This window comes from Hemibagrus wyckioides, linkage group LG29 (genome assembly GCF_019097595.1).
Source record: "Hemibagrus wyckioides isolate EC202008001 linkage group LG29, SWU_Hwy_1.0, whole genome shotgun sequence".
Classification (NCBI taxonomy): Eukaryota; Metazoa; Chordata; class Actinopteri; order Siluriformes; family Bagridae; genus Hemibagrus; species Hemibagrus wyckioides.
In genome coordinates, this window is record NC_080738.1 from 18,327,337 (window position 1) to 18,387,336 (window position 60,000).

The 60,000-nt window shown below is 37.2% G+C and overlaps 3 protein-coding genes and 3 long non-coding RNA genes across 6 annotated transcripts in view; 1 reads left to right on the forward strand and 5 right to left on the reverse strand.

Moving 5' to 3' along the window:
- LOC131349485 (uncharacterized) overlaps positions 1–1,696 on the reverse strand; it is a 2,638-nt gene extending 942 nt beyond the window's left edge. Inside the window, exon 1 of the long non-coding RNA XR_009204077.1 lies at positions 1,615–1,696. This is a non-coding gene — a long non-coding RNA (uncharacterized LOC131349485). The remainder of the gene's footprint in view (positions 1–1,614) is intronic.
- An 8,562-nt stretch (positions 1,697–10,258) lies between these two features.
- Positions 10,259–10,948, reverse strand: si:dkey-22i16.7 (uncharacterized). Its single transcript, XM_058384563.1, has 4 exons — positions 10,887–10,948; positions 10,727–10,806; positions 10,577–10,621; positions 10,259–10,405 (listed from the first exon to the last, which is right to left on the reverse strand). The coding sequence occupies exons 2-4, from the start codon at positions 10,784–10,786 to the stop codon at positions 10,259–10,261; spliced, it is 252 nt and encodes an 83-aa protein (XP_058240546.1). The 5' UTR covers positions 10,787–10,806; positions 10,887–10,948.
- Positions 10,949–13,584: 2,636 nt separating this feature from the next.
- On the forward strand, positions 13,585–13,946 carry LOC131349122 (uncharacterized). The gene is made up of 3 exons (XR_009204044.1): positions 13,585–13,636; positions 13,717–13,796; positions 13,902–13,946. It is a non-coding gene; the product is annotated as an uncharacterized LOC131349122 (long non-coding RNA).
- Positions 13,947–36,560: 22,614 nt separating this feature from the next.
- On the reverse strand, positions 36,561–37,087 carry LOC131349086 (uncharacterized). Its single transcript, XR_009204040.1, has 3 exons — positions 37,041–37,087; positions 36,812–36,949; positions 36,561–36,645 (listed from the first exon to the last, which is right to left on the reverse strand). It is a non-coding gene; the product is annotated as an uncharacterized LOC131349086 (long non-coding RNA).
- Positions 37,088–37,144: 57 nt separating this feature from the next.
- On the reverse strand, positions 37,145–37,972 carry odam (odontogenic, ameloblast associated). Its single transcript, XM_058384564.1, has 2 exons — positions 37,598–37,972; positions 37,145–37,444 (listed from the first exon to the last, which is right to left on the reverse strand). Exons 1-2 carry the CDS (start codon positions 37,622–37,624, stop codon positions 37,145–37,147), a joined length of 327 nt encoding a protein of 108 aa, XP_058240547.1. The 5' UTR covers positions 37,625–37,972.
- Positions 37,973–58,178: 20,206 nt separating this feature from the next.
- The window catches only part of si:dkey-22i16.9 (matrix remodeling-associated protein 8), a 3,936-nt gene continuing 2,114 nt past the window's right edge, over positions 58,179–60,000 (reverse strand). Inside the window, exon 4 of the mRNA XM_058384011.1 lies at positions 58,179–59,925. Within this exon, the coding sequence (XP_058239994.1) occupies positions 59,765–59,925 (161 nt within the window). The 3' untranslated portion in view covers positions 58,179–59,764. The remainder of the gene's footprint in view (positions 59,926–60,000) is intronic.

Genomic DNA, 60,000 nt, shown 5'->3' on the forward strand with positions numbered 1-60,000 from the left:
TGGGACACCGCTCAAAATCATTGAGTTCAGGTGTTGTTTTTCAGGGGTTGGGCTCCGCCCCTTAGTTCCAGTGAAAGGAACTCTTAATGCTTCAGCTTCATACCAAGACATTTTGGACAATTTCATGCTCTTTGTGGGAACAGTTTGGGGATGACCCCTTCCTGTTCCAACATGACTGCACACCAGTGACCAAAGCAAGGTCCATAAAGACATGGATGGACGTCCCAAAAGTTTGGCAAAATAGTGTATGAGTTAAAATGAATAATAGATTGGAATGTTTATACGATCTCTTTAATGTCCAGTGATCTTTCCTAATAAATGCTTTATGGAGATACGGTCACACATGTTGTTAGTTTAAGTGCTGAGAGACTGCTGATTAAACATCACTTAGTGATCAATAAAATTCAAAACAAACAAACAAACAAATAAATAAATAAAGTTAGTTTTAAACGGTTTAAAGTTGCTTTGTTATGGCAGAAATAAATCATTCATTCTAAATAATGATTCAAAAATGAGAGAAAAATCACAGAGAAATCTTTAAAACAGTTTTGTTGTGTTAGAAATAAATCAGTGGTGTTTAAACACCATGAAATCTGTAAAATAAATATATAAATATTAATAAAATCAGTAATAATAAAAAATAATAAAATAGAAAAAAATAATAAAATACAAATCAATAAGTAATAATAATAAAATAAGTAATAAAATAGAAAAAAAATACAAATAAAATAATCAATAATCAAAATAAAAACATATATAAATAAATAATTTATATTATTAAAATAACTAATACAAATGAAATCAGTGAGTAATAATAATAAAATAAGTAATAAAATAGAAAAAAATAATAAAATACAAATAATCAATAATCAAAATAAAAATATATATAAATAAATAATTTATATTATTAAAATAACTAATACAAATGAAAATACAAATAAAAATAATTAATAATAATAAAATATTTAAAAATAAAATAGGAGACTAAGCAGTGGAAAAGTAGGTTTCTTTTCTAGAACAGCATCTGTGAGCTTTAATGAGCTAAATGTAACACAATATTGAATTTATTTTAATCTGTATTCTTTAAAATATGAATTTTAAATAATAATTAATTAATGAATGATAAATCTCACCCTTACTCTGTGTGTGCAAGAGCAGTATATCACCACAGAGTGTCTCTCCTAAATCAACAGAAGCTCAAACTAACACTAATGAAATATTTCTCACAATAAAGACGATGAAAATGTGACTCGTGTAATAGAATGTTCTGTAATAATGTAAATTAAATTTAAACTTGGCTAATATTAAATTAAATTAAATTAAATTAAATTAAATTAAATTAAATTAAATTAAATTAAATTAAATCAAATAAATAAATAAATAAATAAATAAATAAATAAATAAATAAATAATAAAAATAAAATAAAAACAAAAATAAAAATAAAGAGGCTTAAAGAAAATTTCCAGATCCCAAAAAATTATCCATAAAATTCAATTCAGTTTATTTGTATAGCACTTTTAACAATGGACAGCAGATTTACAGAAATATAAAAACACAGAAAAATGATAAAGTTGAAAAGATAAATAAAAGATATCTGGATTGTGAGGACTTACATGAATCTGTTCACTCGGATAAGAAAAGTGGAGACTCGGGACTTTGTTGCTAAAGGAAGTGAGTGTAAAGTGTGAAGTGTTTGCGATTGTATTGATGCTCTACAGGAACCTCAGGAACCTCCACCCTCCACACACCTAATCCTCACACAGCCTTCCGGAAAGTGTCACAACGCTCTGAAGCTTTAACGCCCATTTCACAAGCCCCAGCTGAACGACTGAAGGAGTTTAATCATCTTGAATCATCCCACAAACATTAAGGCTTTATTCTTCATCCCTGTTACATCTGCAGGAAACCTTCTGGATTTTTCCACCTCTCCAGAGCTTTTACTTTGAAGCACTTGATTGTTTAACGTTTTAAACTTTATAAAATTACTCAGCATCATATCTATTCAAATTAAACAGAGTTTTTTTTTGTTGTTGTTTTTTTTTTACACGTTTCTAACAATAAATCTGGATTTTATTTTTTGATAGCGACACTGGAACATTGATATTAAAACCATTTGATATTTTTTTTCTTTTCTGATGTTTTAAAATATTTGTAAACACTTCACATAAAACCATTGGGTTATGGTTATGGTTATGGTTATGGTTCTTTAAGGGGTGGTGGCAGCTCAAGTGGTTAAGGCTCTGGGTGGTCAACTGGAAGATTGGGGTTCAAGCTGGCACTGTTGGGCCCTTGAGAAAGGCCCTTAACCCTCTCTGCTGTATCAAGGCTGACCCTGTGTTCTGACCCCAACCCCTAAGGATGGGCTATGTGAAGAAAGAATTTCACTGTGCACTACATGTATATGTGACAAATAAAGGCTGCTTAATTTATTTATACATAACTTCTAATGAAATATCCTCTCAGTAACATCTCTAGTTTAACAATTTTTAAATTACATATTTAAAAAAAATAGATTTTGACCCTTCTTAGCAATTAAGTTATTTTTTATGAGGATTTTTTGGTGCATAAGTGCATGCTTTTTAAAAATTTATTATTATTATTATTTTTTTTTTATTCATTCATTCAATCATTCATTGTTTTCCAGAGAATTAGCAAAACATTATAGACATTCTAATGATTCAGTTAAAATGTATTATATTTAATTACCATTTACTTTCAGTCTATAACAAGGTTAAACTTTTGATAGTTTCTACATGTTTTTAAAAAAACATCTTCAAACGGAAATGAACAAAAAAATGAATAAACGTGTTTGTAGGGTTTTTTTTTTAGTGAGTAAAGATATATTATATATACATATATATATATATATATATATATATATATATATATATATATATATATATATATATATATGTATATATTTATTTTTTTTAAAAATAAAGCATCACCTATCGTTATTTATTTTATTTAACAGATAATCAGACACATAATGTGTAAATATCATATCATGTGTGTGTGTGTGTGTGTGTGTGTGAAAGAGAGACCACACTTAATGTGCTATATTAATAATACTGAACAGATCTGAGAGCTGAACAGTGTAACTGTGGTGTAACGTCTCTAATACTCATCACTCAGAAGATAAGACACAGGCAGACAGAAATATGCTGATCACAGACATGTCTTTATTTCAAGATCATCATTCATACAGAACATGACAATTACATCTGCTGTCTTATTTTCCTGTTCCTGTTCCAGCGGCAGCGGCAGGGGCAGGAGCAGGGGCAGGAGCAGGGGCCAGAAAGCGTGCCAACAGCAGGGGCATCAGGAGGTTCATCCAGTTGGTGTTGGAACTGAAACCGGTACCGTATGTTGGTAAGAATCCTCCTCTGAAGGACTGCAAAGATACAGATGGTGTTAGAAACCAAACACAAAAACACTGAACCAAGAAACTTATCACCCAGAGTCCACGCAGAATCATAGTGTTGGTATAAACTGTTACTGACCTCACCGCTGGACGAGCGCTTCTCTCGTTCATGCTCCTCCTCAACCTGTGAGAATAACATCAACATGTTCATAAAGATTCATAACAGAAATCTCAGAAGGAAAGGAAAGGAAAAAGATGGTGGATAATTAGTGAAGGCTGCACTGGTTTACTCACAGGAACGGCACAGGAGAGGGCAATAAAGCTCACGGCCACGAACACCAGCACGATCTTCATGATGATCCTGATTTCTGGCTCTGAAATGTAACAAATATTTATTCCTAATAAAATGGCCAGAGATGAAATGTTCAAGCAGACGATCAGTTCAGGCTCTTACCTTCAGAAGCAGATCAAACAGTTTATTCACGATTGTAGTCACATCCCTCTGCTCTCCTGCGCCAACTTTTATACAGTGTTTCAGGCCAGGATCGACCAATCAGAAGCCAGCGCTCATGACACGATGACACAGCACTTTCAGACATATATGTTCTTCTGGGAAGTTAGGAACTCAGGTGTGTTTTGTTTCCGCTCTGTTTCTGTGAGTGTGTAACAGCTAGACGTTGCAAATCATTGTGAAACTGTGAATCTTTTGAGAATGCTCTGTAATCTCCCAGCACATTATGACAGGTGTTTACAGATGTGATGCAAAACATCGTGAGGATATGGGCCCATACTATAGACGTCTCGCTCCAAACTCATGGACTTTAACATGGAGTCGGATCTCTATTGCAGTTTTAGCAGCCTCCACTCTTCTGGAAAGGTTTTCTACATGACCTTCGAGTGGGGCTGTGTGGATTTGAGGTCATTTAGCGAGATTAGACAATGGTGTTGGGTGAGAAGATCTGAGGTACAGTTCATCCCAAAGGTGTTCATTGGGGTGAAGGTCAGGGTTCTGTGCAGGACACTTGAGTTCCTCAACACACAACTCATTAAACCATGTGTTTATGGAACAAGCTCTGTGCACAGACGAAGTGCAATACTGGAACAGATCGAGACCTTCCCAAAACTGACTATTAAACCACACCCCATGTTATATTTCTCCACCACCTTTTACTGGTGCACCATATATTCTAGGAGGTAGCATTCTCCTGATGTCCCCCAAACCCTGACCTGTCCATCAGAGTGCTAGGTAGTGAAGTATGATTCAAATGAATGTAAAGGCAGATGTCCCAAAACGTTTGGCAAAATAGTGTATGAGTTAAAATGAATAATAGATTGGAATGTTTATACGATCTCTTTAATGTCCAGTGATCTTTCCTAATAAATGCTTTATGGAGATACGGTCACACATGTTGTTAGTTTAAGTGCTGAGAGACTGCTGATTAAACATCACTTACTGATCAATAAAATTCAAAACAAACAAACAAATAAATAAATAAATAAATAAAGTTAGTTTTAAACAGTTTAAAGTTGCTTTGTTATGGCAGAAATAAATCATTCATTCTAAATAATGATTCAAAAATGAGAGGAAAATCACAGAGAAATCTTTAAAACAGTTTTGTTGTGTTAGAAATAAATCAGTGGTGTTTAAACACCATGAAATCTGTTCAGAGATATTTTGCTGTAACTGTAAAATAAATATATAAATATTAATAAAATAATTAATAATAAAAAATAATAAAATGCAAATAAAATAATCAATAATAATAAAATAAGTAATAAAATAGGGGGGAAAATAAAATACAAATAAATAATTTATATTATTAAAATAACTAATAAAAAAATTAAAAATACAAATAAAATAATTAATAATAATAAAATATTTAAAAAATAAAATAGGAGACTAAGCAGTGGAAAAGTAGGTTTCTTTTCTAGAACAGCATCTGTGAGCTTTAATGAGCTAAATGTAACACAATATTGAGTTTATTTTAATCTGTGTTATTTAAAATATGAATTTTAAATGATAATTAATTAATAAATGATAAATCTCACCCTTACTCTGTGTGTGCAAGAGCAGTATATCACCACAGAGTGTCTCTCCTAAATCAACAGAAGCTCAAACTAACACTAATGAAATATTTCTCACAATAAAGACGATGAAAATGTGACTCGTGTAATAGAATGTTCTGTAATAATGTAAATTAAATTTAAACCTGGCTAATATTAAATTAAATTAAATTAAATTAAATTAAATTAAATTAAATTAAATTAAATTAAATTAAATTAAATTAAATTAAATTAAATTAAATTAATAAATAAATAAAGAGGCTTAAAGAAAATTTCCAAATCCCAAAAAAATATCCATAAAATTCAATTCAGTTTATTTGTATAGTGCTTTTAACAATGGACAGCAGCTTTACAGAAATATAAAAACACAGAAAAATGATAAAGTTGAAAAGATAAATAAAAGATATCTGGATTGTGAGGACTTACATGAATCTGTTCACTCGGATAAGAAAAGTGGAGACTCGGGACTTTGTTGCTAAAGGAAGTGAGTGTAAAGTGTGAAGTGTTTGCGATTGTATTGATGCTCTACAGGAACCTCAGGAACCTCCACCCTCCACACACCTAATCCTCACACAGCCTTCCGGAAAGTGTCACAACGCTCTGAAGCTTTAACGCCCATTTCACAAGCCCCAGCTGAACGACTGAAGGAGTTTAATCATCTTGAATCATCCCACAAACATTAAGGCTTTTTTCTTCATCCCTGTTACATCTGCAGGAAACCTTCTGGATTTTTCCACCTCTCCAGAGCTTTTACTTTGAAGCACTTGATTGTTTAACGTTTTAAACTTTATAAAATTACTCAGCATCATATCTATTCAAATTAAACAGAGTTGTTTTTTTTCTTTTACACATTTCTAACAATAAATCTGGATTTTTTTTTTGATAGCGACACTGGAACATTGATATTAAAACCATTTGATATTTTTTTTCTTTTCTGATGTTTTCAAATATTTGTAAACACTTCACATAAAACCATTGGGTTATTGTTATGGTTATGGTTATGGTTATGGTTATGGTTATGGTTATGGTTATTTAAGGGGAGGTGGTTGCTCAAGATGTTAAGGCTCTGGGTCATGGACCAGAAGATTGGGGTTCAAACCCCAACACCGCCAAGTTGCTGGACCCTTGAGAAAGGCCCTTAACCCTCTCTGCTCCAGGGAAGCCTCACCTATCTTTATTTATTTTATTTAACAGATAATCAGACACACGATGTGTAAATATCATATTGTGTGTGTGTGTGTGTGTGAAAGAGAGACCACACTTAATGTGCTATATTAATAATACTGAACAGATCTGAGAGCTGAACAGTGTAACTGTGGTGTAACGTCTCTAATACTCATCACTCAGAAGATAAGACACAGGCAGACAGAAATATGCTGATCACAGACATGTCTTTATTTCAAGATCATCATTCATACAGAACATGACAATTACATCTGCTGTCTTATTTTCCTGTTCCTGTTCCAGCGGCGGCGGCAGGGGCAGGAGCAGGGGCAGGAGCAGGGGTCAGAAAGCGTGCCAACAGCAGGGGCATCAGGAGGTTCATCCAGTTGGTGTTGGAACTGAAACCGGTACCGTATGTTGGTAAGAATCCTCCTCTGAAGGACTGCAAAGATACAGATGGTGTTAGAAACCAAACACAAAAACACTGAACCAAGAAACTTATCACCCAGAGTCCACGCAGAATCATAGTGTTGGTATAAACTGTTACTGACCTCACCGCTGGACGAGCGCTTCTCTCGTTCATGCTCCTCCTCAACCTGTGAGAATAACATCGACATGTTCATAAAGATTCATAACAGAAATCTCAGCAGGAAAGGAAAGGAAAAAGATGGTGGATAATTAGTGAAGGCTGCACTGGTTTACTCACAGGAACGGCACAGGAGAGGGCAATAAAGCTCACGGCCACGAACACCAGCACGATCTTCATGATGATCCTGATTTCTGGCTCTGAAATGTAACAAATATTTATTCCTAATAAAATGGCCAGAGATGAAATGTTCAAGCAGACGATCAGTTCAGGCTCTTACCTTCAGAAGCAGATCAAACAGTTTATTCACGATTGTAGTCACATCCCTCTGCTCTCCTGCGCCAACTTTTATACAGTGTTTCAGGCCAGGATCGACCAATCAGAAGCCAGCGCTCATGACACGATGACACAGCACTTTCAGACATATATGTTCTTCTGGGAAGTTAGGAACTCAGGTGTGTTTTGTTTCCGCTCTGTTTCTGTGAGTGTGTAACAGCTAGACGTTGCAAATCATTGTGAAACTGTGAATCTTTTGAGAATGCTCTGTAATCTCCCAGCACATTATGACAGGTGTTTACAGATGTGATGCAAAACATCGTGAGGATATGGGCCCATACTATAGACGTCTCGCTCCAAACTCATGGACTTTAACATGGAGTCGGATCTCTATTGCAGTTTTAGCAGCCTCCACCCTTCTGGAAAGGTTTTCTACATGACCTTCGAGTGGGGCTGTGTGGATTTGAGGTCATTTAGCGAGATTAGACAATGGTGTTGGGTGAGAAGATCTGAGGTACAGTTCATCCCAAAGGTGTTCATTGGGGTGAAGGTCAGGGTTCTGTGCAGGACACTTGAGTTCCTCAACACACAACTCATTAAACCATGTGTTTATGGAACAAGCTCTGTGCACAGACGAAGTGCAATACTGGAACAGATCGAGACCTTCCCAAAACTGACTATTAAACCACACCCCATGTTATATTTCTCCACCACCTTTTACTGGTGCACCATATATTCTAGGAGGTAGCATTCTCCTGATGTCCCCCAAACCCTGACCTGTCCATCAGAGTGCTAGGTAGTGAAGTATGATTCAATAGTCCAGAGAACACAGCTCCAGACTTCCACGTTTCCTGAGCTGCTGATGCACTGTTCTTGTGCTGACTTTGGAGCTCTGTATGATTTTTACATGCTTCAGTACTCAGTATTCCCACTGTGTGACCTCATGTAGTCTGTTTGTTTTTGGATGTTGTTGCGCCGAGATGCTTCTGTTTCACAATAACAGCTGAATGATGGAGATATGACAGTAAAGATATTTCACCAACTGATGCTAACTGCATTTTGTTGCCTTGTAGCCATGTGCAATCACTATACAGTTGAATCTGTAATGTTGTCATGTTTAAAGTCACTGAGTTCTGCAGCACTGTGGAGAATACATGTTTGGTTTTATTCACGTGCAAGCTATGGCTGTAGTTAAAATTTTCAGGCATATAGTCCATGTGCTATTTTAGGGAAAAAACAGCTAGTGTTGGTTCTGAAGTCTGATTAACTGAACCATGTTTGGAGCGCTCAGAAATCATAACAATAACTGAATTTTGGGTTAATGCTCCAGGATTTATTGATTAAATCCTTGTGGTCTTGCTGGTTGCTATGGCAATGCTAGGTAGATATTACGTTTCCCAGGTGGTTGCTATGGGGCTGTTAGGTAGCTGCAAGGGTCCTGGGTGGTCACTATGGTGTTTTTAGGTAGCTGTTATAGGTCCAGGGTTTGTTATGGTGTTGCTATGTAGCTTCTAAGGGTCCCAGGTGGTCTCTATGGATGTTTTTAGGTAGCTGTTATAGGTCCCAGGTTTGCTATGGTGTTGCTAGGTAGCTGTAAGGGTCCCATCTGGTTGTTATGGTGTTGCCAGGTATCTGCTATGGGTCCCAGGAGGTTGCTATTGTGTTGCTAAGTAGCTGCTAAGGGTCCCAGGTGGTTTCTTTGGTGTTTTTAGGTAGCTGTTATAGGTCCAAGGTTTGCTATGGTGTTGCTAAGTAGCTGCTATGGGTCCCAGGAGGTTGCTATTGTGTTGCTAGGTAGCTGCTAAGGGTCCCAGGTGGTCTCTATGGTGTTTTTAGGTAGCTGTTATAGGTTCTGGGTTTGCTATGGTGTTGCTAGGTAGCTGTAAGGGTCCCAGCTGGTTGCTATGGTGTTGCTAGGTAGCTGTAAGGGTCCCAGCTGGTTGCTATGGTGTTGCTAGGTAGCTGTAAGGGTCCCAGCTGGTTGCTATGGTGTTGCTAGGTAGCTGTAAGGGTCCCAGCTGGTTGCTATGGTGTTGCTAGGTAGCTGTTATGGGTCCCAGGTGGTTGATTAACTATCAACCTGATACAATTAGTTAGCTGTTATGGTCCCAGATGGTCACTATGGTGTTTTAGGTAGCTGCTATGGGTAGCAGGTGGTTGCTGTGGTGTTGTAGGTAGCTGCTATGGCTCCCAGGGGGTTGCTAGGGTCTGTAGGTGTTAGGTGCTTTACCAAGAAATCTCTTCTGGTTATAGTTCATGTGGTTGCTAGGGATTAGTTTTAGTGGGTGGAGCAATCCAGCTGGATCTCTCTTCTGAATTAAGAATGGTTTAAATCTTGCTAAAGCAGTACAAGACATTTTCATGTGTTGTTTCAGAGCTCTTCAGCTGCTGTAACTCTGTATCTGATCTGCGCTTGTGTGGAATTTTGTGTATCTTTGTCAAAAATACTACAGCAATTTCTTTGCAGTTAAATTAATTACTTATTTAATTTATTAATCGAACCTAAATGGCTTCCAGACTCGTTCCTCAGGAGCAGATACACCAGCACATGATGCAGCAAATACTGACAAAATGTAATGTGTGTGTGTGATATCACACTTTTAATATTAAAAATAAAGAATAATTCAGTGTAGTTGTTCTGACTGAACAGATCTGAGAGCTGAACAGTGTAACTGTGGTGTAACGTCTCTAATACTCATCACTCAGAAGATAAGACACAGGCAGACAGAAATATGCTGATCACAGACATGTCTTTATTTCAAGATCATCATTCATACAGAACATGACAATTACATCTGCTGTCTTATTTTCCTGTTCCAGCGGCGGCGGCAGGGGCAGGAGCAGGGGCAGGAGCAGGGGCCAGAAAGCGTGCTATCAGCAGGGGCATCAGGATGTTCATCCAGTCATTGTTTGAGGTGGGGTAGGATGAAGGGAAGAATCCTCTGAACTGCTGCAAATATACAGATAGTCAACAATAAAACAATAAAGCAAACACAACATATAGATATATGCTATAGATATGCTTAAAAGACCACAAACTATGTGGAGAAATGTCTTCTGTTTAAATTGTCCACACAGAAGCATGGTGGTGGTAGCATCAGGCTATAAAACTGTTACTGACCTCACCACTGGACGAGCGCTTCTCTCGTTCATGCTCCTCCTCAACCTGTGAGAATAACGTCAACATGTTCATAAAGATTTCTAACAGAAATCTCAGCAGGAAAGGGAAAAGATGGTGGATAATTAGTGAAGGCTGCACTGGTTTACTCACAGGAACGGCACAGGAGAGGGCAATAAAGCTCACGGCCACGAACACCAGCACGATCTTCATGATGATCCTGATTTCTGGCTCTGAAATGTAACAAATATTTATTCCTAATAAAATGGCCAGAGATTAAATGTTGGAGCAGACGATCAGTTCAGGCTCTTACCTTCAGAAGCAGATCAAACAGTTTATTCAGGATCACAGTCGTGTTCCTCTGCTCTCCTGCTTCCTCTTTTATACAGAGTTTAAGCCCAGGATCCACCAATCAGTGTGTTTGTCTCGTATAAAAGTTATTCGTCTAAGCAGTTAGGAAATATAGCATGATTCAGATTCATTCTCTCTGCTATTGTGTGTCAGGATAAATGATTGTGAAATTGTGAAAATACTCTTTAATCTCACTCCTGTAATAATGTCCTCATTATTAAATTACAGGTGTGATGAGATTCAGAGCATTACGCCTAACTCATGATGGGGAAAACAACTAGCATTTGTCAGCATCTGTGTGTGTTATTTGTCACAAACAGAAACACACACAGTACGACGTGTAGTGCAATGCTTTTTATGACTGTATTTGATACAAATAATAGCCAATTATGACTGAGGTAAAGAATAAAAAGTAATGAAGTAAATGTAATTCGTTACTGTACATAAGTATCTTTTCCCAGTATCTGTTCTTTACTGAAGTATCAATTTTTTTGAGATTTTGTACTCTCTGTTCCACTACATTATTCCACATCTCTCCTTACTTGTATTTAAAAAAAAAAAAAAAGCTGTTGTCCAATCACAGCTCAGCTAACCGAGCTACAGAGTACAGATAATCTTTGAACCAATTATAGCATTAGGTTCGGTAGAGCATTAAAACTGCAGTTTCACAGCCTGAAATACTGTAGCCTACGATGGAAGAAAACCCTAAACCCCATCCCGCTAAATGGCCTCCCATGACCCGTGACCTGACCTGAGAAAGACTCTTTTCATTTCACATTCCTTCTCTGCCTCTGAAACATTTCTTCTTACAGGAATTCAACATCACATTTACTAAAACGTAGAGGTGTGGTCATCATAATGACCATTTTCTTTACTTTACCATTTTCTTTATTAGCTTGCAGCATTGAAGGATTTTATTGTGTATGTGAATAAAGCTGTCATTATATTAATGATGTGGTGTATGGCTAGTTATGCTTTACTTTACTTACTAAGTAAGCTAATGTGATGAGTAAATCTTGAGCAGCAGTCTACACTAACATTACTGATGTTCTTCATGAACACAGTAACCCAAGAGCTCACCTTTTATTGTTGATATTCAACCAGTCACCAAGTAACATTTCTTTGTCATAGTTTTTTATGTAAAGCAGAATAAGATTACTGCATAAATACTGTAACTGTCCATCACACACCAAAGCAATAGTTACTGAATACTGAAATATTGACTGAATTTGAAATTATTTTCCTCTGAATCTGTAGAGCAGCAAGTGAATCTGCTTAGATCCTCACTGGTCATTTGTCATTCCCCGGACACAGGAGTGTCCAGCACACATTAGTTATTCTGTATGAGTGACCAAATCCGACTGTCCTGCTGTAGTACTTCATATTTTCTTCTGCTGTGATGTTTATACTTTAACTTTTAAGCACTTTATGTAGGAAACAGTTGTCTTGTCTTTATTTAACGGTCCTTTTTCTTGTGTAGTGTCCATGCACATATACCTGATCTCAATTGATCTAAAGTCCTGCTAGAATAATGTTCACTAACATCTGTATCATGATCATTTCTCAGACCTTGTGTTAACAGGCATGTGTGAGTAGAGGGACAGATTCTTCTCCAATGAAATGAATAGTTCATTAGAAAAATGAGAACATTAGAGCTTGGATAAATGTAGTACTTTTTACTTCAGTAAATTTGGATAGAAATACTTTTGTACTTTAATTCAAGTATTAATTTGAACTGAGGACTTCTACTTTTTCTGGAGTAACATTTTAACTAGAATATCTGTACTGTCACTTACAGGAGATGTGGAGTTTGCCCACCATTGGGTCAAGGAATAAAAATAGACACAAAGTAGATAAAATCATGTAGAAATACAACATTTAGGGCGAATTTATGATGGAAATTCTCATTAGAAAAGTAAATATATCAAACATAGAGAGGTAATATCTGAATGTAGTAGAGTGATGTGTTTCTATATATATATATAACATTCTCTGTTCATATTTATACACATCACTGCATTTCGACACTACCTCTCTATTTTAGATAATATATATTGTAAATTTCCATCGTATTCACCCTAGATGTTCTACTCCTACATCACTGCATCTATTTTGTGTCTTTTTTCATTCTTTTACCTTATTTTTATTCTTTACCTCAGTGTTAATTGCCTATTATTTATATCAAGTACAGTCATAAAAAGCATTACACTACATGTGGTACTGTGCGTGTTTCTGTATGTAACAAATAATATTTCAGTATAAAATAACATGGAGCATTGAAACACAATTCAGATATTGTTTTTAACTTTAAACGCTCAAAATTCTATGTTTTAAAAATCAGACAAAGATTTCATAACAGATTTATTAAAACAACCAGACACAGCTATTTCATGCTAGCTGTTTTCCCCATCATGAGTTAGGCGTAACGCTCTGAATCTCATCACACCTGTAATTTAATAATGAGGACATTATTACAGGAGTGAGATTAAAGAGTATTTTCACAATTTCACAATCATTTATCCTGACACACAATAGCAGAGAGAATGAATCTGAATCACGCTTCATTTCCTAACTGCTTAGACGAATAACTTTTATACGAGACAAACACGTTGATTGGTGGATCCTGGGCTTAAACTCTGTATAAAAGAGGAAGCAGGAGAGCAGAGGAACACGACTGTGATCCTGAATAAACTGTTTGATCTGCTTCTGAAGGTAAGAGCCTGAACTGATCGTCTGCTTGAACATTTCATCTCTGGCCATTTTATTAGGAATAAATATTTGTTATATTTCAGAGCCAGAAATCAGGATCATCATGAAGATCGTGCTGGTGTTCGTGGCCGTGAGCTTTATTGCCCTCTCCTGTGCCGTTCCTGTGAGTAAACCAGTGCAGCCTTCACTAATTATCCACCATCTTTTCCCTTTCCTGCTGAGATTTCTGTTATGAATCTTTATGAACATGTCGATGTTATTCTCACAGGTTGAGGAGGAGCATGAACGAGAGAAGCGCTCGTCCAGCGGTGAGGTCAGTAACAGTTTATACCAACACTATGATTCTGCGTGGACTCTGGGTGATAAGTTTCTTGGTTCAGTGTTTTTGTGTTTGGTTTCTAACACCATCTGTATCTTTGCAGTCCTTCAGAGGAGGATTCTTACCAACATACGGTACCGGTTCCAGTTCCAACACCAACTGGATGAACCTCCTGATGCCCCTGCTGTTGGCACGCTTTCTGGCCCCTGCTCCTGCCCCTGCTCCTGCCCCTGCCGCCGCCGCTGGAACAGGAAAATAAGACAGCAGATGTAATTGTCATGTTCTGTATGAATGATGATCTTGAAATAAAGACATGTCTGTGATCAGCATATTTCTGTCTGCCTGTGTCTTATCTTCTGAGTGATGAGTATTAGAGACGTTACACCACAGTTACACTGTTCAGCTCTCAGATCTGTTCAGTCAGAACAACTACACTGAATTATTCTTTATTTTTAATATTAAAAGTGTGATATCACACACACACATTACACTTTGTCAGTATTTGCTGCATCATGTGCTGGTGTATCTGCTCCTGAGGAACAAGTCTGGAAGCCATTTAGGTTCGATTAATAAATTAAATAAGTAATTAATTTAACTGCAAATAAATTGTTGAGGTATTTTTGACAAAGATACACAAAATTCTGCACAATAATCTGGCCTCCCTAATTTTTTCCCCCAAATGTCCAACATGAGCTGTCCCTCTGATGTACTCGTTCCTAATCCTGTCCAACCGTGTCACTGCCAAAGAGAACCTCAACATCTTCAGCTCTGCTACCTCCAGTTCTGACTCTTGTCTCTTCCTCAGTGACACTGCCTCTAAACCATACAGCATGGCTGGTCTCACCACTGTCCTGTACACCTTCCCCTTGATTCTCGCTGAAATTTTTCTATCACACAGAACTCCCGACACCTTTCTCCACCCATTCCAACCTGCCTGCACTCGCTTCTTTACCTCTTTCCCACACTCTCCATTACTCTGGACTGTTGACCCCAAGAACTTAAACTCCTGTACCTTCTTCACCTCTTCACCCTGTAATCTTACTGTTCCACTTCCCTCCCTTTTAATTCACACACATGTACTCAGTCTTACTACCACTGACTTTCATTCCTCTTCAATTTCAATTTCAATTTATTTTGTATAGCGCCTTTTACAATGAACATTGTCTCAAAGCAGCTTTACAAAAGAAGAAAAACAGAGAAAGGGAGGGGAAAATAAAAAAAAATAAAAAATAAAATAAAATAAATAAATAAATAAAAATAACTAAATAACTAGAAATAAGAGTAAATCATTAAATTTAATAATTAAACTATTTTATCCCTAATGAGAAGCCTGTGGCAATGGTGGCAGGGAAAAACTCCCTGGGATGGAATGAGGAAGAAACCTTGAGAGGAACCAGGCTCAGAAGGGAACCCATCCTCATTTGGGTGACACTAAACAGTAAATAATGTAACTGTAACTGATTATTGTCCTTTCTACAACAGAAGTCAATGGCCCATGAGGAACTATTAGGTCATTGTAGTTTCTAAGGTCATTATAGACACTAGTACTTTGCTGTCACAGGCTGACAGATGTTCAGCAGATCTGTGCTGTCTGGCTACACTCTCTCCCAATACCACTTTACAGTCACTAATCTCTCTCAGATTGCCTCTTCTACATAGGATGTAGTCTACCTGTGTGCTCCTACCTCCACTCTTGTAAGTCACTCTATGCTCCTCCCTCTTCTGAAAATAAGTGTTAACCACAGCCATGTCCATCCTCTTAGCAAAGTCCACTACCATCTGCCCTTCAAGGTTCCTTTCCTTAACTCCAAACTTGCCCATCACCTCCTCATCACCTGTGTTCCCTTCACCAACATGTCCATTAAAATCTGCTCCTATCACCACTCTCTCCCCCATGGGAATACTCTCTATCACCTCATCTAATTCACTCCAGAATCTCTCTTTCTCCTCTAACTCACAACCTACCTGTGGGGCATAACCACTAACAACATTCAACATCACCCCTTCATCCTCTAACTTCAGACTCATCACCCTGTCTGACACTCTCATCACCTCCAGAACATTCCTCACAAACTCCTCCTTCAGGACCACACCTACCCCATTTCTCTTACTATCCACCCCATAATAAAACAGCTTGAATCCTGCTCCTATACTACGAGCCTTGCTACCCTTCCCCCTGGTCTCCTGTACACACAGTATATCCACCTTCCTTCTCTCCATCATATCAGCCAGCTCTCTACCTTTCCCTGTCATAGTACCAACATTCAGAGTTCCTATTCTCAGTCCTATACTTCTCTCTCTGTCTACACACTCTCCTCCCTCCTCTACTTCTTCGACCAACAATAGCCCAATTTTCATGGTCAACGGCACCAATGGCGGTCATTGTTAACCCGGCCCTCAACCGATCCGGTATGAAATTCAGAGTACTGACGATTCGCATGGTTAAATTTGCCAATGTTTTACGCCGGTTGACCTTCCTGATGCAACCCTCTCTATTTATCCGGGCTTTGGAACGGCACAGAAGTCAGTGGACTGTGACCCCCATGGCTAGATTAGTGCTGAAGACCTCAGTGACTTTAAATATGACACCGTTACAGATAAGGTTCAACTTTATTGTGATTGCACATGGCTACAAGGCAACAATTTTATCTAGCGTTTAACTGCCTCAGTGACTCACCCTGCTAATATCACTGCAGGATTAACACATGAACACATTTCATCATAATTATTACATTCATCTGTTTTTAAAAACACACAGACTGCAATAGCACAATGAGACACAACAGATCAAACTGACCAACAGACTGAGCTTCATGCGGTCAGAAAGAGAACCAGAGCCTCAAGGGAGTCTGTCCTTTATTATTTATTTATTTATTTATACAACAAGGGAAAAAAACCTTACTGACCACAAGAAGCTCAGTCTGTTCTGTTGTGTCTCATTGTACTGCAGTCTATGTATTTTTAAATGTATTTATTTATTTATTTATTTATTTATTTATTTATTTATTTATTTATTTATTTATTTATTTATTTATAATTGAATTGAAGTACAGCTAATTCTAATAATAATAATAATAATGATAATAATAAATACATAAGTAAATAAATACATAAATAAAGGACAGACTCCCTTGAGGCTCTGGTTCTCTTTCTGACCGCATGAAGCTCAGTCTGTTGGTCAGTTTGATCTATTGTGTCTCATTGTGCTATTGCAGTCTGTGTGTTTTTAAAAACAGATGAATGTAATAATTATGATGAAATGTGTTCATGTGTTAATCCTGCAGTGATATTAGCAGGAGCAGGAGGGTGAGTCACTGAGGCAGTTAAACGCTGGATAAAATAATGACCAAACACCTTCCTAAAGACATCTTCTGCCTGACTGACCAGTCAGTTCAGTATGTCATCATATTCTTCTACATTACACTTGATTGAAAAATATAACCTCATTACAGGACAGCGTCGTGATTCAGGCTCTCAGGGTGTTTCGGCAAAACAGCTGAGCAAAATCAGTTTATCTGAAAAGCTGCATCTGATTTGTTGCTGTGAGTAAATACATTATTATTTCTTTTAATATTAAATGCTGTCAAGAGCTGTTGAGGCCAAACATTTCAAAATGGCATCTATTTACTGTTTCAAACGTTCTTTCAGAAAAAGAGTCAGATTTATAAACCAGAGCTAAAAAGACTAAATGTTCAATTCAATTCAGTTCAATTCAATTCAATTCAATTCAGTTCAGTTCAGTTCAGTTCAGTTCAGTTCAGTTCAGTTCAGTTCAGTTCAGTTCAGTTCAATTCAACAAACAGTATTCAACCCCCAGGGGGCAATTTAAGGCTTTCAGAGTAGTTTAAAAAAGATAAAAAATAAAATAAAATAACAAATAAAATACAATTGTTGTAATGATGATCAGTGGAATAAGTCTGTAAGTGCAAAAAGCTTTGAGTAAACATCTGTATAAAATATCTGTAAATAAATCTAAACGGTTTAATCTGTGAAAAAGGTACTGCTTAATAGCCGGAACAAAAGAAGAGGAAGAAGAAGAAAGTAGAAGAAAGGTGAAATAGATGGATGCATGCATTAATAAATTTAGCTTAAAGTGAGAATGTTCATGCTGCATAGAAGCTGAACTTTTGGTTTATTGTGATTCATGTCAAAATAAATTTTCCACAGAGGCCAGGACCTTTTTTTTCTTTTTCCTCTGGGATATTCCCAGCTGTACACATTTACATCTCTATAGTTCCTTATGATGTGAATACAGCTATAAAGAACTGATCAGCACTGGGATCTATACCATAGACCAGTCCAGTGCCTGGAACATGGCCTTCATCACTCTCCTGTGATTCCTGCTAACCAGAAATGGGGATTTGATTCATTTTCAGCAATGCTACAGAGGTTTAAACAGAGCAGAGCACCATTCTGCTTTAGAGGCTGCTGATTTCATCAAATCACTCGAGGATCCGAATAAGACACATTAAGACCATAAGTGTGTTACTGAGTCAAATTTTATTATAAGAATCAATTGAGTTGACGTTATCAGATTATCATTGTTAGCTGACATTGCTCGGCTTATTTGCCAGTGCCGGCAGGGGCAGGGGCAGGAGCAGGGGCAGGAGTGAGCAGCTGTAGTAGTAAGAGTGGCATTATAGCTTGGAGAAGGTTGTCATTGTTGTTGTTGTTGTTGTTGTTGTAGTAGTAATAGGGATAGTAGGAGGGCATGACTTGTCCTTGGTTGTTCTGGAGAGAGAGAGATGGAGTTAGAGCAGTTAGAGTGGCATTAAAATAATCAGAGATAATATACAATTAACGAGACACAAGTCCATGCAGATAATCAGCTGTGTTACAGACCTCGTTACTGGATGAACGCTTCTCTCGCTCATGCTCATCATCGACCTGCAGAAATATTCATTTTACTGCAGAATTTGTAACATGAACTGACCAATAAGAAGAGAAGAACGAAGCAGATCTTACAGGAATGGCGCTGATCAGTCCAATAAGACACACTGCAATCAACACAACCTTCATGGTTCCTCTCAGATTCTCTGATGATGACAGTTTGGTTATAAAAAAAATCAATAATAATAATAATAATAATAATAATAATAATAATAACAGATTCAGATATAGAAGACATGTCTTACGATTAGAGGCAGCTAGCAAACAGTGAATATCAGTCCTGAAGTTGAAGTAGTGGATGCAGTAAATGCCTGAGGACCTGCTTTTTAAAGAGAATTTCAGCCCCGACTGACCAATCAGTGACACCGTATCTCCTCTTCTGGAGTCCTGTTTAGTACGCAATGGTGCTTTTCTGTTTTTTCACCCGATTTGGCAACCCGAGAACATGCAGTGATTCACGCTGGTAGCTTTACTGCAACTCTGAGGGTGTTTAGGTGAATTTGGGTTACACCTGAGCAAAACAAGTCATTGTGAAACAGTCATGCTGCACATACCTGTGCATGTGCACAAGAAAGGAGTTTTAGATCTGATTTAGCTAAACAGATGATGGCCATGGAGGATATCTGGAGTACATGTGAGGTGGTCCTTAATGCTGAGGTTGGAGAAGTGGCCAGTGATGAGTCACGGATACTTTGAATTTCGATCATGACCACATGGGCTACTCGACTCCATCACTCACAGTCTGGTTATCATGAGCACTGGGTTCTCTTATATCCCATGGAGGAGAACGATCACTACTGTAGTGTCCAGGAGCTTGATTGTGCAAAATCAAGACCAAGTCTTTAGCATGGTCAAGATCACGATGAAGATCAAGGTGAAGGTCAAGGCCAAGGCCAAGGTGAAGACTGAAGATTCTCAAATCTTATTTCAGAGCCAAGATTGTATTATAACTATTTTGTATCATTTTGTGCAAATATTTCACATTTTGCTTCAAATATTTTTTTAATTTGCTTTATTTATTTCCCAAAAGAAGGAATGACCTCTTGTCAAATTCCCTACATGCAAAAGAAAGAAAGAAAAAAAGTAAAGAAAGAAATGTGTGTGTGTGTGTGTACTGTCCTACTCCATGCTTCAGACCTCACCACAGGATGATCTTCTCTCTCACTCATCCTCATCACTGACTTGCAAACACTTGAATTTTAGCACAAGGGAAGAAAAATCAGAACCCAATCAGTCAAGCCATTTTTTCCAAATGTTGACAGTGAAGAAAACAACAAGGTGAAAATGGAAGATCTCCAGCTGCATGTTAGTGGAGCAATCAGCACTGGGATTATTCAGATGGAAAGAAAATGACTTCATGCTTTACACCTTATTTGGCAACAGGAAGTCAGTAAAAGAAAAGTGGAAGAGTTTCAGTTCCACCTGAGCAACCAAGCTCTTGTGAAATGTGTTTTGAAATCCAGCATGAATATCAGCTCTGAATCGTATTCTGCATGTTTCAGTATGGCACAGGATTTATTCTGGATTCTCTTCCTGACGCGACCCTCCCATTTTATCTGGACTTGGGACCGGCACTGAGAACTAACTCTTCAGTGGCTGGGTTAGCGACCTGTCCGGGAATGAAACCTGGGCCATGACAAAGAGAGCGCCGGATCCTGACCCTGGACCACCAGGAGACCACTCATGATTATAATAATAATAATTCCATTTCATTCCATATCACAGCTCATAAACATCACTCCTCTACCACCTAGTGGCTGAGCCGGAAAACTGAGACTGTGGCTGTTTTATTCATTTATTCTTATTTTTTATTATTATTATTATTTCATCAAAGAAACACTTTATTGTTATAAATATTTTATTAAACTAAAATATTTATAAAATAATAATATTAATATTAATTAATATAATATAATATAAATTCAAAGCCTTGATTTAAAATAGATCAAAGAATTTTCAGAAGTCTCTTTAATGTGTTGATGTGTTGGTTGTGTTTAATTGCCTTCTTTAGATTTGCATAATACATAATACACAAAAAAAGAAAATATTTATATGTAGTGCGTTCATCTAAGTTTCGCATATTACTTCATAACAACACAGCAAATCAGACTGATTTCAGATGCTTTATTTAAACCACATTCTCATCCAATTATCAAGAACATAAAAACACACCGGTTTATCTGTCATGACTGGACACATATGAATCACATGCTTTTAACAGGAACCAGGATACTGAAAACTAAAAGCTGGCATTTTTTAGAACAAATCCACGGCGAGGTTTAGCGCTGAGAAGGAAGAGGAGGAGATGATGTTGGAGATGTTGAAGCAGGAGCTTGAGTAGGTCCGAGAGCTGAGAGAATGAACTGCAGAAACTGACGAATCTGTTCCTCATTCATCTGCCTCAGTAGAGGACCAAATGGCCAGCCCTACAAAAAATAAATAAATAAATAACAATAATTAAAACATAAAAAGCATAATCTAAACCTAAATCTCTGTTTTTGAGCTTTAAATGAGAGAGAATTTATGAAGAGTAAAGGATTGCACTCTTGGCAAACCTCTTCAGAGTTGGAGTCGAGAGAGCGTTCCTCACGATCATGATGATTTCCAGACTGAAAGACATGAAGATGGAAAATAAATAAACAAATAAATAAAATATGAGTCAAATTCACTACTTACAGATCAAAAAAATACTTACCTGGACAGCCAAAGCCAAGCCAAAAAGGCACAACAACCAGAGTGCAGTCTTCATATTTCTGGAAAAATCTGAATGATAATCAGAGTAAAGAAGCAGGACCTCTGGACTGCAGTGTAAATCAGATGCCTTCTCTGATGTCTTATTAAAGCATCTGAACCCATTACAGGACTTAAATATGATGAGGAAAGATAATGACCACACATCTTGCTCCATGTTTGGCTATGAGAAATTTCCACATCTGCAGACTGGTGAAAGAGAGATAATACCAGCTGTCACAAGGCGTGAAGAACAAAAGCTGGAGCTTTACAGATTTCTTCCGTCTGCGGTTTGTTCGCGTGCAAACACTGATCAGTTCAATAATTAAAACAACATTTCAAAATAAAAACAAACAAAAGAAAAGTCTGGAACACATATACATATACTCCTATTTCAGGTTAATTTTATTTTAATTTTATATTTGATTTCAGTTTTTTTTATTCTCAATTATCTCAAAATGATTTTAAATATGATCAAATTAAATAAATAATAAAAAACAAGACAGAAATAGAAAAATTATCTTAAAAATTATTTTAAAAATGATCACATAAAATAAACAATAATGAATAGGGAAAAATTGGAAGATTATCTTAAAAATTATTTTAAAAATGATCACATAAAATAAACAATAATGAATAGGGAAAAATTGGAAGATTATCTTAAAAATTATTTTAAAAATGATCACATAAAATAAACAATAATGAATAGGGAAAAATTGGAAGATTATCTTAAAAATTATTTTAAAAATGATCACATAAAATAAACAATAATGAATAGGGAAAAAAATGGAAAATTATCTTAAAAATTATTTTAAAAATGATCACATAAAATAAACAATAATAAATAGGGAAAAATTGGAAGATTATCTTAAAAATTATTTTAAAAATGATCACATAAAATAAACAATAATGAATAGGGAAAAATTGGAAGATTATCTTAAAAATTATTTTAAAAATGATCACATAAAATAAACAATAATGAATAGGGAAAAATTGGAAGATTATCTTAAAAATTATTTTTAAAATGATCACATAAAATAAACAATAATGAATAGGGAAAAATTGGAAGATTATCTTAAAAATTATTTTAAAAATGATCACATAAAATAAACAATAATGAATAGTAAAAAAGGAAATACAGTAAAGTAAACAAACTAAAACAACAAATATTCCAGTAATCCACAACTAAAATACAGCAACTGTAAGCACAGAGCTTATAATTACATTACAATTACATTTTTTTTCCATTTTCTCCTTCTATATTCTAATAAAATGGTAATAAAACTCTTTTAGCCAAAGATTACACCTTTTGCTTATACTGTTTATCTGTTTTATGATCTGAATATAATCTGAATATAATCTGAATATAAATCTGAATATAAATATACATTGAGTTTCAGAAATTTAAAAAAAAATCCTCAATTCTATCAGTTTTCCTAATGGACTTTTCTTCATTCCTCACCACTTCGCCATAAAGTGGCTGTAAATAATAAATAATAATTCAGTAAATGAGATTTGATTTAGTGTGAATGTGTTGAAGACATTGAACTCATTTCCAAGCTCAGCACATATATATGTTTTTCATAATTATTACCCTCTTCACGTATGTTTGGTCATGTTTTCCTTTCTAAGGCAACAGTGCGAGTTGCTCAATGATCAGTATAGAGTATAAATAGAGAGACAGAAGCAGGAGACTGAGATGAGAGAAAGAAGAGGTAAGTAACTTCCAACATCTGTGTGAGTTTTGAAATTCAGTTAAATGAAATCCAGATACTGCTTGACTTTGAAGGGTCAAATTAAATCATTAAAAGTGACTTAGATTAGAATTTAATTAAAAAAATTAAAAAAAGGAAAAGTCTTCAAGAGTCTGGAGACTTGTTAACTGTATGTAAAAAAAATAAAACAATCTTTTTGGCTTCTATTTCCAATAAGCAATGTCATTTTATTTAAATATCAGATTTTACTTGATCATATCATGTCTTTAACGTGTTTTCACAGCAGAAATGGACGTCCTGGTTCTGGTTGTGTTATTGTTTGTTGGGGTGATGGCCCAGGTGAGTAAAACTTTTTGTTGCTTTTCTTAAGTGCACATTATAATTAAAGAGTTCTTCTGGAAGTTCTTTAGTTCATATCTAAAATGGGTTCATGTGGGTTATGTTTTGAGAAGATGGGCATAAGAGGAACAATAGGTTGTGTGAAATAAAAATCAAAAACATAACATGAAAATAAAAGTTCTTACATGCTTTACTTTACTCCTTTAAATCTACAGCCAGAAAATGGCTGGCATCAAGGTCAGCAAGGTCCTGGACCTATGGGTGGAGGATCTGGGCCAATGGGAGGAGGCTTTAGACCAATGGGAGGAGGCTCTAGACCAATGGGAGGAGGCTCTGGTCCAATGGGAAGAGGCTCAAGACCAGTGGGAGGAGGCTCTGGTCCAATGGGAGGAGGATCTGGACCAATAGGAGGCAGATCTGGACCAATGGGAGGAGGCTCTGGGCCAATGGGAGGAGGCTCTAGACCAATGGGAGGAGGCTCTAGACCAGTGGGAGGAGGCTTTAGACCAATGGGAGGAGGATCTGGGCCAATGGGAGGAGGATCTGGGCCTATGGGTGGAGGATCTGGGCCAATGGGAGGAGGATCTGGGCCAATGGGAGGAGGATCTGGGCCAATGGGAGGAGGATCTGGGCCAATGGGAGGAGGATCTGGGCCAATGGGAGGAGGATCTGGGCCAATGGAAGGAGGATCTGGGCCTATGGGTGGAGGATCTGGGCCAATGGGAGGAGGATCTGGGCCAATGGGAGGAGGATCTGGGCCAATGGGAGGAGGATCTGGGCCTATGGGTGGAGGATCTGGGCCAATGGGAGGAGGATCTGGGCCAATGGGAGGAGGATCTGGGCCAATGGAAGGAGGATCTGGGCCTATGGGTGGAGGATCTGGGCCAATGAGAGGAGGATCTGGGCCAATGGGAGGAGGATCTGGGCCAATGGGAGGAGGATCTGGGCCTATGGGTGGAGGATCTGGGCCAATGGGAGGAGGATCTGGGCCAATGAGAGGAGGATCTGGGCCAATGGGAGGAGGATCTGGGCCAATGGGAGGAGGATCTGGGCCTATGGGTGGAGGATCTGGTCCTATGAGTAGAGGTCCTGTACCAATAGCTGGACAACCTTGGCAAATGAGAGAGGGTACTGGGCCAAAGGGAGGACATCATAGGCCAAAAAATGAAAGTTCTGAGATAATGGGAGGACATCATAGGGAACAGAATGACAGTTCTGAGCTAATGAGAGAACGTCAAAGGCCAAAGAATGACAGTTCTGGACAATTTGGTGGAAAAGGTTCTCGGCCTCCAGTTTTGGTGAGTTTCCATAGAACACTGTACAGATTCATGACTTTCTACAGCTTTTCATCTGAGCTGGGTAACGTTAACTGTCATAAATTTGCAAAAACTGACACTCAGATGTACCTCTTTAACAGCCTGCTCAAATGAAGGCATCAGAACCTGACCCAACCGAAGGACCATTTGGTAATGAGGACTCTCAAGGAGAACCAGACTTCCCAGAATGGCAAAGAAATGTAAGAGGGTTGAATCTGAAGGAGTTTCCACAGATAATCTGATTATTAATTTCATCTACAGAACTTCCTCTTTAACCGAAGTAACTACATGAGCGAAATGATTACAGTTGAGTCCATGCTGACTTTGGGTTTAAATATAAATACAGATATGAATATCAGGAATGCTTAGCAGATCTTAAAGATCATTTGGGAAAGTTTGTAATCATGTGTGTTTACTTAAACCAGAGACTGGCTCCCTAAAATGCTCCAAAAAGACAGACTCCCAAATACAAAATCAGTGGAAACTAAATTAACATCTGATGCCAATATTATGGACAGGATTTTGGCTCTATGAGGCCTTCAGATTATGCTGCACAAAGAGGAGGACCACATGGAGGACCACATGGAGGACCACATGGAGGACCACATGGAGGACCACATGGCGATGGAAGACCATTCAAGGTAAGCTAATGATTTTACCAATGTTAATATCTTATGAAAAGATATAAATAAACTGTTTGCTCTTTAATTAAATTTACTCACATTCTGTTTCAGCTGAACACGCAGTTCACCCCACTTTTCAAGGTGAGATATTTGTGAAAAGTTCTAAGATTATATTATTACACACATTATATTATTACATCATTATTATAGTGATTATTTATCTGTAATAATCGCTCTGTTATGGCTTCACATGTAGGTGGACAACATCACACTGCAGGTAATTATGCCATTTTTTACTTATTATTATTATTATTATTATTATTATTATTATTATTATTATTATTATTATTATTATTTCTATTAGCTATTTGAGATACATACAGTTTACTAAAATGTTTTTTTTTTTTTTTTACATTTATTAGGGTCTCAATGTCACTCCTCCCCTGAAAGAGGTAATTAAAAGTAAAAAAAAATCTAAACTATACATAATAAATAATAAACTCTTCATAATAATGAATTTTTGCATTTTTTTCACAGGGGGAAAATATTTTCATCTTACCAACAGTAAACACTTTTATTTATATTGTTTTATGAATCCATGCACTTTAAAAGTAATATATATTTTTCATTATAATTTAAAATGACCGTTGTTTTTTATTTAATTCTCAGATCCCGGGATTGTCGCAGGTAGCAATGTCTTTCCATTTCAAGCAAAAAAAAAATTTCACACTGACATTATTATATAAAGAAATAAAATTATGTATTTTTTTCCCCAGGTGGATGCTGCTGCCCCTCAGGAGTATGCGGTATTTAGACTCATTCCTTATTTCTATTTACTTTCAATTTACATTCCACTCAAATGTCTGGATTGATTCCTAAAATTCTTATTGTTTATCATTATTTTACAGTATGGAGGCATGCTTGGAGCTCAAGTAACACACACACACACACACACACACACTTCATTATTCCTCTTTATTGCTTTATTAATGCATTATAATGTTCAAATCATGAATAACTCGACGTTCCCTCTGTACTCAGCCCTATTTGAAGATCGCCTACAATCCCAACACTACAGTAATTAAAACCCTGATTAAAACAATCTTTATCATATTTCTGTTTTTGTGAATAAAAATCTAACAGCGTTTCTTTTCCAACAGCAAAGATTCTCATTTGAATACGGAGTTATGCAGTTCGTAAGTAATGACTCGATAAGTTACAGTAGCTACCTTCCTGTCTGTAGTGTTTTTTTTTATTATGTATTTATTTATTTATTTATTTATTTAATTTTTCAGGCTGAATCGGGGAGTAATGAGGATGCAGATATATAACACGAAAGACAAATCTACATCACACACGACATCAAGGGTATCTATCTATCTATCTATCTATCTATCTATCTATCTATCTATCTATCTATCTATCTATCTATCTATCTATCTATCTATGTTTGTATTTGTTTATTTTATTTAATCAGTTGTTTATCTGTGCTGTTGTTGTTTGTTTACAGGAGAACACACACCCAGTGCTCACTGATCTTTACAACATTAATAACTTTAATGATGTTTGGGATTGTGTGTGTGTGTGTGTGTGTAGATGTGTGTATGGATGCAATAGGCTTTTTACTGAATTAAATGCCTGTAATAATTAATTTTTAATCATTCATTAAACACGTCAGCATCCACACCATCATCTGATGTCTTTATTTCTCTTTTGAGTCTCAATAATTCAATTCACTTCACTTTTATTTGTAGCGCACTTCTAACAAAATAATTCCTGACTCTCTGCACTGTGACTTAACACATGCACTGATACTGCCCAGCTCTATGAACCTTTATAAACCCCGACAAGTAGAACAGGTCATAAAGGCATCGTCCAGCAGCTAAAATGAGAGTTAAAGCTTCTCTAGTTCCTCTAAAGCAGCAATTGTCTCACAGCCCAAAACAGCACAGAGCTCAAGATAAAGACATCTCAGAAAATGGGTTTTATTTGTACACAAATCACTCACTCACACCTCTTCTGCTCAAATAAAGGCACACATTTATTACAAAAAAAATTGAGACAAATCAGAACTATATCTTCTGTTTAGAGGAAATAAAAATAAAACTCATTCATCCAAAGAATACTAAGAACTCATAATATACACTATATTGCCAAAAGTATTCGCTCACCTGCCTTGACTCGCATATGAACTTAAGTGACATCCCATTCCTAATCCATAGGGTTCAATATGACGTCGGTCCACCCTTTGTAGCTATAACAGCTTCAACTCTTCTGGGAAGGCTGTCCACAAGGTTTAGGAGTGTGTTTATGGGAATTTTTGACCATTCTTCCAGAAGCGCATTTGTGAGGTCACACACTGATGTTGGACGAGAAGGCCTGGCTCTCAGTCTCCGCTCTAATTCATCCCAAAGGTGTTCTATCGGGTTGAGGTCTGGACTCTGTGCAGGCCAGTCAAGTTCATCCACACCAGACTCTGTCATCCATGTCTTTATGGACCTTGCTTTGTGCACTGGTGCACAGTCATGTTGGAAGAGGAAGGGGCCAGCTCCAAACTGTTCCCACAAAGTTGGGAGCATGGAATTGTCCAAAATGTCTTGGTATGCTGAAGCATTCAGAGTTCCTTTCACTGGAACTAAGGGGCCAAGCCCAGCTCCTGAAAAACAACCCCACATCATAATCCCCCCTCCACCAAACTTTACACTTGGCACAATGCAGTCAGACAAGTACCGTTCTCCTGGCAACCGCCAAACCCAGACTCGTCCATCAGATTGCCAGATGGAGAAGCGCGATTCGTCACTCCAGAGAACGCGTCTCCACTGCTCTAGAGTCCAGTGGCGGCGTGCTTTACACCACTGCATCCGACACTTTGCATTGCACTTGGTGATGTATGGCTTGGATGCAGCTGCTCGGCCATGGAAACCCATTCCATGAAGCTCTCTGCGCACTGTTCTTGAGCTAATCTGAAGGCCACATGAAGTTTGGAGGTCTGTAGCGATTGACTCTGCAGAAAGTTGGCGACCTCTTCGCACTATGCGCCTCAGCATCCGCTGACCCCGCTCCGTCAGTTTATGTGGCCTACCACTTCGTGGCTGAGTTGCTGTCGTTCCCAAACACTTCCACGTTCTTATAATACAGCTGACAGTTGACTGTGGAATATTTAGGAGCGAGGAAATTTCACGACTGGATTTGTTGCACAGGTGGCATCCTATCACAGTTCCACGCTGGAATTCACTGAGCTCCTGAGAGCGACCCATTCTTTCACAAATGTTTGTAAAAACAGTCTGCATGCCTAGGTGCTTGATTTTATACACCTGTGGCCATGGAAGTGATTGGAACACCTGATTCTGATTATTTGGATGGGTGAGCAAATACTTTTGGCAATATAGTGTATATCTTTATATATAAAACAAGTCTCACAAACTTTCATGACCAATCCCATGACTCGAATGTGTAAAAAAAGGCACTTTTTGTTTTGTTTTTTTAATTGTGGCTCCATCAGAGAGAACTCTATATGATTTGAGCAGAAGAAAGAATCCAAACTGGAGCACAACGCTGTAGAAAACCAATCACTGCTTACTCTAAAAGCTCTAAAGCTTCTCTTATTATATATATATATATATATATATATATATATATATATATATATATATATATATTAACTATTAGAATTTGTGTAGTAGTTTTTCACATATTTACCAAATACTAAAAAAATTTGCACAATAACGTTTTGTTATTTATTATATTTATTATATTTATTTATATTGCACACTGAACTTTTGACTTTATTAACATTTTCATTACATTTCAGTAGCTGGTGTATAATTAAAATAATAATAATAATAATAATAATAATAATAATAATAATAATAATAATAATAATAATAATAATAAAAATGGAAACTATTTTTTACAGTGAAATTAACTATAACAAATAGTCTGAGATGATTTATTTATTTATTTATTTATTTATTTTCAGTTTTATTGTATATTTGTTGATTACAGAATTTTTGATCATTTGAGAATAAATTCTGTATCCAGATGCTGAGTTTTAATAAACACTCTTGCTGTAAGAGTAAGAGTAGCTCCAAAGCTAACGGTTGTTTGTGATGTCTGAATAATTATGGGGGAAATTATTTAATATAGATTTGTTTATGCTTCTGAATCAACATTTTTTGCATCAAATCTTTGTTTTAATGCATATCATTTATTTGCTTTGGTATCATTATAAACCCAGGCCTGGAGGTCAACTTTGTCCACCAGATGAAAACGGTAACCTTTGACCAGTTAATTAATCTCAACGAGTCTCACCTCTTTCTCTAATTAGGAGACACCTGTTACTCACTCCGAGCTCAGAGCTCTCAGAAATTCTGTTTTCTCACTATTTTCTTCTTCTTACAAATCATAAATAAGAGACAAATATTTAGACTTCTTATTTATTGTCTTTATTATTAATCTGTATTCATGAGTTAAACTATGAGATAATATGAATAAATGTGTAGTGTATAGACTTTAAAAGGCCAGAGACGAATTTAACAAACAAACAGATGAAAAAGAATTGATCAAGTTTCTACTGACAGCAGTAGCACAGTTAGCTGTAATGTATAATGACTGATGACACAAATTTACAGTAATGTTTTCAGGATCTAAAGCACACATTTTACACATCTCAATAAATCTCTATATGGGGTTGTGATAAATTTTCACAGGACTGTGATGATACACAAGTGTTTAACTGTCAAAAAAATAGAAATAAAAAAAGAAAAACAATTATTTATTATATTTAATGAACTTGCTTTTTTGTTCTAGAGGTTTAGTGTGAAGGCTCTGAGATGGTGTGAAATGAGAAGTAGAGGAGTTTGTGCTTTAATTCTACTGGCCAGAGTTCTCTGGAGCTGGAGTTGGAGGTTGAGCTTGAGTTGGAGGTGGTGTTGGAAGCGGAGCTAGAGTTGGAGGTGGAGCTAGAGTTGGAGCTAAAGTTGGAGGTGGAGCTTGAGTTGGAGGTGGAGCTTGAGTTGGATCTAGATTTGGATGTGGAGCTAGAGTTGGAGGTGGAGCTTGAGTTGGTGCTGGAGCTTGAGTTGGAGGTGGGGCTTGAGTTGGAGGTGGGGCTTGAGTTGGAGGTGGAGCCTGAGTTGGAGGTGGGGCTTGAGTTGGAGGTGGACCTAGACTTTGAGGTGGAGCTTGAGGTGAAAGTAGAGGTGGAGCTTGAGTTGTGGGTGGAGCAGGTCTGAGTGTTGAGAGAAATTCCTGCAGCAGCTGACGGAGCTGATCTTTGGTCAGAGTGTTCAGTAAAGGAATGAATGAAAACCTCTGGAAACACAGAACAGGACACAGAAAGTAAAAAAAGCTTCAGCTGTAGCTCCTGATCTCAGAACCTGGACATCATATTCCTAAATTCTAATCTAAACACCTTCCAAGTCACTCAGAGACTCTGGAGATCAGAGCAGGGTCAGGTCTGACTGGCTGTTGAATCATTTCAATAAACAACATGAGTTTCTGTAAGATTTCTGAGATCTCAGGTGGTCAGAGATTTCTAAAGTTTTCTGTATAATTTTATTCACTTTTCCAAACCTCATCGGAGTGGGAGCTGGAGAGCGAGCGAGGATCATGATAAGGATCAGCTTCAGGCTGAAACACAGTTCATCAGAGAATAAATAATAAATACACAAATACAATGATGAACAAGTTCAGAAATATAGAATAAGACCTACCTGGAGAGCCAGGGTCAGGACCAAGAGGCAAAAGAAACAGAGTGGGATCTCCATATTTCTGGATTTTGTTCACTGAAGAAAATCTGAAATAAAGCTGAACGTCAGTGTAGAAGCTTCACACAGATGTACAGATTTATTCTTCTGTCTTGAATTAATTCCGAAGTGCGATTTAAATACGATCAGGATCCTGACCTCAACATCTGATGGACACTGAGAGGATTTACTGATTTCCACAGATGCAGGTTGCTGAAATAAATCAGTCGTAATCATCAAGGTGTGTTTATAAAACGCCTAAACACTCAGGAATTACTGTTGATGAGTAAGAAATAAAAATGTGTGTGTGTCTGTGTGTGTGTGTTGCTTCCAGCTAGCCATAACGTATATTAGAAGAATTAGAAAATCAGACTTTAATGTAAGTTGGTTTTTTTGGAGGAGGTTAAATAAATAAATAAATAGTGAACATTGTTGATGGTAAATTAATTAATTTAATGTTAATGTTAATTTAATTAAATTAATGTTTTTTTTCCAGTTAAGCAAATCTAACATTACTCACAGCCTGACTTCTTTTTTCCAGTATACTTAAACTACTTAAAAATGTCAGATATTCAATACATACAAATTATTAAAAAAAAAAAAAAACCTTTACAAATGAATAATTTTAAAACCAAGATAATCTATTTAGAAAAATACAAAATAACCTCAAACATTCACTAAAGATGGATGGAATGATGGATAATTAATAATTAATTAATAATTAAAATACTACTACTACTAATAATAATAGACACATTTTATGGTGATATTTTCTCAGAATTTACAGTCAAACCATTACTGAATTAATTATTAATTTGTTTATAGAAAATAATAGCCTGAAGCATTTTTATTGTTAATTTATTGATGATAGAATTTCTGATGATGTGAGAATAAATTCTGTCTCCAGATGCTGAGCTTCAATAAACACTCCTGAGAGCGGAGACGATGAATCACGAGATTTCAGGGAGATTTCAGCTGCTGTAAGGGATTACACCCAGAAACACACAACACATACACTCCTGAACACACACACACACACACACACACACAGAACTGTAAAATTTCACCACAATCCACCACCTTTAGATACACAAAATAACAGACAGAATATGAAAAAAATAAAGATAAACTTCTTTATTTTAAAAATAAAGTTCTGTATTTGTCTTTGAAAGGAAAATGTAAATAACTATCAGATTTTATTTTTCTTTATTGCTGATTTTTAACATTATGAGATTGAAATAAAACAAATAAAAGATTATGAATCCTATCTGAGCACTTTTACTCTTTTAAATCATATTTATTTATTTATTTATTTATTTATTAAACAATAATTATTTAACTGTTTAATTATACATTTAATAGTAATAATTATTATTTTTTACATTTCAGAATTTAATCATTATTATTATTATTTATACAGAAGCTGCATATTTGAGTCTACAACCTTGCCTCAAAGTGTCTTAAATCAAAAATAAATAATAATAAAAATATATATCTATAAATAACTTACACTGGAAATTTTTTTTTTTTTTGCACTTTTAATGAATGTTGGGGAATCTGAGATAAATTCAGGATGAATTCAGAATATTTGTGGTTGCTAATATGTAAATAATTACAGAGAATGAATAGAATAAAAATATCTAAAATGCTGTGAATATTAATATGATGAGGATAAATCATAAATCTGTGCTTCTGCTGCTATATGTCTTTTATATCTAATATGTTTATAGATCTATGATGAGAAAACAGTGCTGATTTAATTTCATTATAAATTGAGTACAGAGCAGAGACGTGGAGGTGTGGCACTGAGCTTAATCCGTATGACTCAAGATCGTTTTTAGACAATTGTTTGTCGTAATAATAATTGGACTCTCAAAACATCTTCTTGAGTAACATCAGTGGTTGCCCAACCATCAGCGGCAGAGTATTAATACAGCATCCGGAGCTGAGACGAGATCGAGAGAGGGATCGAGAGCAGGTACGAGACTTTCTGACGCTAAGGAAGCTGTTATCTCAAGGCAAGGATGAAATTCCTGTGTGTGCTGGTGCTGCTGGTCGCTGGAGTGACTGCTCAGGTGAGTAAAAACATCTCAGTTGGTCAAAATGTGCTGATCTATCACAGGGGTGTATTCATGGTGGTATCAATATAGCTATAAATGCTATAAAAGTACAATGTTTTGCTCATCTGTAATTATAATAACAATCATCAGTTACTTGGTGGTGGAAGAAGAATAAAATTGAATCTCTGAGATGAAGAAATGTTCAGAAACCAGGAAGCTAATTGAGCTCTCAGAACCTCCAAAGTTCCTGGTGATGTTTGTCCTTAGTGCTGAAGTTAATCAGTATTTTTGAACAGGGCGAGGGATCTCTGAAGCCTTCAGACCACAGAGCAGGGAGAGGACCACATGGACCTGGACGTCCTCCTCACGTACGTTCAGATCATGGCAGGGTTCCTCAAGGGTTCTTTAGCTAGTTACTGGTTAAAAAAGTTCTCCATTCTGAACAGGAAGCTTGTTAACTGTTTGATAAACAGAAACAAATATGAAAGAAGCGTCACTGAGCTGAAGAACCCTTGAGGAAGCTTCCCTGTAACAGCATCATTTCAACTCTCATGAACTTTCTCTTTATAAATCTGGTGTAAAAAAGGTAACGCTGATGTTTTTCTCAAATCTCTTCAGGGAGGCGGACGTCCTCGGCCTCCATTCAGACCACCAGGTTGCGACATGCTGCCGTGGGGAAAACCATTCAACCCCAACGACACTGTGAGTTTCACACAGAAGATTAAATCAAACATTTATTTAAAAATCTTTAATTTTATATAGCAATATAAATAAATATATAAAATAAATCAAATAAAAAATATTCAAAGTTATTATTATTATTATTATTATTATTATTATTATAAATTATATTTTATTATATTTTATATATTTACAAAAAATTGTTTTATATATATTTTTTAAATATATATTTTTGCTGTCTCAGCTTTTGTTAACAAACTGCTTATTACTTGCTTATTATAGTCTTATTACAACATCTAATCCTACATTATTTTGAGTATTTATTATTAATAATATCAGTAGTATGTAACAGATGATAACAGACAGAAACATGTTTTGTGTTACAGAGCAGCCTGCAGTTCACGCCCGTGTTTCAGGTATGAGCTTCATCACCTCACCTTCATATGAAAAAAAATATGGTATAATAATTATGATGTAATGAATCTGCTTCTGTCTTTACTCATGACTTTTACACGCTTCACATACAGGCTGACAACGTCACACTGCAGGTACTTATCTTACGTATCTATCTATCTATCTATCTATCTATCTATCTATCTATCTATCTATCTATCTATCTATCTATCTATCTATCTATCTATCTAATCTTATTTATTTATTTATTGTTTATGAACAAATAAATACTTATCTGATCAATTCCCTTTGTTCTAGAACACCAACGTCACTCTGCCCATCAAACAGGTAACACAATAAACTTGTGTATAAACTCTAATAACTCTAAATATAATAATTCATCTTGGATCATTCTTTAACGGTGTGTTTTATTTCTCCAAACAGGGAGAGAGTATTTTCTTCTTACCTTCTGTAAGTTCAGCTGAAGTAAACATTATTATCATCAAAAGTTTCACAAAAATACCAAATGTTCTAGATTTGCTTAAATAATTTAATGTATTCTAAAATTCTACATTTTTAGTGTAGAGGACCTCCGCCCAAGGTAGACGAAAATTTTTACATCCTTAATAACTGTGTTATAAATTCTACTACTACTACTACTAATAATAATAATTGCTCTTTTTATAGCATGGCAGCAAGCCTCCTCAGCCTCTGGTATTTAAATAATTACTGAATTAAACATCTCTATTTTTATTCGCATAAAATGATATACATAATTGCATTAAATAAACATTAGTTAACTTAATAAATGTTATTTTTTCTTTCTCTCCTCAGTCCTACGTGAAGATTCTCTACAACTCCAATTCTACAGTAATTTTATTTTTATTATAGATTTACATTCAATAATATTTTAACATTTAGATTTAGAAATTCTTCCTCTTTATGATGTTAATCTACACTGTTTTTAAAATAAAAAATAAAACATCACACTAATCACACACACACACACATACTGATTTGCTGATTTTTTTTCCCCAACAGACTCCATTTTCTTTTGAATTCGGCGTGACTCAACCAGTAAGGAATAATTTATGATTTTAATGACCGATGAATAAAGAATGTGTCATTCTGAATTTTTTTGTCTTTCTTCTGATACACAGCGCATGTCATCCATGCTGGTGAGTAAACATGATGATAAAATTTATTTAGCTTTGTATTTGTAATATTCATGATAATTTTAGTATTATTTTAATTAATTAATTTATTTTTATTATATTATTTTATTACTCATTTTAACTATTATAATTATTATAATTATTATTACTACATTAATTTTAATAGTCTTTTTTTACAGTTTTATTTTTTATTTACTTTGCTAATTGTATATTATTATTATTTTTTTTTTTTTTGTATTTTTCAGGCTGGATCTGAGAGTGATGAAGAAACTCTGCAGTAGAGATGAATACACCTTCACTCACTAATGTACAGCTAATTTATTTATTTACTTTCGTTTTTATAAATGAATCATTTTCCTGCTAATTATTTTCTGTGTTGTTTTTATTACCAGGTGATCACATGACCTGAGATTACACCTCGTTATATTGTAGATTATCAACAACAAAAATCTTTTAATGCATTTAATGAGTAAGAAAAAAACCTAATGAAGAGATTGATTAGATGAGGAGATGAAGGTGGTGATAACGAGATTCTTCCCTAATGACTGAGTTTTCTTGGCTTTATACTCTGTACTGCTGATTTCCTGATTAAACTCATCTGTATCTGCATTCACCTGTGTTCTGTGTTTACTGTCTGGTCTGAAGAAGAAATGACGCACATGTGGGTTTAAACATTAGAGTCTTTATTATCAGTGAATATGGGTGATGTGTAATAAAGCTGTTATAACAGACACACAGAGAAAAACGCTGCAGGCTTGGTGGCCTTCACACATGAGCGTGATGTTGTGAGATGTTTCATCTCTCACGCCTACGGCTGGAAAAATGGGAATGCCGGATCCTGAACAACAAAACAAATCCAAAATGACTTCCATTACATTATGACATACATATAATACTGCTGTGTGTGTGTGTGTGTGTGTGTGTTTGTGCTTGTTTTTACCCCCTCGACACCACGCCCAGGACGGTCCCCTCGGTTATCAGGGGGCGGAGTCATGCGCAATGGCTCCAACACATTCACTTTATTCTGAAAAAATGAGAGAAATAACTTGAGAGCTAAAGCAGAGCAGCTGATTGGTTGGTTGCTGTATGACATCATCATAATGCATCACTTTATTTAAGACTCTTCATGTATCAGATTTATGAACAGTATCTTATTTCCTGTGAGCGGATTCAGGAGCGCCGTATGTTACCTGCACAGGCTGAGGGACCTTTGTGGGTCTGACGGGGTTCTGATTGGCTGCATTCTGGACTGCTGTGTTCTGATTGGGCAAGGGTTTAAGAAACGTGTTTCTTTGAGGGAATCCGTAACTCATGTAATAGGGAAAACCCTGAGAGGAGAAACACAAGGGTTAATCTGATCATCTGACTGAAATCTACATAAGAAACAGAGATTATTTATACACACACACACACACACACCTGTCCTCCTGGTACCTGAGGGAACGGGATGTACTGAGGAAACACCTTAAAAAAAAAAAATCATTACAGATCTGCTCTGCACCTGAAATCCACCTCACAGTTCTTTAAGGACATGTGAAAGAGGTTCTAGATTCTAAGACGGTCAGGGTTCGAGCTGAAACCTGCTTTAAATGAAGCATCTGTACCTGGAAGGGGTCCTGGCTGTTGGGGGGAGGGGCGGGGTTGTTGGGATTGATGGGTCCTGTAGGCTGCTCCTGCTGATAGGAGGGAAGGATAAATGAGGGTAGGTTCTGCTGTGGGGGCAGGAACGGTCCTGGAACCTGAGGACCGAGATTTAACACCTGAGGAGGCAGCAGGAGCTCAGGCTGAGACTGGATCAGGAACGGAGAGAGAAATGGAGAACCCTGAGAGAAACGAGGGAAAAAACATCATGAAATACAATGAAGAAAGTGTGAAAGTTTCTTTCTTTCAGTGAGAAAGAAAGAAAGAAAGAAAGAAGAAAAGAAAAGAAAAAGTTTTTGTAGATAATCTGGAGGTGTAAGGTGTGTTTTATTTACCTGAACCTGTGCTTGTCCCAGTCCCATCCCGGTGAGAGTGAGTCCCGGCAGACGCACAATCTACATACATCAAAATCTCATTAGCATAAAATCTTCACAACAAACACCAAATATAAATGAATGTAAACTCTTCAGGGATGAAGACCTCATTACTGTTACTGGCAATTATTCCCAGCTGCTGCCGGAGGATCTGGAGAACAGGAGAAAGAGTGGATGATGGCGTGATGGTTACGGAAGTCATAAATAAATCAGTGCAGTTTCGCAAAAATAAAATTGATCAGTGACGTAGCAGAATTAATGCTAGTTCCTCTGTAGCTGAGTATTCACCTCGAACTTCACATCAAGTTTAATTCATTTCATACGACAGCAAATTTACTTTTTCTTTCTCTTGATGTTAATAACGAGGAACATCTCCAGCTTCACCTCTGACACTGGAGACTTCTTCCAGTAACTTCACCACATCACTTTAACCATCACACACTAAATTGGGACGAGCTGTTGCTCAGTGGTGAAATGTAACAAAGTAAAATTACTTCGTTACAGTACTTAAGTGATCATGGCAGTTTGAGAGTTATGAGAGTTTTTGTACTTTACTTAACTTTTACTTATAATTTTACCCCGATACATTTTCTGTTCGGCATTTTCGTTACTTACTACAAAAAAAAACCTGCGTCCAAATTTTGCGGTAAAGAAAGTTTGTGGTTAGCAAAATGGCCTGTTAAGTGCTCTCAGGAGCCTAGCCAATCAGAAGCCTAGCCAAAACTTTACAACAATGGCACGTCGCGTAAAAGCGATGCCCTTGACATGCAAGAAAAATTTTACTGTAGAATGTAGAAGTCGGACCGGGTCTCGTCCAAAACCTCCATTGCTGTGTGTGTTGTGGGAGTTCTGTATGCAGCAGCAGTGAGCTCCGTATTACATTCCGACCCTCTGTTCATGACTGTAACGTGTGAGTAACTGCGTGTGTGTGTGCATGCATGGAAAAAGTCCAGTAAACAACGTTAACACACTCAGCAGTTTACGTAAGTCTGCTATTACACAAAATATCTTCATAAACAAAGCTCAGAAAATCAAGGAGACTCACAGAATGATGTCAATTCATCAGAATCTCCGTAACCCTTGCACACAACACCACTGAAAACGGTGAGTTTTGGAAAATCTGCTCTTTGGAAGGAGTTTTCCAAAAGCTCCATTTTCAATGACCTCAAACTGCATTAGCATGTGGACGAAAGGTCAAAACACAGAAATCTCCCTTCTTAAAAATCCCCGGGTTCGAGTGGACATGGCCTTAGTTACAAGTGCACATGTATGGAAACACTGATACTGTACACTTCATTACAATACAGTTCTAAAGGCCTCTTCTCTTTCTTTCATGCAAGTCTTGTTTTTTTGGTGCTGCACTTATTGAGAAGTTTAAGAAAGAAAGCAATACAGAATAAAATTCATAATTCTCCAAATTATCACAGTCTTGCTTTTTTATTAATTTACTTCTACTTTTACTTTCCATACTTGAATACATTCATGAAAATACTACTTTTGATACTTATTTCAGATACTTTAAGACTTTTACTCAAGTAGAATTATAATGAACTTTATTATATTTTATTATAGACTTTAACTTTTACTTGAGTCATTTTCTAACAAAATACCTTTTACTCAAGTGTGCCTTTTGGGTACTTTATACAACACTGCTGTTGCTATAGAAACGACAAATGCATTAATATAAACCTGCGCTACTGTCATAGCTGCTGTTCTAGAAAACTAATCAACTCCTTCTGACCAATCAGAATGCAGGATTTACACAGTGGTGTAGAAATAATAAAAGAGATAAATATTAAACACTCACCGGAGCTGAGGAGCAAAAGCTGAGAAATACCGCTAAGAGTATGATGGTCTGGAGCTTCATGGTGTCTGACTGTGAAACAACAAAACACCAAGAAGTGTGAGATCGAATGTCCGAGTCACAAATCTCAACAAGCTCCTGAATTTTTATGAGTTAAAATAAAAAAAGGACCAAGAGCCCAGAGAAGCTCAGGGAATCAGGAGCTCAGAGAAGCTCAGAGAATCAGGAGCTCAGAGAAGCTCAGGGAATAAGGCTCATACCTTCACTGTGCAGCAGAGGTGAGATCTGTGAGAACGTTGCTCTGGCTTCGGCTTTTTAAAGTGTCTCTGTGACATGCTGAGGCACCGTGTGGTCATGATATCATCACACGCTGATGACTTCACCTGACCCAGGAGCTGAGTGGGATCTGAAGGAGCTGAAACACTCACACACTTCCACAGAACCTCACCGCTGCTGAAGAACGTCTTCACTCTTACTCATGACTGTCTAGTTTTGGTCACGTGATGTCATGGCCCTGGTTTTAACCCAGCTGCTCCGTCATGCTCCTATTTTAACTGAATCAAAGCCTCGGCATGTCAGTGATCGGAGTCTGGCGTTACTTTAATGACCATGTTGAGGAGGAGGAACTTCCTGAGCTCAGCGTTCTGCTTAATCTGCGTTTAAACCTGACGTCTGAGCTCCGTCTCATTACCAGCTTTTCTGACTGGGTGAAAGATGACCAAAAACGAAGACGAGAGCTGATGTTAGAAACTCGGCCAGTTAATATGCCACTCGGCTTCTTTATACCTCACTGACCGTTTGTCTGAATTAATAAAATATTAAAGAGAAGCAGCTATACAACACAAATTTATATTAAGACTCCTTTCAAATACAGTTGCTATAGCAACAACTCATTCACATAAATTGATTTAAATAAATTATTCATATGCTGAAGTAAGTGTTCATGTATCATGTATGGAAGGAATCTCCAGTGTCTGAGGTAAAGCTGGAACTTTTCCCACTTCTTCAGGACAGAAGAGTTTTTATTCTGTGCGGTTTAACAATTTCTTGCATTTTTTTTGTCTTAATAACTTTAGCAAAGAAGGAGAACCCTAACTCTAACCATAACCACAACCATAAACCTAACACAACTCCTTCTTTTTAAAATGAACTTGGAGCCTGTGCTTCCTCTGCTCCATTGGGAGTGGAGATGAATATCTCCTAAACCTAACCCTAACCCAAGCCCTAACCCTAAACCTAACACAACTCCTTTTTAAAACGAACTTGGAGCCTGTGAAACTGTGATTTATTGCATTACATGTTTAAAATGTCATAAGAAATACATAGGGGAAACAAGAAACACAATTCTAGAAAGATTACGACATTTACACAATCACCAAGAATAAATAAAATAGGGAAAGTGTCAATCACTTCAAAGAACATGGTCCACATAACCTCAGAATTACAGGAATTGAAGCTAACTTGGTCCGGACAGACAAGCAGAGGAGGTGAAAAGAGAGGCAGTGGAGACTCAACACGTGGATTCCCATGGGACTCAACAAGAAAGGTGATTTCAATATTTCCCAAAAGGTGAGCTAAAAATTCATAGATTAGCCTAGGCCAGGTCGGGGCCCCTAAACCAGGGGAACTAACAGATCACTAACATTATCTTACAATATTTCCACGGTGGAGGTCAAGACCAGGCATCCCTAGCAAAATGTGAAATGTGGAATTGTAGTAGGTCTGAAATTTGAATTTAGCACTTGTTTGGGATTGAAAATAGCACTTCAAACTTAAGCTCTTAAGGTTCAAGGGATGACTGGTCTTGAAATCCTCTTTGGAAAGAATCTTGTTCTTCAACATTAGCACTTATATTATCACTATAAAACTTACAGAGCCCTAACTCAGCCCTAACCTTAACCCCATCCTGATCCCAACCCTAACTTCAACCCTAACCCACCTCTAACCCTTATGCCAACCCTTATCCTGACCTAGGTCCTACCCCCAATCCCGGATAAAAACAACCCCCCTGGGACAGGACCCCTGGACCTGATCATGATACAATAATTGGACACAAGGGGTGAGAGGTGTTTTTGTAGAGAGAGCCCACGCCAGTTAAAAAAGCTCATCCAGAGCCATATAAGAAACAACTAAACGTGAAACCCGACCATAACCCCAACCGTAATCCCAACCCTAACCCTAAATCCTAACTCTGATCCCAATCCCCCATTTCAAATATAATTGCAACCCCAACCTCAGCCCCAACCCTGACCCAAGCCCCACCCCCAATTCCTAGAAAAGGTACTCCCCTGGGATGGGATCCCTGTGCCTGACCATGTTAGATAACTGGGTAGGAAGGATGATAGAGGGTTTTAGGGAGCACCTGCGCCAATTAAGCTCAACAAGAGCTTTTTTTTAAAAAACTAAATAAATTGATATAAAACCCAACCCTAACACAACTCCTTTTTAAAATGAACTTGGAGCCTGTGCTTCCTCTAACCCTAACCTAACCCTATACTTAAGTTGGGAGATCCAACTACAACTGGTAATGGGGTTACTACACAGGCACATACACAGCTACACAACACTAACACCAACACATTTAACAAAGCACTTACAAAAACATATTATAAACTCGTACAGGCCACACACCACATGGACACAGTAGAGACCTCCATCAACACTAGCATTCTAGGCAAAAAATCAATAATAACACAACTAACTGGATGAAACAAAACATGCACATATTACAAGAACATTACACTCAAACAATCATTAAACTTATGGAACACATTTATACATTTCAAGAATTGGAATGGACAGTGGCAGTGAAATGGGAAAAAAAGAGGTTTAAACAAAAACTGAAGGAAATCACAAAGTACTGTGCAAACATTGTACAAAATAAACAGTCCAATTTCTGGACACAGCAAGGGCCCATTTAATATGCCACTGTCCTTCGGAAAGCTCCTTCTCCACAAACCACATTTCATCCTGAACATCATCATTCACCCCCATCTTCGGTATTCTCTACTGCCAAACTCAATCATACATCCAATAAGAAGATCCTGGTTTCAGCACAGGTTCACCACAGACAGGTAAGCCCCATAGAATTTAGACAACCTACTGCTACCATAGCTAATAAAATTAATTCACTATCTTCATCTCCACACAGGCCAGGGAACGTGTCCGAGGAGAAGGTAGAGGACGTGGGCGGAACCAGGGCCAAACCACAAAGGGTGTGGATGAGGGGACGTATTAAAGGGAATCTACCCGAAGCCCGCTCTGAATCCTTTTGCCTCCCCTCTGACCCATCCCTTCTCCCCCCTCTGCTTCTGTGCTCTCTCCTTCCATTTCTATCTCCTCCCCCTTTATTCATCTTACCCTTCTCTTCCCCCCCAACCCCTACTTCCTCTCCTAAGGCCATGGCAAAACCCAATAAAGTGTCCTCTGACTCCCCGGACGGGAACACCTTAGACAGTCTCTCACTCACAGAGATACCATATAGGCACATCAACACCAACAGAAAGAGTACTGATTGGTCCATCACCATTCGTCAACCTATAGTTGTCATAGGAGACTGCATAGGAGTTGCATTCCCCTACCAAAATTTCACAGGTACAGGTAGATAGCTTTCCAGGGGCTAATTTCCTACACATATCCAAAATTCTTCAAAAACTACCCATCCACTCACACACACAAGTTTTAGCAGTTGGTCTCAATAATAGGGAACAACATCCACAAAAATCAACCATAAAGAAGCTACAGGGTTTGTGGAGAATGGCTCATTCCGTATTTCCGAATGCAACCATTTATATACCTATTATTCAGTTCAGTTATTTTCTTTCTATATAGGAGCAGCAGTATCTGATGGCCATCAACAACTACATCGAGTCCCAGGGGAATCCACTTCTGGAGATTAATAAACTTCTTTTTCAAGTTGAGAAGGACTGCATCCACTGGACAAGGGCAATGGTGAAGCGCATCCTTGACTGCTGGCTGGACAAGTTAAACTTCTGAGGGTGGAGACATACACAGACATTCCACCCTCTAATATATTTAATTTATCCAAAACTTTTCAATTATCACAGGAGGAGAGAGGACTGTTGGAGAGAGGACTCACCTTCATTCCAACACCAGGTGGGCTATACCCGTGGGACCTCGGGAGGGATGTCCATGCACATAATAGAACGTTAAAAATCCTAAACCATTTTGACTTCCAGATAAACACCTCCAGAATTCCATTTACAGTTAAGTCCAATTGGGAACCATCACATTACATTGACATGTAATAAACAAATTAGGAGATTAATCCACAATAATTATAAAGCCATTAATTCATACCATCACAGACACACTGGATAATTTACCACCCACACAAAGAAAAGCAATGTACTCTCTCAAAACAAACAGGGACATAGTCATTAAACCAGCAGATAAAGGGTCAGGCATAGTCATTATGGATAAAGCACAATACCTATTCAAGGCGAACAGACAGTTAAGGAACACAAACCATTACATACTGTACACTTAACACATTCACTTCAACAGGAAACTAAATTTAGAATACAGTCAATAGTTATGGATTTACATCAAAAACATTATATCAATTCAAAACAAAAAAAATTATTTACTAGGTCCAGACACACCCAGAGCTCGGTTTTTTTACCTTCTACCAAAAATACATACCGATCCAGAAGCATGGACAGTACCTCGCGAGATCCCTAGGGGGTGCCCTATTGTGTCCGATTGTAGCAGTGAATCTTACTGTGTGGCAGAATATATTGATTGGTTTCTCAATCCCATTTTGCAGAAACATGACAGTTATCTTAAAGACACTTACAATTTTGTAGACAAAATAAAAACTATTATTCAGAAAGATAAGGCTTTTCTTTTTACTATAGACAGTCTATATACCAATATCTCCACGGAAATAGGACTTAGGGCAGTTGAACAAACATTTCAGAGATATCCAGACCAGATGCACATATTCTACAATTATTGGAAATAAATTTAAACCGTAATGACTTTGAATTCAGTGACCAAATATTTTTACAAATCCAGGGAACGGCCATGGGGAAAAAATTTGCACCTGCTTACGTAAATATCTACATGGCTGATTGGGAAACATCTCTCCTTAAAAAATGTAAGAATATACCAACGGTTTATTACAGATATTTGGATGACATTTTTGGAGTGTGGGAACATGGAAAAGGAGAATTTGACCATTTTATCAAAACAGCAAACACACACCACCCAAATATTACAATTAAATGTAAAACTGATTCACATTCCATTGAATTTCTGGACACTACAGTGTTTTTGAGTTAGTCACCAGTTCATTCCAGATCACTCAAAATGAAGGTATTTTTCAAAAAAACAGACACACATAGTCTACTCCATAAATCTAGCTCCGAAAATGTCATCCCGTTAATTACCACTTATTCACAATGCACCAAAATACTAAACAGACAAATCAAGAGTAATTTTCTATTAGCACAAAAACAGGTACCAAAACTCAAAGAATTCAGAGTCATTTCAGCATATCGGAAAAACAAAAATCTCAAAGATATTTTGGTTCATTCTAGATTCACTGCCACAAACCTCCAGTAGCCATCCCCTTGGGCGCATTATTATTAGCAGACAAAATACATTGCAGGCATACCCATCTATTCACATTTAAATCTGAACAGTTCAAATGTGGCTTATTGTATTTTATGTTTACACTGTCAAATATATAGGTGAAACCAAAAAACACAATTTTTGAACGGTTAAAATACCACATTTACACAATCACCAAAAACAAACACAATAGGGAAATAGTAAACCACTTCCGGGAACACGGTCTACATAACTTAAAAATCACTGGCATAGAGGCAAACTTGATGTGGACAGACCAGAGAGAGACAGTGGATGCAAATTCTCAACACGTGGATTCCCATGGGACTCAATGAGAGGGGGTTATCCATATTCCCCAAAGGTGAGCCAGAAACCCATTCATAAAACTAATTTAGGTCAAGTCTGGGGTCCCTAGATTAATAAAGATTAACTAGTTTAATAAAGGTTTAATAAGATTAATAAAGGTTAATCTAGATCATTGGATTAACTAAATTAAATCATTGATATTAACTTGTAATATATCCACAGCAGAGGTCAAGACCACACATCACTCCCGAAAGGAATGTAACATAAGAATTGATGTGATTTGTGGTGGGTTTGGATTTTTTTTTAAAAGAAGACATTATGGCACTTGATTGGTATTGAACTAAAGCACTTAAAACTAGAGCACTTGTGGGATAAGTGATGGCTGTTCTTGAACTCCCTGTGAAAAAATCTTTTTAAATACAAAATTATAGCACTTACTCTATCATTACACATTTGCAGAACCCTATCTCCCAACCCTAACCCTCAACCCTACCCCTAAATCCCAACCTTAACCTCAATTCCATCTCCCTACTCCAACCCTAACCCCATCCTGATCCCTTCCCAACCCTTTCCAAATCCCACCCTTAAGCCTAACCCTTTCCCCATCCTGATCCCTAACTCAATTCTGATCCTAACCCTACCCCTAACCCTTTCCAAATCCCAGCCCTACCCCTAACCCCAATCTTAATTCTAACCCTAATTCCTTCCCTACCCCGACCCTTATTCTTATCCCAACCTTAATATTACATTAAGGTTGAGATATTACCGGGTGAGATCCCTAGGGGGCGACCAATAGTGTCGAACTGTGGCAATGAATAAGATCACATAGCACAATACCTTGATAGCTTTCTACACCAGCTGTCACAAAAACACAATAGCTATTTAAAAAGATACCTACGACTTTGTAGGAAAATTTAAAAAAATGCAAACTTCCAGATGATTCTCTTCACAACCTATAAACAGTTTATATACGAACATCTCAACGGAATTGGGTCTAAATTGCAGTTAAAAAATTGAAGAAAAAAAAAAAAGACACTCTTCAAAGCCCTTAGAGAGAGGGTACAGTAAACAGAAACTGAGGCACATTAAATCCACAACACTTGGACAACAACATCTGGACACCTAATTGCCAGACTCTAAACAGATCATCCCTTTAATAACAACTTATTCAAACCAGTCACAAATTTTAAATAATAAAATCAAAAACAATTTCATCTTGATGCAAAATTTGGTGCCTGCTCTGAAACAATTCAAAGTCCTTTCGGCCTACCACAAAAATAAGAACCTTAAAGACCTTCTTGTCCATTCTAGATTCACTGCCACAGAACTTCCGCAGCCATCGCCATGGGACAAATATTACAAAAAATTAAAGTACATTTCAGGAACACCCATTCAGCCAAACCTCAATCTCAGTACAGAAAATATAGCCCATTATATATAGTATATATAGTGCCGACAGGAATGCAGCTCTGTGCGGTAAGACTCGCAGTGGTGGTGGTGTGTGTGTTTACATCAACACGGAATGGTGTAAGGACTCTGTTACTGTTCATCGCTAGTGGAGTTTGGGACTGTTAGATGCAGACCTTTTTGTTTACCCCGGGAATTCACTACCACTTTCACGATCGGAGTGTACATTCCACCCAGCACTAATGCTAAGGTGGCTCTGTGTGAGCTGTATGGAGCTATTAGCGAGCTGCAGAATGCTCACCCATGGACTGTTTATCATCGCCAGAGATTTCAATCATGCAAATCTCAGAACAGTGCTCCCTAAATTCCATCAGCATGTGGACTTTGCTACGAGAGGGGTGAACACGCTGGATCTTGTTTACACAAACATTCCCGGCGCATATTGTGTGGAGCCCCGCCCCCATCTCGGCTACTCAGACCACATCGCTATAACCGTTCCGGCTCTTTAAACTAGTATTGTTATAAGAAAATGAGGGGGGACAAACTTTGCAATAACCTATTAGGTAATGTTAAGAGCCATATCAAAATACACAATACACAACTAGCAGCATAAATCTTTTGCCAGCATATATTGAGTCTCTACACAAATACAAAACCCACAAAATCCCATCATATGAAATGTTCACAGTAAATATGGTCAATGTCCAAAATGAAAGTATGGTCATATAAATGTCCACCTAAGATATTGAGAGAGGAAATCAGTTGATAAAGGAGAACAACCAATGTGATAAAGTCTTATCTGTTGAAGGGTAAGTTGATGAAATGGTGAAAACACAGAATTAAATGGATGTCCTTCTTGGGATAAGCCAAGAGTCCTTTGGGAAAAGTTCTTGGGCAGCTGCAATTCTGCACCCACACTCCAAAATCCGGCGCTCCACACAGTAGGACAAGCTTGCAGGTTAAACAAAGTCCTCTACAAAGGAAAACAACTCATTAACCTTCAACCAAACTCCCCAACAAAACATTCAAATAAGTAACTTTCCCAAACAATAACCCTCTCAAAGGCTACACAAAACAAAAGATGAAAGATAAAGCACCAAACTCATGGTTGAGCAGCAAAACAAATGTTTCTCAAACCAGGACCCTCTAGAGAAACAGCAGATACCATGAGATAACTCAAACTGAATCTGCCTCTCATTCTACTACTTCCTGTTTTATCCAAAATAGAGATTTGCTATTGATGTCCCCTAGTGGTCAGGATGAACAAAGCACTCAAAATTAAATACATTGAACCATGTAACAAGATGTGACTGTTACATCTCTGTTATGTTGATTCCAGCATTCAGAGCACTCTAAACCAGACACGCTAAAGCAGTTCTGAAACAGGTTAAAACCATCTCTGCTCTTCAGGACTGTTTTGAGTGCAGTGACTGGGACATGTATAGGTAGGCTGCAACCTTCGGCAACTCTGCTGACTCTGTGAGTACACGGCATCAGTGACCGGCTACATCGGGAAGTGCATAGATGATGTGACTGTCTCCAAGACCATCACCACACGCTCCAACCAGAAGCCGTGGATGACTGCAAAAATGTGTGCTCTACTGAAGTCGAGAGACTCTGCCTGCAGAGCAGGGGACAGGGTGGCCTTAAAAACAGCTAGGGCCAAACTGTCTCGAGCCATCAGAGAGGCGAAGCGTGCACACGCCCAGAGAATCCATGGCCATTTCCAGGACAGCGGACACTCCCAGCGCATGTCGCAGGGCATCCAGGCGATCACCAACTACAGGACAACTTCACCTGCTTGTGACAGTGACGGCTCCCTCCCAGACGTGCCGAACGATTTCTACACTCGGTTTGAAGCACAGAACAACACAACAGCGAGGAAGACCATCCCTCCTCCTAATGACCCAGTGCTCTGTCTCACCACGGCTGATATGAAGAGAACTCTATACAGAGTTAACCCACGGAAGTCTGCTGGACCAGACAACATTCCTGGCAGAGTACTCAGGGAGTGTGCAGAGCAGCTAGCAGATGTCTTCACTGACATCTTCAACATCTCGCTGAGCAGCTCCATCATCCCAAAGTGCCTCAAGACAACGACCATCGTCCCTGTGCCTAAGAAGTCTATGGTTTCCTGCCTTAATGACTATCGTCCTGTTGCACTCACACCAGTCATGATGAAATGCTTCGAGAGGCTTGTCATGAGGTATATCAAGTCACAGCTACCACCCTCACTGGACCCCTTGCAGTCTGCGTATCGTCCTAACCGTTCCACGGACAATGCCATCACCACAACCCTCCAACTTGCCCTCACACACCTGGACTGTAAGGACTCCTACGTTGGAATGCTGTTCATAGATTTCAGTTCAGCATTCAACACAATCATCCCTCAGCAGTTGATTGAGAAGCTGAGCCTGCTGGGCCTGAACACCTCTCTCTGCAACTGGATCCTGTATTTCCTGACTGGGAGACCTCAGTCAGTCCGGATCAGGAACAGCATCTCCAGCACCACCACACTGAACACTGGAGCTCCTCAGGGCTGTGTGCTCAGTCCACTGCTGTTCACTCTGCTGACTCAGGCCTGTGCAGCAATACACAGATCCAACCACATTGTCAAGTTCGCTGATGACACGACCGTGGTGGGTCTCATCAGCAAGAACGATGAGTCAGCATACAGAGAGGAGGTGCAACATCTAACAGCCTGGTGCAGAGCCAACAACCTCTCCCTGAACGTCGACAAGACCAAAGAGATGGTTGTTGACTTCAGGAGAGCACAGAGTGACCATTCTCCGTTGTCCATTGATGGATCCTCTGTGGAGATCGTCAAGAGCACCAAATTCCTTGGGGCTAATCTGGCAGAGAACTTCACCTGGTCACTCAACACCAGCTCCATCACCAAGAAAGCCCAGCAGCGCCTCTACTTCCTGAGGAGGCTGAGGAAAGCCCATCTCCCTCCCCCATCCTGACTGTGTTCTACAGAGGGACCATCGAGAGCATCCTGAGCAGCTGCATCACTGCCTGGTTTGGGAACTGCACCGTCTCAGATCGCAAGACCCTTCAGCGGATAGTGACGACAGCTGAGAAGATCATCGGAGTCTCTCTTCCCTCTATCACGGACATTTACACCGCACACTGCATCCGCAAAGCTAACAGCATTGTGGATGACCCCACACACCCCTCACACACACTCTTTCTCACCCCACACACCCCTCACACACACTCTTACACACCTCACACACACTCTTACACACCCCACACACCCCTCACACACACTCTTACATACCCCTCATACACACTCTTACACACCCCACACACTCCTCACACACACTCTTCACCCTCCTGCCATCTGGAAAGTGGTACCGGAGCATTCGGGCCTCACAACCAGACTGTGTAACAGTTTTTTTCATCAGGCTTCTCAACACCCAAGACTGAACTGTACAAAAAACTCACACATACACACACACACACACACACACACTCAGGACTGAACTGTATAAAACTCTCTGTCTCTCTCACACATATACACACACACACTCTCTCTCTCACCTGTGTGGACGCACACACACACACACACACACACACACACACAATTTATATTGTTCATTACTTATTGCACTACTTCAACCTGTCATCTGCTGCTATAGTTATATTTATGTTTATTTCTATTTGCACTACCTCAACCGCTGCTGTTGTATTTTTGCACAATATTTTTTTACATCATTTCATTTTATCTTATTTTATTTCACTTACATTCCATTACACATGTTCTTTTCTTTTTTTTCTTTTTTCCCTACCTAGAATCCCAACCTCCCATGATAAGGGCTGGACCATCGGAACTCCCAACCTTAATCCCACCCATTTACAACCCGGTTTACACGTTTTTACCTCTGATGATGGATCCTGAGGGCTCGACTCTAATACACAGAATAGGTTAACAAAATACACAAAACACAGAGTAATACAAAGTTCTTTTTTTATATATGTAAGGACACTTACAGATGTATTTTGTGTTACAGTTATGTATAGAACTCTTGAATTGTATTTGGGGGATTGTTCATTTCTGTGTACTATGTATGCATGCTGTTTCTTTATTACATAAGTGGTTCTTTCATACAGAGACTTTTATTGGACTGACATGTATTGATGCTGATCAATCAGCAGCAAGTTTGAAAGTTATGTGGATACGTCATGATGCGTGAGCAATGGGAAGAAGCGGGGGGGGGGGGGGCAAATGGTATGGTGTTTTTTGCGACTTTCCGGTGGAGGTTGACGTCATGAGCAGATGTTGGTGGCTTTGCTGTGGAGTGCTCGCGCGGAGAGATATTTGTCGAAGCCGAGGCAACTGCGAGTTTCACCCCCCCACGAATGAGGACAACAGTGAGGAGCATCTTGTTTCTGCGGGGCTTCACCGTCGGGTGTTGTAAGTGAATTCGACGTCATCTGCATTAGCTGTGGGAGACAGCGTAAGTGAACCCGCCCTACAGAATTGCACACATGCTGAGTTGCTTTGTTTACTTTTTTCCCGCTCTTCAAAAAGTGCACCAACGATTGGGTCCCAACGATTGATTATAAGAGTGTGTATTCCAATGCAACTGTTAGTAAGGACTGAAGCACACATATGTATTGTGTTGTTGTGTTATTGCATTGAAGTTTACGAGGAGTGATTTTTCTTATCTTGCTAATTAAGCACTGTTTGTTTATTTTATTCTGCTTGTTTAAGTTTTGGGGAGGGGATTTACGGTAGTAAATTAATAATAAATATTTGTTATTCTTTTCTAAAGTGGTTTCTGTATTAAGTCATTGTGGGGGTGTAGTTAGTTTAATAAATGAAACTAGAGTGAGTTACTCAACGGAAGCCTCCTCCGGCCATTTCACCATTCAACAGCCGGGAATCCAGGTTTTATTGTGGTCAAGGAGGAAAGATTACATTAATCCCTAGGGGTAAGAAAAAGGTTACATATATAAGAAAATACCATTCAAATTTCTGAAACTACAGGCACTAAAAGGAAAGGAAAAGGCAGGGTGGATGTAGCCTGTGCAAAATAAATCCCAAGTTGGGAATAGAATTTAAATAACAATAACTTTAAAGCTAACCCTAACCCAACCCCTTGTTTTAAAACTTGGAGCCTCTGCCTCTTCCTCTCCATTGTGAAAGGAGGTGAAAATCCCTTAACTCTAATCCCAAAACTAAACCTAACCCTAAATCTAACTCCAAACATAACCCAAAACCTAACCCTACCCCTAACCCCAACCCTAAACCTATATTCTTTCTCTTTCTTTCTTTCTTTCTTTCTTTCTTTCTTTCTTTCTTTCTTTCTTTCTTTCTTTCTTTCTTTCTCTCTTTCTTTCTTTCTTTCCTCTGTATTCTTTCTTTCTTTCTTTCTTTCTTTCTTTCTTTCTTTCTTTCTTTCCTCTGTATTCTTTCTTTCTTTCTTTCTTTCTTTCTTTCTTTCTTTCTTTCTTTCTTTCTTTCTTTCTCTCTTTCTTTCTTTCTTTCTTTCTTTCTTTCTTTCCTCTGTATTCTTTCTTTCTTTCTTTCTTTCTTTCTTTCTTTCTCTCTTTCTTTCTTTCTTTCTTTCTTTCTTTCTTTCTTTTTTTCTCTCTTTCTTTCTTTCTTTCTTTCTTTCTTTCTTTCTTTCTTTCTTTCTTTCTTTCTTTCCTCTGTATTCTTTCTTTCTTTCTTTCTTTCTTTCTTTCTCTCTTTCTTTCTTTCTTTCTTTCTTTCTTTCTTTCTTTCTTTCTTTCTTTCTTTCTCTCTTTCTTTCTTGCTTTCTTTCTTGCTTTCTTTCTTTCTTTATTTCTTTCCTCTGTATTCTTTCTTTCTTTCTTTCTTTCTTTCTTTCTTTCTTTCTTTCTTTCTTTCTTTCTTTCTTTCTTTCCTTGTCTTTTTTCTTTCTTTCTTTCTTTCTTTCTTTCTGTGTTTGTTTTTTATTTCATTTTGTGTACTCTTTCTTTCTTTCTTTCTTTCTTTCTTTCTTTCTTTCTTTCTTTCTATGTGTTTTTTCTTCCTTCTTTTTTTCTTTCTTTATTTCTCTCTTTGTTTCTTTATTTGTCTTTTTCTTTCTTTCTTTCATTCTTTCTTTCTTTCATATAATAAATAACTATATTCTATAATTATATATACACTGTATATTATCTCTGTTACTGTTGTAAATACAATGTACATAACACACTTCCTATATAGTTTATATTGTACAGAGGAGATGTAGCAGAAAGTACAGGGTGGAGCAGAACTGTAAGGTGGTGGAGAGTTAGTGAGAGTGTCCCAGCACTGTAGTGTAGAGTTCAGTAGATTTCTGGTTGTGTGGAACAAACTGGCTCTGAACCTGCTGGTTCTGGTGTGGATGATCCTGGAACCAGTTTACTGATCAGTCAGTTCACTGCTGTCAGTAAAAGGAATAAAACACTTAACAGGAAATCAACTACCATAACTTCCTGTGTTTGTTTTTAAGTGTTTATTTAATGCACCATTTTCTTTTCTAGTGAGAAATATGAAAAATTAAAAAGTCTATAAAATCATCACAACAATGCTTTTTTTTTAATGCTTGAATAATTTTATTAGGGATCATCAAATGAAGTCAAAAATGAATCAATTTGCATTTTATTTTTACTTTTTAACTTTTATCTAATCTAATTCTAACAATCAACTATTTCTACAATTTCTACATTTTGTCATTTAATGTTATTTTTGAACAATTGAAGAAGAAGCTGCTCCAGGTCAAGCCTGAGAGAGAAAAAGAAAAAAATATACATATATTTTTCTATTTAAAATATAATTAAAATGAAAGTTTGTACTGAAGGTGTGATAATAAAGACGAACCTCAGGAGGATTCACTCGTCAGGCTGCTCGGTTGTACTCGGGCTCGACGTGACCTGAAATCACAAATAAACCGTGAATAAACAGATTTATTACCTAAAAATGCTGTTTCTAAATCCTCATCAGCGTCATGGCTACATTACCTGAGCGAGCGACTCGTCCTGCAGCCTCCACCGCTCAGAGAGAGAGCGCTGAGGGACAGATCAACACTTTCAGTTCATCTCTTCTTAATAAACTTATCATTTATTATCCAGATCAGAATGGCTTGAGTACAGAGAGCTTTTATTTACTCAAATTAACAACTTCTTGTACAGAATATTACATATTAAATCCTCACTCATATCAGAGTCACATCACATGGAGAGATAATATCTGATAGCATATAACCTGATATATAAACAGAGATATAATAATCCGAGTCTCATATTTAGTCTCAGTTTAATATTATTCGCTGCCAAAAATGATGTTTTTTTTAATATAAACTAGATATCAGATATAAAATAAACATAAAGATAAATAGTAGAAACATTTATATTTTTCAGAATAAGTCAAATTCTCTAATTATTTCACACTTTTCTATTTTATTATTATATTTGAAATATAGTTATTTTTTAATTAATAAATATTCCACATTTTCTAGGTCATGGGTTAAATTAGCAGCTAAACTGCTTTCTATTTATTTCTGTTTGTATGTGTGAGTGTGTGTGTGTGTGTGTGTGTGTGTGTGTGAATTACCCTGAATCGTGGCACTGCACCGGTCGGCATGTCACCCTGAGGCTGCTGTCCGTTTGCCCCCGGGTTCATCTGCCCCTGAAAAACACACAGAAAACATCAACTACTTCTACTACTCCTACTACACACCCACCCACACACACACACACAGACACACACAGAGATACACACAGACACACACACACACACACACAAACACCCCCCCCCCACACACACACACACACACACCCACACACCCACCCACACACACACACAACCACACACACTATAATTACATTACACCTCTAATGGTGTGTAAACGTACCGCTGCCTGCTGCTGAGGAGCTAAAGCCTGACGATTGACAGGGGGCAGGAAGGGCATTCCCTAACACCACCAGGGCAGAAAGAATCATTACACACAGCAGCTTTAAAACTAGAAATCACTTCATTATCAATTCTACTTGAACAATCAATTATTTAACCTGCTGATATTTTTATATTCGTGGTCCATCAGTCCAGGTAGTGAAGTACGATTCAAATTGGAAAATCTTTTAATAAAATAATAAAAGTGATGGAGAATTAATTCTTTAAATTTAAATTTCTAAAACTTTCTGAAAAGAATATTTGAATGTGTTATTTTTTTTTCTTTTTAAAGAAAATGTGCAGAATTTTTTAATATAAACTTCATCCAAGGCAAGTCGATGTATAAATCAGAGGAAATTAATGTTACAAAATCAGATAGCAGATATTCTGTTAATCCAAAGAGGATGGAAAAAATTCAGCTGGAGGTTTCACAAGACGGATTATTCCTGTATTTCTAAAGCTGTGAAATAATAGAGAAAGATTTCCTCCAGACGAGGTGTAACTGGAGACTGCATTATTCTACAAAATAAAACTGTCCTGTTTGATTAAACTGGCATGCAGGTGACTGTAAGTGAACGTGAGCTAGGTTCCCTCAGATATCTGCTTTCTCCTGCATTCTGACGTCGTTATTGTGATGATGTTCACACAGACTCGTCCACTTCCTCAGCAGAACTTTGGATATTTAACGCTTCACTTCTTTCTACATGGAAATCGTACAGACTGCTGATGAGTGTAAATGTAAAAACTCCACAGCAGGTTAAATACCCCGTTCGGCTGGAAGGGGAACTGCTGAGGGAGCTGAGCCGGAGCGTTGGGAATTCCGAACTGAGGCTGGAGCATGTATGGAGGGATTCCAGGAATCATCTGGAGGAGAGAAAAAAAGATCCTAAATTATCCTCAATCTTGAGGTGAAGTCCAGCTCTCTTTGTTTTATAGTGAAACTAATTTCAATAAAATTATATAAAATTTCAACTCAATTCTGTTCAGTTTTTTTAATCATTATTTCAAGATTCAATAAATAATTCATTTAATTTCTAAATAAAAATATGACAAACATGGAAAAAATCATTTTAAACTTTTATCACAGGATAGATTTTTATATATATATATGATTTAAGAAAGGTAAAATTATTTACATCATCGTCAGAATATTACACTTCTTGATTTCTAAATTTTTATTAAATTTGTTATTAAATATTAAATAAAAATCAGGGTTCCACTGAAGTCTGGGCTTCACTTTGAGAAGCGTGACAGGAAAGAACTTGAAGATTTCACAACCCCCAAAAAATCATCACTCTATTATTTAGTGGAAAAATGCTGAAGATATGAAGATCTTACTGGAGCAACAGCTGGCTGAGCGAGGAAAGCTCCACCTCCTCCAATCAGAGCCGGATTCACACCTCCAACCACCAGCCCGGGATTCAGCAGTCCTCCATTCAGACTCACTAGACCGGGGTTCACTCCGACTACACCGGGGTTCAGACCAACAACTCCGCCGTTCAGACCTCCAACCACCAGCAGTTTCTACACAATGTGGGAAAATAAGACAAGGTGAAACCTGAGTTCAGTAATTACTACAACATTCACCGTCTCCAGCATCTCTGTCTAAAATATACTGCCTCAGATTTGCTCTTAAATTTCATCTACGGAAAGATTCAACAATAAAGTAAAACACAAAAATTCCCAAACTGATGGAGTTTTCATTTCAGTTAAAGGTTTGTTTTGCTTACCTTTGCTGAAATCACCTGCAAGGATAAGGATGAAAAAACTGATTCATATAAAACAGCTATGTAAAAAATGATTTTTTTGTTTCAGAGAGATTTAAAGTGTCTTACGCAGGCAGCTGAGGCCAGAAAGGCGACAAAAACAATGAGCTTCATGGTTGCAGACTGAGAAAGACTTAAAAAAGACCTTAAAAAGAGGAATAAACTTAATTTCAGTGCATGATTTGAATAAAAACATTCTGAGTTCAGATTTTTCTCCCTGCCTGAAAGACATGTTTATTTTTAATGGTGTTCCTCAAGGTTCAGCTCGAAGTCTGGTTTTGTTTTGATTTTTTTTTTCTTTAAAACATCAGAAAGAAATAAAAGAAAATACATATAAATCCAAGAGTTAAAAGAGCAGGATGGATCTGATCAGCTTTGAGAGAGAGCGGTGGAGCTGTACTCACCTCACCAGAGACAATGTTCAGGATCTCGGAGTGCGTCTGTTTTCTCCTCGACTCGGACGCCGGCCTTATATCAGTCCCGAGAAATTCCAGCTCAATGACTTCCTGCTGACCAATCCAGGTGTTTGACCGCTGTTTGTTTGCTCATGTGACTCTTGTGGTAAAACTTTTGTTCACATCTTCTCCAAATTGCAGCGCTTTAATCCGAGGCACAGAAACAGATGATGAGCAAAAAGTCGGTAATTGAATTTTGAGGTTTTTGCTCTTTTTTGTGTGACAGGATTTAGAAGCCACATGACTCCATGACCTCATCATGAACACCTGAAACCTGCTTGTTCACAAACACTACGTCATGACATGCTATCTTCAGAGAGTGAACATTATAATATTGCATTACACAAGAAATATTACTGATTTGGATTATTTTATTTTATTTGTATTTTATGAATGTGCTTGTGCTTTATTTCATTTTTACACACAGAGCTGCTGAATTCTGGACTCTGATTGGTCCGAAAGTGTTGATTAATTCTCTCTAACAGCAGCTCTGACCGTAGCACAGGTTTATATTAATGCACTCCATATAAATCGTTTCTATAGTAACACCTTGTTCATCAGGACATGAACAGCAACTGTCTTAAAATTAGGAGATGTTTTTGTAACATTTGGAAGGAGTCTCCAGTTTCAGTGCTTTGAGGTAAAGCTGTAAATTGTTTATAGTTGCAATAAGAGTGTTTTTAGTTTATGAAACGTGAGAACAGGAATTGACATGCTTAATTATTTAATAAATTAAAACGAGCTGTTTTAGGAAAATCTCAAGTTCAGAGTAACAGTCACTTCAGCACATCACTGATCTGAGGCTGTAATTCGAATTTTTACTGAAATCTGAAATCTAAAAACTGTTCAACAAACAATATTATCTTCAGGGAAATTTATTTTATTATTATGACAAATAAAGAGAAATAATTCTTTAAAACTTATATTCCTGAGAAAATCATCTTTTTTGTCAAAATGAACAAAAAATGTTTCAAATTTGACAATTTCTGATTTTTTTTTCAGACATTTGCTAAATATTGACTTAAACAGGAGTTTATTTGAATTTTCTATTTATTTTTAATTTCATTTAAATTTTATTTTAATTACAATTAAAATAATATCTAAATAGATAAAATAAAATAAATACATTTGCATCTATAGCGGACTTCTAGAGAATGTTCAAAAAAGACGCTTTTCTTTTTAATTAATTAGCGTTTTTCAGGAAAATGATGCTGTTTTTTACATTTTTTTAATAGACTGCTAATAAAATATCTTATTTAAATATAAAAACACAAATCCATTTCATTTTCTTTCTTTATTTAAAATTTCTTTATAGTACAAAAGTAAAAAAGAAAAAAGGCATTAATGCTGATAATAAACAATGTAAACAGAGCAAAGACAGAATGGCAAGAGATTTACAGAAGCATGAAATGAATGAAAGAGGGGGAATTTACAAAAAATCTGAAATCTCCCATTTAAAAAAAGGACAACATTTTTTAAAATATCACTCACTTCATTTCAGTGGTTCTAGATGAATACATACAAATAAGAATGATAAATAATTAATCTAGAAGAATCTAATGAGGTCAGTTTGTTTTTGTACAAAAACTTAATTTAAAAAAGGACGTTTGTCCTGCTCCAGATGTTGGTCCTAGCTTAGCTATCACGTGATGTCACCAACATCTGGAGCAGGACAAACTTCCTTTTTTAAATGATCAACATTTCAAGTAATTTTCAGGAAAGATTTTTAACACTGGCACTGAAAGAGATAGCTGAAGGAGAGTACAGGGTCTCTTCACATTCATGCTGAACTTTCAGTGTTGTTCAGCTGTAAAGACTCTGATCTCCACATCCAATCATCAGGGCACAGTGTGAAACAAAATTCACATGGAAAATGTATGTCTATTTTTTCTTGCACCTTAAGTATAGTTTAGTTTTTATCTCTATGTCATAGCTGTATGTTTGTCTGTGTCATTTGTTCTGTGTAGCACCTTTGGTCTAGGAGGAATGTTGTTTCACTTCACTGTGTATTGCATCAGCTATATATGACTGAAGTGACAATAAAGCTTCTTTGAATTTTACTTTGATATTTCCTATATGGAATATAGGCCCCCTATAACATTAGCAGCTCTGACAGGTTTATACCAATGCCCTGGTTCTCAGGTGTTATCGTTACCATAAACATGTACCCTTGATACAGTTTAGTTCTATTGCTGATGTTGTTTCACATTATAAAATGTAAATATAAACGTAAACAACATCCACACTGTTATTTATTAAATAATTATTAGGGCATTGCTGTGCTGTTAAAGATAAACCTGGTCAGATTGAGTTGTTTTAGGAGTCCTAATGTAAATAAAGTGCAGTGAAATGTAAAAAAGCAGCAATTATTGCTGATCAGTGGTTAAGGCTTTGGGCTGATGATCAGATCGTTCAGATTAGAGGCCATGTTTATTTATATTTTCAATGTTCGTCATGAATATAAGGATAAAAACAGTATTCATTTATCATGACCAACAGTTTATTTTGGTGTTGAAGATTTTCCAGTAGAGAAACAAGTAAACATATGTAATTACAATCAGATTTCACTGAAAGGAAAGGTCTGATGGTGATTATTGTACCAATCTTCACTCTTTGGAAGACTCCAGATTTTTAATAGTTTTTGTTTTATAGTTAAAAATGGTTAAGAAAAAAAAAGAAGGTTCCAATAGGGGACAGGGGTACGAGGTAGGGTCAGGAGGTAGTTTGGTGGATCTCAGGTTTTGACCATCTGATCAGGAATGCAGAGCCTTAACCACTGAGCCGCTTGCAAAGAAGATAATGTTATATAATGCCAGTAGATAAAAATAATATCTGGCTATCAAAAATAGAATACTGTTTATGTTTAAAAACCTTCAAAAAAAAAAAGAAAAAGAACTTGCTTCATTACTCCTCATCTGCTGGGACTGTGTTATCCGGTGGAGAACGGATAAATGCAGATACTTTTCCCCGATATGCCCACAGAACTGCAGCAGCAGCTATGAAGACCACGATGAGCACGATGGCTACTGTCCAACCATGTGCTGGACTGTAGAGTGATGGAGAATCTAAACAACAACAAATCTGCAGGTCAGAATTACTGAACAGTTTCCTGGAAAGGACAAATGACTCTCAGTGAAATG

Bases quoted from the DNA above. Each gene is read 5' to 3' on its own strand.
- odam (XM_058384564.1), bottom strand. From the start codon at position 37,624: ATGGGACTGGGACAAGCACAGGTTCAG. The intron at 37,445-37,597 runs GTAAATAAAACA...CGTTTCTCTCAG, and splicing joins TGGGACAAGCACAGGTTCAG to GGTTCTCCATTTCTCTCTCC.
- si:dkey-22i16.7 (XM_058384563.1), bottom strand. From the start codon at position 10,786: ATGAAGATCGTGCTGGTGTTCGTGGCCGTGAGCTTTATTGCCCTCTCC. The intron at 10,622-10,726 runs GTGAGTAAACCA...TTATTCTCACAG, and splicing joins CCCTCTCCTGTGCCGTTCCT to GTTGAGGAGGAGCATGAACG. The intron at 10,406-10,576 runs GTCAGTAACAGT...GTATATTTGCAG, and splicing joins AGCGCTCGTCCAGTGGTGAG to CAGTTCAGAGGATTCTTCCC.